We start from the raw sequence: 72089 nt of genomic DNA on the forward strand, positions 1-72089 counted from the left end.
TATAACCTTGTGTGCCATGTTTTGCTGCGTTCATATCGCACACCGGAGAGTGTACCGCTACTGGTCTGGTGTACCTGTGTTGCGCATGGCACTACCTATAGGCGTTATAGCTGGTTGAAAGTTAACAGAAGTTAAGTTACGAGACTACCCAATGTTGCCCAATATTATACTTGCCGCCATATTGTTTAATTTCGAAAGACTTAAACACTAATTCTGCTTCACCAATCCAATCTAACTACACCCACCGGTTACAACTAACTCTGTCACAATCAGGCCGAAGATCGCAGCGTTGGAAAACAGCTGGAGTGCTTTCACACGTCGAGCGCTATTACTTTGCCACCACTGAATTAAATAATAAAATTTGTTACTAGTAAGGAGATGCACAATAATATTCAATACATCCCGAACAGCATGATAAAAAGGTCTTGCATCCAGTCAGTGATAATCATTGATGTTCATACCTGATTGTCCTGTTGCTGAGACACCTGGTTACCAGTGAACATTTGCAAAAAATAGAAATCGCAAATTTGACATTAAAAAACTAAATTTTCAACCTGATACACCATGCCGCTTCTGAGAGATGAGCGAAGAGATCCATTTATTGAGATTCTTTGCGAGTATCTAACCCTTTAGACAATAACATAAAGTGGAAATATTGTGGGCACTGTTGGTAGGTTGAATGATATTTTTCTGATCAAGCAACTGAAACAGAATTAATAAATTAATTCGCATCACCGAAAGCGAAGACCGCAACTAATAAATTAAGTTGATTTTCTGAAAGAGAAGCTAAATTATGGCGTGTCTGGGTATCAGCAATAAGATTTAACATAAAAAAAGCCCCCGTGGCTCAGGCGGTAGCACGCCAGCCTCTCACCGCTGGATTCCGTGATTCAAATCGGGGTCACTCAATGTGAGATTTGTGCTGGACAAAGCGAAGGCGGGACAGGTTTTTCTCCGGTTGCTCCGATTTTCCCAGTCATCTTCCATTCCAACAATACTCTCCAATATCATTTCATTTCATCTGTCGGTCATTAATCATTGCCCCAGGGGAGTGTTTCGGCAGGCGGCACAATTGGGAACATGCATCATTTTCAAAAATATTTTTTTGAAAAGTACACCAATGAAATAGTACGTAAACGTATTACATTGTGGTATGTTGCCTTGTGTTCTACCATTAAAAAATATTTAATAGTGCCTTTCCGCAAGGCGAGTGAAACGGCCTCTGACGTAAGCGGCGCGCTGTGACGTCACGATCCAGTACCGCATGGAGCTCTACCAGCCGTTGTGCATCAGCCGTTGCTAAAAGCCGATTGTTTATTATTCATGATCGCGAATACGAAATGCCAGAAGAAAGGTTCAAAACAGCACAGTCAGACAATCTACCATGTATAGATGACATCATTCTTGAAAAATGTGACTTTTGTGGCCGCAGAAATTAGCGGATAACAAGCAAGTTTGTACGTGCAATGTACTGTAACCTATAGTATTAGGATAACAACGAATCTGGATAGATATCACATCACTTTCAACATTTCCTTCTAGACTGATTCCCCTATTAAAGAATAACATTACATTTTCGGGCTTTCAGCATTAGTAAAGTAAGAAATCGGATTTCAGCACTAACATAAACATATAGGTAGCATTATAGTACTAGTCCGCTTCTGTGGTGTAGTGGTTAATGTGTGCCACTCCCGGAGGCCAGGTTTCGATTCCCGGCTCTGCCATGAAAGTTGAAAACAAACAGTACGAGGGCTGGAACGGGGTCTACTCAGCCTCGGGAGGTCAACTGAGTAGAAGGGTTTCGAATCCCACCTCAGTCATCCTTGAAGTGGTTTTTTGTATTTTCCTACTTCTCCTCCAGGCACCTAAGGCCACGGCAGTTTCCTTCCCTCTTCCTTGTCTATCCCTTCCGATCCTCTCATCCTCCAACAAGGCCCCTGTTGAGTATATGGTAATGGCCCTCCTCACCATTCATCACCATACTCAAAGTCTCATGTTCCAGGACACTGCCCTTGAAGTGGTAGAGGTGAAATCCCTCGCTGAGTCCGAGAGAAAACCAACCCTGAAGGATAAACTGATTAAGAAAGAAAGAAGGAAAGAAAGAAAGAAAGAAAGATCATAGTACTGTAGGTCTATAACCTATCATTTCTGAAAAAATATATATTTATGGTTGGGGCAACTGGCCTACCCACTTCCGGGGCCCATGAAAGAGAATTAAATATATTTGTGGAGGGAAAAATTTAAACATGATAAAGATAAATATGACTTCATCTAGTTTTCACAAGTTGGGCTGAGTGATTCAGACGGTTGAGGTGCTGGCCTTCTGACCCCCACTTTGCAGGTTCGATCCTGGTTCAGTCCGGTGGTAGTTGAAGGTGCTCAAATACGTCAGCCTCGTGTCGGTAGATTTACTGGCACGTAAAAGAACTCCTGCAGGACTAGATTCCTGCACATCGGCGTCTCCGAAAATCGTAGAAGTAGTTAGCGGGGCGTGAAGCCAATAACATTAATTACATTTGGCTTTTAACAAGCTGAGCGTATCAGGAAAGAAAACTGTCCTGGTGACATTTTAGTCGCTCAATACAGGAATGTCTTTGGGTGCTGTGACTTTTACTTTTTTTTGTTTTTTTTGTTTTTGCTGTTTGCTTTACGTCACACCGTCACACATAGGTCTTATGGCGACGATGGGACAGGAAAGGCCTAGGAATGGGAACAAAGCGGCCGTGGCCTTAGGTACAGCCTCAGCATTTGCCTGGTGTGTGAAAATGGGAAACCACGGAAAACCATCTTCAGGGCTGCCAGCAGTGGGGTTCAAAACCTTCTATCTCCCGGATGCGAGCTCACAGCTGCGCGCTCCTAACCGCACGGCCAACTCGCGCGGTATTTTTACCCTTCGGTTTATTGACTTGGCTTGTATACCCTAAAACTTAGGCTAAGTTGGATAATATTTTAAACACCTACATCACTATTTTCACCTGTGTGCAATTATGTTATTTATTTCATTAATATTATGATAATTATTATAATTGAGCATTGTTAACTTATAAGACCCCAACAGACAAGCATTGGTTTTGTGTAGAGTTATACATTTGTTAAATTCACGTTGTTTCCTTTCATGATGTACACGCCTATTCTTTGTTACATTATAGAGTACTTAGATATAGCCTAAACTTCTTTACCAATTAAGCTCTTCAATAAAGACATACATAACTGTTCCATGCCAAGATATATTGGTAGAATTAGAGCTTTCAAAATGGTTCATAACCCCTTTGATTTATTATCTTGACATGGATTACCCAAAACATAGGTTAGGTTTGGAGAATACTTTAATAATCAGCATTATTTAATGCACTGTTTATTACTTTCATATTCCAAGATGTAATTGAAGCATTTAACTAAAGCATCATACATTAAAATTTAAAGTTGTACCACTAGAACAGCTGACATGGAAAAGTGATTTGAAAATTCAAACAAATTCATCTTACGTTAAAATCTTCAAAAAATAAACTGTAGACTTTTCCGATATATCACCAGCATTTCTCCGGCTCGCCAAAATCCATTTCTCCCTAGTTTTAGCGTCTTTGGAACATGTATAAACAATTTGTTTGGTATGGTATGCGATGTGCTATTGCACATCGGAACTCTACACCATTTATAAGTTTTCTGCCTCACTCTCTGCGCAGGATTCATTTTAAGTCTAAAATATACCACTCAGATTATTATCCGATGTATAGACCTCGAATTTAACCATACTAGACACTAACGTAAAGTAGAAATACGCGAAGTGTATCCTGCTTCTCACAGCACGCTATGTGTTATTTCGTCTGCTAATTCAGTCAACCTGACTGAATGACCAATGAGATCGCGTACTTGCGTGACGTGACATTTTCGTAGATTTTTATCATGTTTGGAGTTATTATTTGTACATGCTGATCACATTTTTGAATTCTGCATGAAATTTTGAATCAGATTAGCATATTTTTAATTAAAACCCCGGATCATGCATGTTCCCTATTCCTATCCTCGCCGCTAGAGGGGGGCTTCACTCATTCCATTCCTGACCCGGTCGAATGACTGAAAGCAGGCTGTGTATTTTTATTTTCGTTTATCATAAAAGCAGAAGATTCATCAGTAAAGCCAAATCTGTTTTGAAATACTACATTACACTTTAAAGTTCAATTAGCCCGACTCTTTGGCTGAATGGTCAGCGTTCAGGTTTTCGGTTCAGAGGGTGCCGTGTTCAATTCAAGGCCGCGGATTTTAATTGCGTCTGATTATTATTTCTGGCTCGGGGACTGGTTGTTTGTGTTCGTCACAACATTCTTCTCTCCACATTCAGAAATCACACCACATTACCAAGCAGCACAGAAGCACGCAATAGATTATACAATTTACTTCACGTCTCACCGACATTTGTCGGAACAACTTCATTCTTAATCAGCACTTCTATCGATAATGTAATAATAGTGGAATACATTTTAAACAAATATATTCGGAATGTAACATGTTAAATCTATACCTTTATAAATAAAGTTGTAGGGGTCCGTTGTCTGTAATTTCGTTTGTTTTGCCAATTTTTCAGATATTTGTCCGTTTTAGGTCAACTCAAGACCGAATCTCTGGTTTTTGTTTTTCGTGTCTGTTTGTTCCACCATCACGGCAAAACGGCTGGATAGATCTCAACCAAACTTCACATTATAGTATACTCATCCCGAGGAAGGTTTGGATATTCATATCATTTTAAAACTGTTTGAATAGACGGGGGGTTTATAGGAAAACCAGAACGGTTTTCTCCATTTTCTCTTATACTATTGATTTTCTGTAAACTCCGTGGAGCGTATGTGGAACGTCTGTTCATTATCAACAACTTCTGTTATGTTCATAATTTACCTTACTCTTCAAATGATGGAGAAAATTGCTATTTTCTGCGGGTATCATATTCTCGATTGAGTGACCGACAGACCGACAACAAACCTACAAGTTACCATGGCAACGTTTCTGCTTTTCAGCAGGGAAGTAACATATTGCCATTTTCCTCATGATGCCTTTAAATTCGTGGTTGTTCCTTGGGTAGAAAGCAATAGAGGCGTCAATCACCCATTCTGCGCGATATTGGCGGAATATCGTTGGAGGTTATAACCGTTCTGGAATGGCTTAAGTGATAACACCATTAGCCATCTTCTTGTCTGTTTACCTAAGAATCCCTGCGCCTAAATTTCTCCTCTGTTACCGCTTTCCTATATCCATAACTCACACCAGCGTAATTTATTGAGAGGCATTTGATTTTCCAATACATTCACTTGGTATTTACATATTTGTCGTCATCCCGCTTTCCTCAGTTATGACCCATTTTCTATTAATTTCAACTTTCTTAACTGTATTATTTTTTTCCTTAAGTACTCAGTATGTATGCGAGTGCTAATTCTGAAAGCCGGACACTCTTTTCTTTGAGGAAATATTCTGAGCTATGCAAATGTATAATTTTTGGCCTCGGAAAATATCAAAATATGGAGGCAATTTTAACGACGGTGCAGACCTTCGTTTCGGGATAATTGGTCGCTAATCGGTAAGTCGCATCATAAGTCAGAAAGCACAATCTGATTTCATTTCGGAGAGATCTACAACTTTGGTCCTATTACATTTTGTCGTATTTCTCTCCCTTATACGTTAAATAGAGTTGCATTTCTCGATTTCAAGTTAATGTTGTACTTTTACACGTGTATGTTATCATTTTGCACACTTATAGGAAAGATAGAATCATGACATTCGGCTCGCACATTGACATGACGAGTGGCCATGTGATAGCCAAATGTTATGATTCTAGCTGTCACATGAGTATCAAAACTATAAAGTAGCATGTGAAAACTGTACACAATTTCACCACATTCAATGACTGTAACTCAATCTAACGCAAAATATAGGGGATACGAGAAAATGTCATGTGACCAACCATGTAAAACACCTGATTGTGAAGTCGTACAGTTTCTAAGCTGTAACTCTCGAAATAACGGCCTGCACTTCTAGAGTGTGTCTGCACATTGACTATTTTGGCGAAATTTCCGTACAGTTAACATTTTCAGGTGTAATAATGATCATATGCACATTGTTCGCTTTGGTGTCTGTCTATTTGTTGGTTTGTCTGTTTGTCTATAACTTGGAAATTATAGGATTTATTTCCACCAAACTTCATATTCAGAATCCACCTGACCTAGGGTAGATTTTAGGGTAAATATTGTTTCTAAATCCCTGAACTGACTGGGGGTTATACGAAATGTAACGACCACTAACCTGTTTTCGGCTGCCGTCATCTGGAACTCCACCTATTTTCATATACTCGCCGCTACTTTACTCATCTAACCGGCCTTGGACTTTCACTGCTGCCTCGCCGTGCATCCGTCCTGGTGAATTGCTCACTACACACTGAGTCTCCACTGGATTAGGTCACCCGTTGCGTCAGTGTCCGATATTTCTCGACGTTTTGTGTACTTTTTTCCTGAAATTTCTGCAGTGGTATAAAGGCTTCCCCCACATACACGGTCTTCAGTCCAGCACTGACACCGAGTGTGGTTGGAGGGTCGTCTGAGGACTTCCCAGTATTTGCTGGGAAGCTCCACTTCTTTTATTTGCTGTATTGGGTGAGCAACAGAGTATTTGTTTTATAATTACCACTTTTATTCTTCTCCTATGGATTTTGGAGTTATCTTCATTGCTGTGGCCGGTTTTCTTTTAAGCTTGATATGAATGATATTTCTCCTTAACAAATGAACATCGAGTAATATGCAATTTCAAGAGTTAGTGAGTGATTGAACTTGTGGCCTGAACGGTACAACTTATCACATAAAACTGTTCCTGCATTTGGCAACGTTTATACTCAGGCGACTCCCATTATTGTGATCCCCGTCCTTGGTCTTCCCGTGCCTTTCTTCTCCCTTTGTTTACCTTTTTGGAAATCTGTGTCAATATTCTCCGAGACTTACAGGTTACCATGTTCATTTGATTAGTCACACATTAGAACTTGTTAATGGTCTAGGAATTCTATTCTAATGTACGTCATTCACGATGAGCGTTTTCTTTTATGTGCCAGATTACAAAATTTTGAGTTGTAAATTTGAAATTGATCTCCTTGTAGAAACAATATACTGTTTTGATTAACTTGTTTCTTCTTATTATTACATCCACCGACCTCCAATTGGTCCCAGCCCTTTTCTCCTTGAACGTCTTGTCAAAGAATCTTAATCAACTACTACGTTGTTGCTTTGTTTTTCTACGAATTGATAAATTTGTTTCTTTCTACATCCCCAACACGTCACAGAAACCAAAACAGAAATTTTGCACTCCCACAAAATATACGCAACGAAACTTAATGGAAATCAACCTGTCTTAATGTAAATTAATTTCTAAACCTTTTTCCTCATGTGCATCATTTCGATACGAGGATTATTAAAGGAGATATCATTAACGGGCCGTTTATCGGTACAAGTCCCACCGGACTTAACTCAAGAGCGGGTGGGTGTAAAGCGTATTTCTCACAACTTGAAAACTACTGAAGATATTTGATCCAAACTTTATATTTCGCATCCACCTGTCCAGAGGTAGGTTTTAAAGTTAAATGACATTTCATGTTTCCAAAATGGACAGGCGGTTTATAGGACACCGAAATGGTGATTTTATTCTTTCACAATATATACAGTACAAGACCAACCTGACTGGAAATTGACCAAACTTGATGGAAAATCATTTCTGAAACTTCTTTTTCATGTACATTTTTTCGACAGGAGGATTAATAAGAGAGATATCGTGAATGGGCTTTTTTGTAGGTTAAGTCCAGCGGGCATAGCCCAAAAGGTGTTGTACGTGAAACAGATTCCTAATCTACCTATATAAATATAATCCTGACGACTGTGTGCCCATACATTGACTATTTTGGTGAAATTTTCGTACATCTATCCGTTTAATGGATAATAATGACAATCTGCACATTTTTATTTAGTTTCCTGAAAGTCCTAATTTTTATCCTCCTCGCCCTAAATCCAGATTGCGGCATAATCTGCCAGACGAACAAGAAAATTGAAATTTGGCAAACTTATACGTTTTAGCCTGTAACGGTCGTAAAATTTCTAGGATCTTAAAATTTTTCACTTTTTATCCCCGAAGAATATCAAATATCATAAACTGTGGTAGCAGACCTTCGGGAAGTCCTATCACATAACGGATGGCACAATCTCCGTTCAGTTTGGAGTGATCTACAACCTTTGTCTTTTGACTTTTTGCCGTATCTGTATCCTTTTTACGTTTGATTTTGCTCTTTTTATCTATGTTAAATAAATTTGAACGTTTCACATGCGTAATTCATACTTTCAATCACTTATAGGAAAGATAGAGCCATCAAACTCTACACAAAAGTGGACCACCCAGTAGCCATATGTGAGCCGAATGCTATGTAGGTAGCTGTCATATAATTATCCGAAAAGTAATGCAATGTGAGTTAATATTACACAAATTTTACCCTATTCTACGTATCTAACTCAATCTGACCCATGAGTATGTGAGATATCAAAGGACCAGCCATTTACGCCGCTAAATCCGGCGTCTTATGGTGCAATTATTTGTCGATATGATGCACTGTTTAGCAGCAGTTATTCTGTAAATGAAGGTCTGCAAAATTGGAAACGTGCATATACTTTCGTATGTCGATCTATATACATTCACTGATGTCGATTTGTAGTGATCTAGAAAGGGTGTGTCTGCTATTATAATCAGTACTCACACCGATTTTGACTGGCAGTAGGAATGGGACCCTTCCCCAACTCCTGTGTAATTGGCATTAGTAAGGAAGGCCTACCATTGTAATGAATAATTCACTTCTCGACTTGACTTACAGAAGGCATGGGAGCATATAGGTTTGTTTAAAACTTCTCTACCCGATTGTGTTCGGCTGTAGGCAAGGGTGCCCACCATTATAAACAAATGTAGCCTACCCATCTAAAATGTGACTGGCATTGGGCATAGTGGCCTGCTATTTTGATAGAAAATCACCAGCTTGGTATGACTTGCAGTGAGCTGGCTGGCAGCCGGAAAAGTGGCCTGTCATTATAATGATAACTGCACAACTCAATTTCGACTGGTGGTAGGGAAGTTACCTGCAATTATCATAAAATCTCCTCAACTGTAATCTGTCTGGAAGTAGGAGAGTGGGCCTGCCTTTGTAACGAAAACTTCCCAAATCAATTGTGACCGCGCAGTATATTCTGGGGCCTGCAATTTTAATGTAAACTTCCGAACTCGATCGTGAATCCCCTTTATAAATCTTATCAAAACCATGTGGAGAAAGTTCAAAAACGTTTCTTGCGTTCTCTCTACTTTAAAAAATATGACAGGTTTGTCCCTAGTGGCATAATTACCCATAAAGATCTCCTGAAAGAATTTTACTTCACTTCATTATTAAACAGACGTATAATAAATGATCAAAAATATCTCCATAGAGTTATCAATAACGTGGTAGATAACAGTTACCTTCTACAATTCTCGTTCAATACACGGAAAGGAAGTTTAATAGACAGACGTCTCTTGTTTCTTCCGATTTCTAAAACAGTATTTTATAGAAGCTCACCACTGTTCAGAATGTACATTATTTATAACGTCACAGTTCAATAATAATAATAATTATTATATTTGTTTTACGTCCCACTAACTACTTTTTAAGGTCTTCGGAGACGCCGAGGTGCCGGAATTTAGTCCCGCAGGAGTTCTTTTGCGTGCCAGTAAATCTACCGACACGGGCCTGTCGTATTTGAGCACCTTCAAATACCACCGGACTGAGCCAGGATCGAACCTGCCAACGTCACAGTTCATAAATTTCCTGATCTTGATCTAGACTTTGCTGTTAGATACAATTATCATGTAAAATTATTGAAGAAGGCACACAGTTAAAGTAATGGTCGCGCTATGCTGGGCACTTTGAGTTCAGTTAAAGCACTACTTCTGAAGGCATGCCCTATAGGTATATACTTATTTCTTGGTTAATTTGTGTTTCATTTTAATGTTTTATTTTATTTAATTTTACATCATTGAAATATAGATAAAGAAAATGTAGGGAAAACTGCAAACAAATTGTCATTACTAATGTCTATTTGTACTTAAGATTTAATATGCTGTTCATACTGATTGCCACAACTCATCTCTTATCAAACATATATATATTTCATGCATTACTTTCTATGATTTTATTTTTATATGTCAGTTGCTTTAACTGGTGTCAGTTTAAGATTAGAGTTATTTATTTTGTAAATACTAATTCTTAATTTATTTTATGTTTCTGTATTTCTACTTCTTATTCAGTTTTAGATAATAAGTATTTTAAGTCATACGTCCACTTCGAACCTGAGAAAGTCTACATTTTTTTCATTTTTAGATATTAAGTATATTTAAACTTGAAAAAGTACTAATGTGCTGTAAATTACGTTTCCTACTTTACTTGTTAATAATGTTGTATATTTTTAGTTTTAGATAATATGTTCTTTCTAACATTTGTTATTTTTAATAATTAATGCATAGTCACTAAGCCACCTGTAATTGGAGAAAAATCTCTGTTGGTGGTATTAAATAAATAAATAAATAAATAAATAAATAAGTGAATTGCAGTAGGCAAGTGAGCCTGCCGTTATCTTCACAAATTCATAACAAACTCCTTACATTGGAAACAACGTACGGGGACCTCACCATGCTCTTTCTCGGATAACCCTAAGACATATGCAGTTTTAAAGCAATCTTATTTACTGCGTGTACAGCATTTACCACGATATTCGAATACAATGTAGAATACCGTAGCGAAGCACGGGTACATTTGCTCCTGAAGATATAAAATTAAGTAAAGGTAAAAAGTGAAGGTAATCGACTATTACCACGCTGTTTATTATTTTAGAAGTAGGATTGTATATTTGTTTCACATTAGCGTGGTCTATGTTGGACGTTTCCCTTGTAAGATAAAACTTTCGAGATGGATGAAAGACACACAAACTGATGGAAACTAAATATTACCTTAACATAAACAATTCATAAATATGAAATCAAGGTGCTCTTTCTTGTGTACATTTTGTCTGCTTTATTTCCCGCAGTCTCACTCTGTAAACTAAGCATAGTTCACCCACTGTATCGTTATAAGCAGAAAATATTCACTGAAAACGTAGACAAGCTCTTGTTAAATTTGTGTGGCGGGTTGCTGACATTCGTTAGGGGCAAACGCTACCGAGCAGAACAGCAGTAATTTGCGGGGAAACATGACTGGAAGCCAATGTGTTGTCGCTGGAAATGGACCCCTGTGTTCACTGTCAATTACTTATTAGCCTACAACATGAATATTAGAGTTTATTTCAGCACTAGAGCAGCCGGAACTAATAACACGCTCAGAAACTCCGATGTGGTCACTCCGGCCACTGTTAGCGGTCCTTTCTACATCACTGAATTAAAATCTACCGACACAGGAATGCCCAGTAGGTACAAGATCAGATACTGTCAGTTCCACTGCCTGTTCACTGCCACGGCTCCACAGGAAAGTGAGATTACATCTGTGAATATCTTCTTCATTTTCTCAATAGTTGTTTCCTGTATCATCTTTGTGGTGGTAATCTTCACCTGAGGTACTAATGATAATACTGCCGGGCGATTTGGCCGTGTGGGTAGGGAATATCAGTTGTGAGCTTGCTTATTGGCAGCCGTGAAGATGCTTTTCTGCGGTTTCTCATTTTCACACCAGGCAAATGTTGGGGCTGTACCTTAATTAAGGCCATGTCCGCTTCCTTTCCATTCCTAGGCTTTTCGTGTCCCATCATCGCCATAAGACCTGTCTTTGTCGGTGCGACGTAAAGAAAACTGTAGAAAAATCTCGGTTACTTAATTAAGTCGAAAATATACATCTATCCCGATTTTTTCAAAAGATAATTTTCGTTCAATCACGTGATTTCTGAGTATAAATATTTGAGGGTTAAGAAGGATTTTCTCACTGTTGGAGTATTACTTATGAATATTAAACTCGCTGACTGGAATTCTAACGTCTAATTTTGAAATATTTTTGATAAATAAACTCATCTCCTACATACTGAATAACTACTTTGAAAAATGTCGCTGTAATCGGCCCGGCGGAAAATTCTGGCTCGCTCCTTCAACTGCTATTAGCTGAATCATCTTTGTGGTCGTAAGCTTTATCTGTGACAATACTAATAATAACACTAGTATAACATATGATAACCCATGCAGATATTTTAATTTGATGCCATTTCGGCTACGTGCGTGACAATTACTTTCAAAGTGAAGCACATAACCGTGGACCTTAACTGCAAACACTCAGTAGCAACACCATCCATTTCAACATTTAGGGCATCAGTGAGTGTTGATTTTATCCATGTGGTCTGATTTTCTGTTTATCTTATTTCGGAACGAGTTAATCTCCATTAAAAAGTGATCTGTTTATTTCAAAATTTGAACCCCCATAATGAAACTTCAATATCTGCCACTGAATCACCCACATCAAGTAGCTTCTATTGAACTTTCTCGCGGTAGTTGTGCGTAACGATAACATTCGAATAAAGGAAGGCGCAAACACTGTGTTTGAAATGTTAATTGAGAATGCCAAGAGTGACATTAGAATTATTATGCCAGCGGTGGCTCACTTAGGCGGGTTATTCTAAGATTTTACAGACGTACCTAAATGAAACTTGATCGGATCCATGAAGTCTAAACATCGCACGAAATCATGTGACTCAATTTTTTAAAACAGTCGTAACATTCTGTTTTTACGCATTCCGGAAACTTGAACATAGGCCTACCGATTACGTTTAGATGGGCGTATTTCATTCCTGAGGTTGAGTAAGAGCTGAGGGTCGAAGGTGGCATTTTGTTTCAAGTGGGCTTATCTCATTGACTTTGTATCTGAAGAGACAAAATGAACACCATACAAACGAAAGTGTTAACTTCTCAATCAGTACCCTTTACCATTCATTCACTCTCATGAAAGGAAAGATTACATCGAGGGGTAACCCACAGTAAGGCGTATTATCAACCAAGCTATCTTCATGGGGCTTTGCTAAAGGACACCACTGCCACCATAATCACGGTAATAACAAACTGTAAAAAATCCCCGTTAAAAAATAACAAAGATACAAGTCTTGATAAAGATCTCGACGAACATTCCTCACGAGCGCAAATACTTCTACACGGCAACCTTTCCTGGACCATCCGAACATGAAAACGACACAGAATACGGACAGTAAGGAAATAGCAGTTTAAAAAATATTGATGTTAAGGTTGTGATTTTTCTCGTCCAGTTTTTTCGTTTCGCTAAGAAGCAATTGTGATATCAGTAGTTTTTTTGCTGAAATTTTATCTTACGCAGACGTCTTTCCAGAAATGTTGTTACTGAAGGAAGGTATGTTTCTAGGCACTGAAATGAGAGGCTGAATAGTACATTATGCGTTACTTAGAATAATTATCACATAGATTTAAAATAAGTTCATTTAATTTCATTAATTCTAACCCGATTTTTCAGGTTAGAGGTTGCATTTCTTAAAAATCATGAGTCAGTAAATTTCAAAATTAAATAAAAATAGGATGTTTACTTCAAGGTTAAAAGTTGTTTGTAACCTACCAATTATATCAAAATGCGGTAATGCATACATAGAGCTTAGTTTAGTCTTCACACAGTCTTTTGTATTTTGTTCAGTCAGTATGACATACTGAGAACATAATTCTACATTGCAGAAGAACCATCGCACGGCTATGTAGGGCCAGCTACGAGAGGATAAATCGCGCATCCATTTTTGAAAAATGTTCCTTGCTTGTTACTCAAAGCATCGAGCAAGAACTGAACATTTCGGAAGACTTCAGGAAATTAATAATAAAATTATTCCTATTAACACCTATTGGGAGAGATTTCAGCAATTTCATGAGAGAGAAAGTATTTAATAAGACCTTTTTGGAATAATAATATTTGAACTCACTTTACAGGGAGAAATATAATTAACAATTCCCAGAGAGAAGTTCGCCTGTCTATTGAGAGAGGAAGAACTGGACGATGTGAGGTCATCCAGCCAGAATACGCGAGAAAGTCGTCCGCGGAATTAATTAATTACGTCCATGAAAAAAGCAGGATAAATCAACGAATAACGCCATTGCGATCGGGAAAATAGGCGAAATATCTGGTATGAGTTTCGGAAAAGTCGGTCTAACGGTATAGTAGATGGGATGATAGCACAACAGCAGGGTACGCGTTATCACGCGTCCCTAGATTTCGTGCAAATACGCCTTCTGACCACAAGAGAAGCACTGAGCATTTATCGGTCCGAAAGGGTGTACCTGCGACAGTCGACATTAAATAGAGAACTTACAAAAATTCAAGAACTAGGTGATTGTGATCTCTAAAACAGTACTGGCTTGAGAGATGTAGGAAAGGCAAAAGTTGGGAGAAATTTAAGTAGTAATAGTAATGCTGTAATCATTGCAGTGTGACGGAAACATTGTGACACCGTGTGTTAATGATTATGAAGCTGTTCATGAACTCCTGTAAAGGAGATTAAAGTCTGTCTGTCTATCTATCTAGTCTTTTAACACGAACTTTGCTTACCTGACCACGGGAGAGACATTTGGTTTGCGGGTGGGGAGGCGAGAGGAGCGTTATCTCTTCCCACGGATACACAGAAAGAAACACCTGACCGTTGGGCGTTAGTAGCTTCAGGCGGTCCAAGCATTCACGAGGTTATAATTCTGTGCGCTGTATCTTTTTCATTTCTGTATGTTTCAAACTGTTATTTTATTAGATTCTAATTTATCAGAAAAGAAGAATTAATTTCTGATGCATGAAGAAGTGCAGAGTCACTGTAATTGATAAGTTAGTATGCAAGTGAAGATATCCACCTATCATTATGAGGCATTAACTCGGAGGTCGCTGGCTTGCAATAAGGCCAAAATGACGCTAAATCCATCAGCACAAATACAGGTCTGTTTAATTCCAATATCATGTCTTCGTAGTTAAAATGTATGTGCTTGTCTTCTTAAATTAGTAAATCATGACACCGCGTTGTATATGTGGCATGTGCATAACTAAGTGTGTTGCGATGATGATTTTGTGTCATGTCGGCAGAAATTGTTCCAGGAAACCCTGTAGGTGCGGTTTTCGGTCATGTGTAGCCGCGAGGTGTAAAAATGTGTTAATTTTCTTAAATTGTGAATTTAAATATTACAATACAAGTAACTTTAAAAATGTTGTAATAACGATAAAGAAATCAATTATAAGTGTGACAAAGTCAAATAATAATAATAATAATAATAATAATAATAATAATAATAATAATAATAATAATAATAATAATAATAATAATAATCACGCTAGAAGTAGATTGAGATGTTAATAATAATCATTCATTCAGCAGTTGTGTGAGTGAGGTTTACAGTTTCAAATCGAAATCTAGTTAAGTGAGATAATTTTTGACATTTGGACATGTAATTTTGTGACACCGTGTACTCGAGAGATAGATTCATGGCATGCTGTATTGCTCCTGAGGTCTGTGAAAATTTACAGAAGCTACTTTAAGATTATTATTCGGAAGAAAGTGGATCGGAATGAGGAATGAAATAGTTATGAGAATAAACAGGAAGAGAGTTTGAGGCAGAGTGAGCCCTGTGTTTTATGATTGCGGAGTTCTAAGCAAGGTGCTGAAGAGATAAGGCCGTTTAGTGTCATGGGGAGGAATTTTTGTGACATGGTGTGTAGGTTGATGTGTAATATTTGTGAGACAGGCTGTATAAGAGGAGCGACATCCCATAGCAAACCTGAATTATGTTAAACAGAGCGATTGAAAAATGTAAGGGTTGTTAAATTCAAATGAGTGTGCTGTAATGCTAAATTTAAGAACAGTGATATCCTCCCATTGTCATTATTATTTTACGTAACACTGTAAATGAAGTCAGTTAAGTCATGTTGACGATTCCATTTGATACCAGCGACATGCATCTTATGACCAAAACACAATCATACACATGGTCGGGGTAATACTTGGTTATAGGCATTTGGATTTTCTTCTGTATCTTTACGAGGCGAAAAACATCGCGAATTGGAAACATCGCGGGTGAGAGAATGAGTTTATCAGATTGAGAGTTCACCCTACGTATGTTGATGAAAGTTTAGTTCACTGGAGATATTACAATGACACAGGTTTGTAGTGTTGACATTGCAGGTTATTTGGAGCCTCACACTCTAGGCTATGCCGCGAATATAGTGGTGGTTGTGATTATTGTTTCCATTAATATCACGTAATATCTGACGGGATTTGACTTTAATTTCATTTAGCGATCTTCACTTCATGTGTTTGAATTTTAATGAGTGATAGCTTGAATTTTCAAACCCAATATTTAATTTTGATTTCACACTTCATCGTAGGAAATGGACGTAGTTAATATTATTCCAGATTAGAGTTAATTTCTGTTGAGGATTTTACTTCAAGTGTTTGAATTTCAGTGATATTTAGATTTCAATATCCGGACATTGTTTAAATTTTCGATTTCTCCTGACAGTATCAATGATGTGTAATTACCATAGTGTTGGCTCAAGGATAGTTTCGAGATGCCGAATGTACATTATTACTGTTATTGGTGTGTATACACTGTAGTGTTGGCTTGACGATGGGATCAGGACGCCGGCATAACCTTTACCAGCAGGAACGTTCTTCCATAATAGCGTTGCATCAGTAGTGGCTTAAATGCAAGGGCTGTCCAACCTGGAAACCTGGCTAATGGAGACTGGACACTACTACATAGCCGCTACAGTATGGTACGGTAGGTAACTGAAAGGAATATGTGATGAGACGAACAGAAACGACACTTTTGTACAGAGACAATATATTACACGTAAGTCACTGCGCCTGATGATGGTCCCCTGGATATCACGAAAGAAGGGACGTGATACTTAAAATGGTGTGAACCCCGTGTGATCACCACGGACCGCGATGCATGCTCTGCAACATGTTCCCATGCTGGCCACAAGATCGGTAATGAGTTCTTGTGGTAGGGCGTTCCATTGTCCATTTCTTCACCAGCGCAGTTGATAACTGTTGTTGCATGTGGACGTGTTGCAATACGTCTGCCCAACATGTATCACATGTGCTCGATGGGATTCACTTCCGAGAATTGAGCAGGCCAGTTCATTCGCCAAATATCTTTTCGTTCCAAGAGCTGCGTACAGTATTAAAATACAACCAGCCAGGCTGAGTGGCTCAGGCGGTTGAGGCACTGACCTTCTGATTCCAACTTGGCAGGTTCAATCCTTGCTGAGTCGGGTGCTATTTGGAGGTGCTCAAATACGTCAACCTCATTTCGGTAGATTTATTGACGCGTAAAATAAATCCAGCAGGAATAAATTCCGGCACTTCAGCGCCTCCGAAAACCGCAAAAGAAGTTAGTGGTAGGTAAAGCCAATATCTTATTATTATTATTATTAGTATTATTATTATTATTATTATTATTATTATTATTATTATTATTATTATGATTATTATTATTAACAAAATAACAATAGCATACACATCATTTATATTATCTCCACACCGTAATATATTTTTGACTGCGAACATAAACGAGAGTGTGTATTTTCCTCGTTTTTTAATGTCTGTCTGTTAGGTCATCAGCGCAGAGGCTGGTTGGATCCTCAAATAGCACCACCAAAGGTTATGCGGTTATAAGTAAACCGCAAAAACCAATGGCAGCACCAAAATGAGGCGTACTAGGCAAGACGAGGAGTGAGGTAGTTTGCCATTCCTTTCCTCACTGGGTCAGAAAGAGGCGTACTAGGCAAGACGAGGAGTGAGGTAGTTTGCCATTGCTTTCCTCACTGGGTCAGAAAGTGCTATTGCAGCACGACTGACTCTATGAGAAACACCTTTCATAACACTCAGATGCACTAGTTGTGCTCTGAATGTCAATACTCAGCACCACCCATACCCCAGCAGCTTCCATATTGTCACAGCCATGGATGAGACTGGGACTTCGGTGAAAGCTACACATTACTCTGGCCGTGCCAAGGGATGGATACAAAAGTACTGTATCCATCAAGAAATGGCAGGAGGCAAACGTTTTTAAATATTACATATTAAATAACTACATAATATTACATAATACAATATTGAATTTAAATATAAAATACCCCAAGATATGAGATGCAGTTTAGTGATACCGTACCATATATAGTCAGGAACTGTGTGACCATCCGTATTACCCGATCTTTCGACAATCTCGGTCCACATTACGTGAGTTAATCGAGGTTCTACTGTTTGTGCACTTCATATACATAAATAGCTTCATTACTTATGACTTTAGCAATACGTACGACACAAATATCCACAACAGAATACATGTCCCGCAGTATTTAGTGTAGCTCTAAATAACTAGAGGAATACTCACTTCTGCAGGTAGCTCAGTCCGTCACAGGGTATCAGACACTTTGTATACATAGCAGTGTTCATCGCGAAATAATGTCAATTTCGTGAATGAACTGATAGAACTTAGGACATGACTCATGCAATCTCACCTCATTATGGCACACGATCTACAGCACCAAGTGTGCTTTGATGACGACCTCATTCCCAGGTCAAACTTGCTAGCGTCACGTCTGAAAGCAAGCCAGCTTTGTACATGCTGGTCAAAGCACAACTTCAGAGTAGCTTTTGAAACACTGAAGTTAACTTTACTACGAATAGGAATGACGAAGTCCAGTAAATCCCTTTCGTTACATACATTAGTCTACATAGCTTGAGTTGAAAGTTAGTTTGCTCGGGTTAAAATTCATCACAGAATTTAGGAAAACCTTTGAGACGTTTCATCCACATTGAGACTGACGCTAACGAACCTGTTTAAATAAATAATAAATCATTTGTTTTAATCCCTTAAAGAGGATTTGCGATATTTTGCCTTTTGTAAAATGCGCATAAACTATACTTGGACTATTGTGATTGAGCGCATTTATAATATGAGAATATTTCTGTTGGAGTTTCAGTGTATTATTTCCTACGTGCGGTACATTTCACGTACTCGTAAGTGGTATATTTTCCAATTTAGTGTCCGGCTCCATGGCTAAATGGTTAGCGTGCTGGCCTTTGGTCACAGGGGTCCCGGGTTCGATTCCCGGCAGGGTCGGGAATTTTAACCTTAATTGGTTAATTTCGCTGGCACGGAGGCTGGATGTATGTGTCGTCTTCATCATCATTTCATCCTCATCACGACGCGCAGGTCACCTACGGGTGTCAAATCAAAAGGCCTGCATCTGGCGAGCCGAACATGTCCTCGGACACTCCCGGCACTAAAAGCCATACGCCATTTCATTTTTCCAATTTAGTATGGGCAAATACACTATCATGGTAGTTGTGTTATTATTTGTAAGCATACCAAAATTAGTTGAAGTGGCTTGTTAAAAACGTCCACATAATGATTACAGTCCCCAGCCTAAAGCGTTTCGCCATGAACCTGTTTCATCTGCTTTCTAATTTAATTTCAAATAAATGCAGACTGAAAAAAAAGCACGAGGTCGGTATACAGTAAATGCGGCCGTCTGTATTGGTTGACCAGGATTTGGGTTTTAATGCATTGTGAGGCCTCGTAATAAATTTTATGGCTCCAATGGGATTCCCTAATTAACTTCTGTATTTCATTAAATGGATATTCAATATTTCGTTTAAAAACTAATATGTTGCAATCTCTTCCAATTTAGAACGAGGTATTTCTTTCTCTCATTTCCTCCCTTAATTCCCCTGCTTTCCAATAGTCTGTGAATGTTTATGGCCACTTTGTATCAATACCTTTACCCGTACTTTCCATGTTAGGTGGCGTTGGAATCTTGAAAGAAAGGATATTGGCAGTCACATGTTACAGTTCTGTCTGGTTTGTTGCTATGTGTCCAGAGTAAGTATTCCTGACCATTTATTTGTATTATGTATGATTATTCGCGCTTTTACTCTTTTGACTTCGATTTTTCCGTATATAAAGAACTGTAAAATGTAATATTTTGTATCCCGGAAGGCATAGTCCCCACATGCAGTCTTTCATTCTTAACTGTAACAAGCAGTTATCTGTCACTATTGATAGGTTTCAGGATTTCTTCTTAAGCAACTCTCGCTGTCTACGGTATCATAGGCATTCTTCTTCAGCGGTGATTGCGGATTAGATGTGTGTGTGTGTGGTGGGGGATTTACAGACAATAATAAGTATCCGGGTTTGTGGGATATACTGCGGGAGCGGGGTATATACACGAAAACTGGAAAAAAGGGTACAAAACTGTAAGCTGAAATTTCGACAGGTTAACAGGTTAACCAACTTAATTCTATATTATACAATAAAACTTTCACCAAAAGAACAATAATTGCACATGTATTACAGTGAAATAGAGGTACGGTGGGAAGCCTCCGTGACTCAGACGGCAGCGCATTGGCCTCTCACCTCTGGATACCGTGGTTCAAATCCCGGTCACTCCATGTGAGATTTGTGCTGGACACAGCGGAGGCGGGACAGATTTTTCTCCGGGTACTCCGGTTTTCTCTGTCATCTTTCATTCCAGAAACATTCTCCATTCTCATTTCAGAGCATCTATCACTCATTAATATAAATCACTTTGGGAGTGGCGACCTATATCTGATTCATTCATTACATCCCCGACCCGGTCAAAGACTGGAAAACAGGTTGTAGGTTTTCATTTCAGAAGTACGGTGTTATTATACAATTAGAAAACATTTAGTATTCGACTACACACTGAGAAACTAGTAGACACTGAAGAGACTGCCAGACTGACGAATTCGCGCGGCAAGCGGGTGAATTATACCTCAGTGTCTATGACCCTGGCAAAAAATTATACCCCTATTACCCTCCCTCACAGTACATTCGAAGTTTGCACTACTAGCTGTGGAGCCATAGAAATCGGTTAGCCGCGACGAACGACATTTCGATAAATTTGATAATTAAAAAATTAAAAAAGAAATAATTAGCTGATAAGTCAACAGCGCTTGAAAAAAATGAGTGTTTTTATAATTCATATTTTCAGTCGGCGGAAATGGAATAAATATGTAATGTTATCTCTACAAACTGGGTGTGTGTGTGTGGGAGGGGGGGGGGGGAGGAGCAAATGCCTAAACTTCCTAATCGCCACTACTGGTTGTAGCCAACTTAGAATGAATATAGTATCTGACATACCTTACCGTACGATTAACATCTTAAACTTTACATGTAAGAACTCTCTTGAATTTCATGTAAGCACTATGGGTGTTCTCTAAAAAAAATTTCTCCATGTTTGATATCCAGTCGTCACAAATCTATGTTCCAAGGTACTTGGTTCAATGGGACTATTTAATAATTTGAGACAAAAATGACAATGATTCGTTAAGAAATTCGTTCTACAAACAAATTTCTGGCATTTATCACTTTATAGTTAAAAGTACTACAGATTCACCTGGTAGTATTGCAACCTCTCTATTTCCTTAAGTTTCCAATACAGTAGGTTTCGAATTTGACAGATTTTCATAGAACACTCACTACTTGGGTAATATTGTCATAACGAATGGAGTGCATCGCTTGGTTAGTTTCATTGTACACTTGTGCTCATGTTCTTATGAAAAATAACATACTATTTAGTGTACATTATCCACTGATAAATAGCACAATAAATAATAACACAATATTACGCAATGTCTCCTGCCATAACACAGTCCGGAGTGAAATAAGAAGAATAAATATGAGAAAGTATGTCAGACGAAATGGTGTACTCATAACAACCCCAGCAAATTATTTATAGACAAACATGAACGGGAAAGGGAGGAAGGGACCGACACATAACTTCTTAAAATAGATTAAAAACATGCCCAGAGCAAACTCGCATAGCCATGAACAAAGAAATGTGATAGAGGGTACAATTCTACGTTATCAAACTGTAATTATAACTGAATAATTATATGCAGCAGAATGTTGAACACTTTGAACACATATCCTGCTTGAAAAACTAACAATTATCCTTTTACTTTATAGTGTTTCCATGAGACAACATATCACGTTTCACCTATGTAAACCCCCTTAACATTCACGCGTGCCGACCACCATTTATTTTCCATGGGCCCTCCCTATCATATTATCACAGGCTTCAGGATTACTTCTGGCCCAAACTCAAAGACATTACCGGCCAATGGTCATACAAGTATACTTGCGCCTTGGAATACGTACCCATGGCCAGTAGGCAGTAATGATCTTTCTTTGAATGTTAAAAGTTTAGCGTAAAATTGTGAGAAATCGTATATATACACCACTATGGCAAACCACATCACACACGAGTGTTAAGGTATTAGCCCCAGTTAAGGCAATGAACGCTAGTTGAAGTTTAAAGCTTGAAATTTTTGTCACCAAGAGCAAACGAAAAATAATTAATTCAGTAGAGGGTAAGGGAAAGGAGGATAATCCGAAACTTCTCGGCTCCGTCCTCAAAGATGGTGCTTATAGACTTCGGGGCAACTTAGAAATATACACCCACAACGAAAGGATATCAAGCGTAATCCGAAAAAGAAGGATAACTGTTTACGCTCACCTCTTCAGATTGACAACTGAAAGAATATGTAAACGTTTGTTATTCTACTTCAGAAGTCTCAAAACGATTCTGCTTGGTTGGTGGAGATCGATAAGGATCTTCTAAAGTATGGAATCTCAAAAACAGATTTACCACTCCGAGCTCCACTCAAATACAAACTTAGACAGGTTCACCAGGACGTAGTCCCAACTTGACTGAAGCATGTCCATTCCAATGCATGGAAGAAAGCACACTCTGAAAGGATGAAAACCTGATGGGCACGCAAGAAGACAAACAGTTGAGATCTCGCGGTCCTTAGTTGCCCTAACGATGAATAATAATAATAATAATAATAATAATAATAATAATAATAATAATAATAATAATAATAATAATAATAATAAATTTGAAATCACCGCCTTTTTGAAGGCAATCTGTTATGTAAACCCTGAACTGTGTACTGGAAGAAGTTGTGAACTTTAATCTTCGGATGTCCCTATTATCGACTTAAGTGCCCCCTTTGGCGGGAGGACGGACAATTTATTTTTAAAGGAAATATATATTTTCGATGTTTGTGAACTGGAAGTGCTTGTAAATACTTTTTTAAGTGCTGAAGTTTTCAGCACTACATAGCCTCTTTCTTCTTGAAAGTATTAGCCAATCAGAAATTTTGGTACTTAATTTTGTAACCAGTCAAAATTGAGGGTGTGTACAAGCCATCGGCCCAGAGAGTTCTGGAACTTTCCCCTCTGCTATAAAAGCTGGGAGCTTTTGGGCCGCGTTGCCTTCTTTATCGCTCCAATCTGGAGTGCATACATAGTAGAGGCAGGGGAAGCCTTCCCCGCCGTCGGAAGGCCCACCAGCTCAAGGTAATGGCAGACATCTTTCAAATATGTGATAGTTTCAGAAAGCTGACTTGAGGGGAAGGTTTTAAAAATGCATTATTAATGTAAATTTCTAAAGTTAATATCATCATTTCAATCTAAATTCTAAATCCCTTCTGGTAAAGGTGTAACTTAGGGGTGTCCTACCTCTTTTTATTCCCATTCAACTTGGCATGGGAGTGACTATGATTTTCTAAAACCTTAAATCCTAACCATATTTTGGAACAATATTTTCTCAATCTAGTCACTCTCTGTAGTATAGACTTAGCCCAGATAGGATTTTAAGTGTTTCAAAGTGTATTTCCAAAGGAGTGGAAGTGTTTCGCCGCCTAGAATTAGGATTTTGATCGATTTCTTAAACCTTTCCTGTTGACCACTAAGGTAATTTAGAATGGGCTATTATTGCCTCTGTTTATTTTCTAATTGAGGATCAGACTGTCGAGATGAAATTACAGTGAACGTTGTTGTCAAAGGGGTCTAATGTAAAATTTGTATTAGAAACTTGTGTTTTTGAGAGTGGAATGTTGTAAATTTTGGAGCTCAGACTCCTAGAGTGTAATTGAGTGGAGCAAAAGTGCTCTTTGAAACAGTGTAACTTTTGAGCTACAAAACTCATCTCTTCGAAATCATTATGTCAACAATTTTCTCTATAGTCCCTGATTGTCTCAGGATTTCAAATCATTATTGTTTTTAATGCTATTTAATGCTATTTGTTCGGGGCATTGACCCATGTAGATCTTTCTCTCCTAATCATTATTGTTACAAGGGATGACGAGCTCTCCACTGTTCCATTCAACTGCTACTTGTTTATCAAGTTTAAAGTCAGAAAAAAGGAAGGAAAGGAATAAAATTTCAAATTTTAGTGTTTTTAATTATGCTTTGATCGTTTCTCTGTCCACCCATTCACCCCGCTACTTACGGTCTCCCCGTAATAATAATAATAATAATAATAATAATAATAATAATAATAATAATAATAATAATAATAATAATAATAGGAAAAGACTGCTGTCAACCGCTTCTTTCACTATTAGTCCCATTTTTCTCCTCAGAACAATGTCCGTTGTGTTCGTTTTCCTATGCCGACGAGTAACCGAAAATGAACCTAACATGCATTATACAATAGGAGTGCGTAAATGCGTAATGCAAGCATACATTAGTATAGTACGGTACAGTAAGGTTAATTTTCCTTTACATAAGGGCATAGGAAAATGACCACAACAAAATTTGTTCTGATGGACTGCATAACCATATGTGGCAGGGAGGCTTGACCAGTCTTAAGGAGAATAATCGATAAGAAGAGCTTTGTGGATTACAACCTTTTACCGGTGAAGCGACGATATAATATTTACCAAAGCATTTATAAAACTGGCAACACTACAAGCCAATAACGTCCGTTGAGTGTTTATAAAAATAGATGAAAAACAATGTGTGATATTATTAAGCAAAATACATTTTTTATTTCAGTGCCTGTAGGTGCGGAACTATGGTCCGAATCGGGCTTGAGCGGTTAAGGGAATAATGGCTGATGGATTAGCCTCTCAATTACTCTGGTTTTCCGTGAACCCACTAATTACTTACATTTAATAATCAAAGGTATGTGTTCTAATAGCTGTACCACCGACGTGAAGAAGATAATGTACTGAATTAGATTTCAAGCTGACATACGTCGCTTATAATTCCGACCCTTGTAAACTGGAATATTTTCTCATTATCATAATTTGATGGCAGCGAAGGTGATCAAGGAGAGGAATGGGCTTTGATCTTCGTCGTGGTCATCCTAGATGTTATTTCGTGTGGTTTTTCTACTTTAAATTCGGGTGAATTTCAGGATAACATCGGAAACTTTTCTTCCCAGTTAATTAGAAAATTCATAGAATGGTAGGGACGGACAACATAAAAGACATCAGGTAGTGGTGCCAAATTCCGTCGCCGCAATTAATTTCGTTCCCCTAGGGATTTCCAGTTTGCACGGTCGGCACCTAATGTTTAGCCGCGCGCACATCCGTAGCTTATCCCGTTGCCGTGTTGTGATAGTAGGATGTGTGCATCACGTTTAGTTTCGGTGTACGAGGAGGATTCATTTTTCATGCTGAGCTGAGTTAGTGCAGTATTCATATTAACAGCCTGTTATTCCTAGAGTGAGCACTAATATGTGTATGAAATACTGGACTGTATTTCAGTCGTATGGTTTAGTTCCAGGCATGCAATCGCCACAGTGAGGTGGCTGGTGTGAGTTACTGTAGCGACCATTACAATAAATCAGGGAATGTTCGTAATTTCGTCCCCCTTCATTCTATGTGTTATTTATGAAGTGCATTATTATTTTCAGATGGGAAACCGCAAGTAGTGCGACTAGGAGGTTATGAAACAGGCTATTATAGCAGTGAGGGACAAGATAATGGGTTACAGACGTGCAAGTAATGCGTTTAACTCCTCACGAGCAACGCTGTGAGACTATGTTAAAAACAATACCAAAAAAGTGTTTGGTAAGTTTAAAACGGACAAATCTATTTAAATTAATGGTACTTTTCATAAATTTGATGGGGGACGAAATTACGAACACAGTTTTGTAGTTTAGTTTCTGGAGTATTTACGTCAAATATTTACTACCTTACGTTATAAAAGTTTAATTGTAACTTACCCTAAGTGGAGAATATATTCAGTAATATATACCAATTTCTAGCCTTGCCCATAATATTCCTGAATACCTTCAAGTCCAAATCTGCAAAGGGGACAATGTATGGTTCCCCTACATTATTTGTCACGTACGTTGTTCACATGGTTATTTATCATGTTTATTTATATGAATTGTGAAATTAATTCGCCAGCCCTGTCATATAGAAATAGCGTGTTAGCCCTTACCTCAACGTTTCGAATTCAGTTCCCGATCAGTCCAGGGATCATAATTCTTGTCTGAAGAGCTGAACGGTCAGTAATGAGCCTGGTGAGAACAAGTGAGGAGCTGTCTGGTACGAGAAGCAGAGGAGTTGGTCCAGAAAACCAATCAATACGCTCAAGGATGTCGTCATGCTGACAAGGTGAAACTCCAGTAACTGCAAGCCAGCGGGCTCGATACAGCAGCTGTCTTCGCAGGTATGTACCACGAGTTTCTTTGTTGGTTGAAATTAATTCCCGACCGCATTATGCTTCTGTGCACATTCCACTGATTTGATAGTAAAGCAAAAAATCCTTACAATTACATGGCCAGGGCAAAGAACATACTACGGGGCGTTTTTACTCTACGACACGGAAACTGCAAAATGGGAGACGCGCGCAAAAATCTTGACCTTGCAAGTAGCCTGCACGTGTTTACCTGGCAAGCATCAGTTGCCATTTTGAATATCAGCTGTTAACGAGGTGAGACAGCTATCATTGCAAAACCGTATTTCCGTGTGTAAAAAGTTCTGGTTTCATCTTAATGGTCGTGTAAACAGTCATAACTCTCGCTATTGGTGTGCTGAAAATTCTAATGGAGTTTATGAAGTCCGTCATTATGATAGGAAGATTGGTGTGCTGTTAATGCAAGACGAATACTGATTTTCGAGACGACAGTAAATGTAGAGTGGTGCCAAATTGAATTTTTGACGCCGTTATTCTATCAGTTAACGGAAGAAAAAAATCATGTGGGTGGTTTCAACAAGATTCAGCCCCTGGTCATACAGCAGAAGATTCCCTTCTTACAATGTGGGAAGTGTTTGCAGACAGAGTGATCAGTGCTGGTCTATTTCCCCTCATTCTCCAGATCTAACAGTGTGTGATGTTTACTTGTGGGTTAAAATGAAAGGAAAAGTGTATTGAACAAATTCTCACACATTGGAGAAACTGAAAGAAAACAATACGAATGAAATCAAAAACATTACAGTGACAGAATTGACAGAACTCACTCGCTTCAGCCAGAATGTGGTTACCAGACACAACGCCTATATAATCCAGGAAGAACGTCACTTCCATTATCTTTTATAAGGTAAGATTTCATGTAAGATTGTATACACGCTTAAAGCAGGGAGGCCACGCGTGACCTTAGTTGGGCTGAGGCAGCTCCGTAACACAGGGTACAAACACCGCGCGTTCGGTCTTAGTTTATATGACAGACCCTGTACATCATGACAACTGTCAATCTGCGATATTCTTCGATTTCAAATAACTATTTACCCTCCTCATCTGTAGACATAGATTGAAAGGAACTATGTCTTTCTCAATCTCCAAGCCGACAGCTATGTACTTCTGTATTCATGTTATTATTTTTGTCATGAGAATAATACCGTGACCTTTATTGAAAGTTACTCTCTCTTTCTCTCTCTGCTATCCATGTTCCCTTCACAGGGTATGGGGGCATGTTGTGTGTAGTTGGATAGTTTTCACAATAGTCTTCTGTCCTGCGTTACATGCGTGGTTTGATGTAGAGACCTTCCAACCAACTCTTCCTTCTAGTCAATCCACCTTGCTGGAGCTCTTTCATGGGTATTTGCTCCTTGCACTTTGCCCTTTAAGATCTGCTTTTCCATAGCTCCTGTCCTCCCTGATATGTGGCCAATGTATCTCAAATAGCCATGGATAACCTTTTTCATGAGTACGTCTTTGATCTTCGTCTCGTTTAGTACAGAAGCGTTCGCAGTCCAGGATACTCTTAGAACTCAACGGTACACCCATATTTCCATCGCTTCAATCTCCCTCCTGCCAGTTTTATTAATTGTTCAGGTTTATATACAGAGGGTCTGTAACCTTTAAGGTCATCCATATTATACATTGAACGTCAAGTGATAGGTATAAAATGGTAGAGAGAGATTTACTTGGGTAGAAATGTAATAAACAGTTTTGCCTATGCCAAAGATTTGGTGTAATGACAGTCCACTAATTTGGAGCTTGATAAGAAGCAAAGTGCGTATGATATGAAAATTAGCAATTCCAAGACTACAGTGATGTCCACAGGGAAGAAACTTATGAGTATTGATTTTCAGATCAGAAATACGAAGCTGGAACAAGTGGATGATTTCAAGTATTCAGGTTGTGTGTTCTACCAGTATGATAGTAGGGCCTATATTAGGAAAAGTTGAAAGAGGGTGCAGAAAAGCTCACAGTTTTGATGGAAGGTATTAAGTTACAAAGAAGTAAGTCCGTGGACGAAAATATCTTTACATTTTTGCTGTACGGCAGTGAAATATAGACGGACACAGTATATCTTATTCATAAGTTAAAAGGCGTGATCATGAACTGTAGCGCACATGCAACGTAGCGCGACTCCGCTGCAGGTTTATAACAACAGACATGTACGCAAAGGGATTAGTGTGGTAGTCGTGTCCTGCCGCGGTGCGTGTGTTAAATGCAGCCGCATGAACTGTGTCAACGTCATTGTTATGCGTCCAAACAGGACCAACGTGCTGTTATTCTGTTCTTGGCTGCCAAAGGACAAACACCGGTGGACGTCCATCGGAGAATGAAGACTGTGTATGGGGAAACATGTTTGTGGAAAACCACCGTTGTGGAACAGTGCACCAAGATCCGCGCGGGTCACGTTTCGACACAAGTCGCCGGTAGGCCTCGAAGGCCAGTCTCATCCGTTACGGACAACAAAAAGTGAGCTGCTGATGAGGCGATTAGGACAGATCTACGCATAACCATTCGTGTGCTAGCAATCGATTTCGACATCACCTTCGGTAACTTGAAGTGTCAATGCGTTCTGTAGAACGAGGATGTGCAGCAAGCGGTTACGGACTTCTTCACGCTACAGGACACAGTGTTTTAGCACACGGGGATCTTCAACCTGGTGCGTTGGTACGATGAGTTCCCAATTTTCAAGGCTATTTTGCCTGACTGGCATCCCGATTCAGGACTGTACGGCCATCGAACGGAAACTTTTCTACGCCTCTTATACAAAAACAGACATCAAAGTAGTGAGAATGATTGCTGACTCTATTTAAATATACAGAGAAAAATTACTTATTTAAAGTGAAGGCACAGATATATTGAATGAAATCATCGAACACAACAATGGCAGGAGATCACTCGGAATGAGGAGATAAAGGCTAAATAAATACATTTGATGAATAAAGGCGTACACCTAAACTGGTTTCGCTTGTGGGTTCATGTGAAGCGAGTAGAGAAGGCTATATTACTTAGAAGAAAATTGACTCGGCTGTGGAGGGTAAGAGAAGTAGAGGAAACCAAGGCGACGACGGTCATATTCGGTTTTTTATTTTGTGAAGACTAGATTTATGGAACTAAACGATGCCACAGAGTTAGTTGCAAAATTAGAAGCTTATTTACATAGGGTACCAAATCAAAAAGTAAAATCTTAAAGGAGAGAGGAAAACGCTCAGCATGTAAATTTTCAACTGCAACTTGATGTTAGCACTTTATTTATGTTTAGTTAGAATAAATGCGTTGTTATGCAAATTATTTCTGTTAAAACATTTGTAGTTTAAGAAATATTATAAAATAGCATGGATCTGGTGATTTTTGACACTTAAACTCTAAACACATCCATCTGAAGGGCATAAATTTCACTTCAGACATCAGAAAGCTGACTACATTTAAATACACTGTGATAATAATTATTTACTTATAGTGAAGGCAGAGGTATATTAAATGAAATCATCGTAAACAGCAATGTAAACTCGGCGAGTTGGCGGTGCGGATAGGGTCGCGCAGCAATGAACTACAATTCGGGAGTTAGTAGATTCGAACCCCACTGTCAGCAACCATGAAGATTGTTTTCCATGATTTCCAACTTTCACATCAGGCCTCAACTAACGGCCGCTTTCTTCCCTTTCCTAGCCTTTTTCCTATCGCATCGTCGCCATAAGATCTATCTGTGTCAGTGCGACGTAAAGCAACTTGTAAAAAAAAAAAAAAAAAGTTGAACAAAGTGTTCTGTACTTATAGTCACGTGCCCTAGAAATGGCTCTTCATTGGATACGTTGATACACACGTTTTGGCCATTTCATCCAGAGCGATTTTGGTAGGCTACTTATTGACATCAAACTTGATTTTCAACGCCTTGCTGGACATAGATTTTAGCCACTTTGACTGTTTATTTATCTTTCATATCGTGGAGTTTCCCACCAATATATTTATTCCATCATCATCATCATCATCATCATCATCATCATCATCATCATCATCGTCACAATTTTGAATTTATTGGATATGGTACCGTTTGAAAACAAGCTTCTCAAATAAGGACTGAGAAAGCATTTAGGTAATTCACAAGTGCTTGCTCGCTGAACGTTGAAAGGCATAACTATAAAATTGATATACAATTCGCTTTTCATCGTACCGACACAGATAAGTCTTATGTCAGCCATGGGATAGGAAAGGGATAGGAGCGGGAAGGAAGCCGCCTTCACCTTCGCGAAGGTACAGCCTGGTGTGAAAATGGGAAATAACTGAAAGCTATCTTCAAGTTTGCCGACATGGCATTCGAACCTAATATCTTCCGAATGCAAGCTCACAGCTTCGTGCCTCTAACTAAATGACCAGCTCTTTCGGTTGGCTATGTAATGGAGGTGTATGTATGTATGAATGATTGTTCGAATGTTTGTTTATATACATGCATGTTTGTATGTATGTATATACAGGTGCGAATTATTTCTTCTTCTTTCTTTTCATCCTCTTTGGGGTACGTTGAATCAAACGTTTCTCTGTGTGTTGTTCTTTCCTTAGTGCCCAGTATTTCTTCATTGTTGGTGGTCTTCGTTTTCTCTCTTCTTCCGAGATAATTCTGTAGATTTGGCTTTCAATAGTGATTTCTCTTGGAACCATATATTTTCGTCTTTAGTTATTACTTTAGCTGTTCGACTGAATAGTGAATTGATTTTAATAACAAATTTATTGGATTAATAAAGAGCCCTGAGTTTTCTGGAACCTTCCCCACTGCTATAACAAATGGCACGTATCGGACCAGGTTGTGTTTGTGATAGTTTCAGTCTACAGTCTAGTGTGTGTTCGTAAATAGGTACTTTTCAGTTTCTGTAAACCCGTTGGGTTTTGTTTTGCGGTTACGGAAGAGGTCAAAGATTTATTTGGTTAATCATAAGAGTTTATTCTGTGAAGATACCCGTAAAAATGTATCATTCCTTTTCGCATAGTATCTGAGAGTTTTTCAATTTCCTTTTAGAGTATTCCGTTCCTGATGTATAGGTCCCCTGTTATCTTATCCTGAAATGTTGGTCCTATATCCTTCTTAAACTTGACTTTTCTTTTAGCTCAAGTTTCACCATCTGGCCTCTGAAATTCATGTTTAGTGTTTCTGCTGCGTATAGTGCTTCTGGTTTAATCACTGTTTTATATTGTTTACCGGGCTAGTTGGCTGTGAGGTTAGGGGCGCGCAAGTTTGAGCTTGGATCCGGGAGATAGTGGGTTCGAAACCCACTGTCGGCAGCCCTGGTTTTCCATTTCCACACCAGGCAAATGCCGGGGCATTACATTAATTAAGGCCACGTTCGCTTCCTTCCCAATCCTAGGCCTTTCCTGTCCTATCGTCGCCGCAAGACCTATCTGTGTCGGTGAGACGTAAAGCCAGTTGCAAAGAAAAGTTTTATATTTTTTTAAATTTTGGACCCGCATCAAAGAGATTTTTTTTGTTGGTTAGAAAGACAGTTCAAGTTCTTTTTTCCGAGATATTTGAATTCTTTTAATATTTCAATATTTTGTTCTTAGGCTTTGAGGTATTTATGTATGTGTTTGTTGTTTGCCACGATTTTGGCTTTTCGTAGGAGATGTGAAGACCTCTTTTAGCTGTTTTTAATTTGGTTCAGGGATTTGCTCCCGTGCTTCCTCCATTGTTTCAGTAAACATTTTTTTGTTGTTGCTGGTTGCTTTACGTCGCACCGACACAGATAGGTCTTATGGCGACGATGGGACAGGAAAGGCCTAGGAATGGGAATGAAGCAGCCGTGGCATTAAGGTACAGACCCAGCATTTTCCTGGTGTGAAAATGGGAAACTACGAAAAACCAACTTCAGGGCTGCCGACAATGGTTTTAGTAAACAAGGCCATATCATCTGCATGTATGTTTTTTATATAATCTTTTTTTGGTTTCAGGGTCGATCATTTAACAGTGAGATGATGAAACGCTTCACGCAGGCTGAACGTCGTTTATGGCATGAGATATTCAAGACTAACGAGAAACAAAACTGAACACAGAGTGACGTGTTACATTTCATTGAAAATCACACTGGAACATATATTACATGCAGACGTACTTATACATTGTAAACATGTATTGTATCGGTATACTCACAACAACACGATACTTAAAGCACCTAGAATAAGACAGTACCAAGGCTCAAACAAGAACAAGATATTATTACCCATAACATTACCAAGAATATAATGACTGTCAAATGAACTTTCGTGAAAAATTCAACAATTAAAATTTTTACTAAAATTCACCTCTTGGCCTACGTTTACCATAGACATATTACACATTCCAAAAAAGTTTGTGTTAATAGACATCAAGAATTTTATATGTTTACGTTTGTAGCTCATATATGTTGAGAAGATCATTTGTGTCCCAAAATGTTTCTTTCCATTACCGAATTTAATTTCTCCCTTTTAACTTGCAGAATATAAAAAGTCGTAAATTTTAGCAAATAATAATAATAATAATAATAATAATAATAATAATAATAATAATAATAATAATAATAATAATAATAATAATCGTGTGGCCTCAGCTACCGTGTGCAGACATTTCGATTTGACGTCATCTGGCTGTCTGCTCGTCAATTTCATCGTTCCGTTTTACTCAAGGCCCACTAGATGGCAGACAGAGTAAACCGGATCTCTCTTGGGCGACTATGGCTGAGATTTAATGAATTTTGTCGGGTAAATACCAAATGTATCACCAGAGATCTTTTACATGCCGACATCGTACGACATGGAGTGTCGAATGGACTTTTTTCAGCCCTTCAAAAATCCGACTACCTCTGCCGGGTTTGAATCCGCTATCTTGGGATCCGAAGGCCGACACTCTACCACTGATCCACAGAGGCAATTTTAGCATATGATAAAGTATTATGGCAGGCTATCCACAAATATGAAACCTTTATCTTTTTTAAATATTCTCAGGATTTCATACAGCAGTCCGCCTCTGTGGTGTAGTGGTTAGCGTGAATAGCTGCGACCCCCGGAGGCCCGGGTTCGATTCCCGGCTCTGCCACGAAATTTGAAAAGTGGTACGAGGGCTGGAACGGGGTCCACTCAGCCTCGGGATGTCAACTGAGTAGAGGTGGGTTCGATTCCCACCTCAGCCATCCTCGAAGTGGTTTTCCGTGGTTTCCCACTTCTCCTCCAGGCGAATCCCGGGATGGTACCTAACTTAAGGCCACGGCCGCTTCCTTCCCTCTTCCTTGCCTATCCGTTCCAATCTCCCCATCCCTCCACAAGGCCCCTGTTCAGCATAGCAGGTGAGGCCGCCTGAGCGAGGTACTGGTCATACTCCCCAGTTTTATCCCCCGACCAAGAGTCTGAAGCTCCAGGACACTGCCCTTGAGGCGGTAGAGGTGGGATCCCTCGCTAAGTCCGAGGGAAAAACCGAACCTGGAGGGTAAACAGATGATGATGATGATGATGATGATTTCATACAGCAGCCCAAAGGATACATTTGACAATGTTATATTTCCTTATCAATGGGTAGCAATCCTGGATACATTTGACAATGTTATATTTCCTTATGAATGGGTAGCAGTCCTCAGTAGCATGGTCAATCTTACTTTACTAGATATTGACCAATTCTCAAAAGTGAAATAACTTAAAATACTCTCATTTACTGAGAGATATTATTTTTGATGGTCGCCACGTGGTCGAGGTGTGATGATAAAACGTATCACATTGGTTGAACGCAGTTTATGGTATGAGATATTCAGGCTGAAGACAGCGGTAGCGGGTTACAAATTGACACGAATGTTTCCGAATTAAGGAACAACAACTGGTATATAATTTATATTAGACGTAAGGCAATTTTCATTATCTTACCAGTCTTACAGCCTTTATACCCCTTTTCTCTCTTGTAAGTGAACTCTCAACCAGTAATTTGAAAAAAAAAGAATGGATCTGATTAAATAAACCAATGTGTTAATTTATCATTGAAGTGGACTGTGTAATAGCAATTGTTGAACAGTTCGAAAATGGACTTTTAGTTAGGAAGAGATTTGAATAAAGTAGCTTTCCTCCAAAGCTGCATGCTGTCACACAGCACTTAAGCTGTCCATTTGCGCCTCTGATATTTGTTCATTTCCACACTGAAGCACTCTTCTCGCAGGTAATTGAGAGTGACACAGCTGGAACTCGCTGTTTCAAGAGGGAATATCTCCCCAGGCAGACTGCATACTATTGCCATGGATTGATTACGACGATAAATCAGAAGTAATAATATTTTAATTATTTGTGCGTCTGTGTGAATTCTATCTAATATTCTGGGCTATGTAGATGTTGAAGTATTGAGAGTGTGTGCACTTTTGTAAAAATATTAACAAGCTATGTCCTTGCCATCTAAGAAAATGCACCATCTGGTGGTAGGTGGTTATTGTTTTAAAGGGCACTACGAGTATAAAAGCACCCCTTATTCATTGATAAGATGTGAAAAAGGACCGGAAAAAGAAGAGAGCTGTCAGGAATGTCGTGAAAATTAGGAACTCTCTCGACTTAATGGTTGGAAGAAATCAGTATTTCACCAAGGGAAGTTGGGTGAAGGGGGAAACAAGGCAGGCGAAAAAGTAAATTGAGGAGCCTCCTACGAATAACTGCAAGCATGTCAGCTGTGACTCAGCTAGGAACCCCATGGTCAGCAATTTAAACCCTCTCATTTCAGCAAATTTCTTAAGTTAGGTGCGTAAATGTCATTCCTGGAGTAGTTTGGATAGTGCAATGTTGCTGAATTGCAGAAGTAACTGATTCTATTTATAGCGCTGTAACCTCGCACTTGCTTGCAGATTGTAGGCGATAGTGAGATGCGAAGTCTAAAATTAGACTGGAAAGTTAGCAGGAATGTCCTGAGTTGGGATAAAGCCCGAAACCACGGAAAACTTCCTTCAAGGCTGTCGACGGTCGTGTTCAAACTCAATCTTCTCCCGAACACTTTGGCGAAGTCTCAGCCCCGCGATGCATCGAAAGGCAAATACTAAATAAAATTAGAATATGAGCTTAGAGTTACGCAGCTAAGCTCTTGTGATTGTTCTTATATTTTCTCGTACACCATAGACAATATTCTTATATCACTTAGATCTACGAAGTTATTCCTCTCTCGACATCTCTATAGCAGCTATGTGAGATTAGAAGACAATGAACACCAGACAAAAATCAACTATTATGAGAAAAAGACCATGTACGGATGACCTTAAAATAGTTACAAAATACAAAAATTGGAAGTGATTCGTCTGATGATAGGTGCCAGAAGGACTATACCTAAAGAAACTCTGGACTTATTGAGAACAATTAAATCATCTGAATCCACCATCCAGGCTAGAGCAGACTCGGTGTTAAAACACTCGTTGTCAATTATCAGACAACACCTGTATTGCACAACATGACTACAAACTGCTTAAAATTTTAATAAAGTAAAGGGCGGGAAATCCAACAGACAACTATACCAGATTTAGTTTCTGGGAAAACATGAATATAACATAGCAAAAATATAAAATTCAATGTCATAAATATTATTGTATGTGAGCTGATTAAGAGGCCGATGGGTTAGATTTCCTAATAGTGCGGCTATCTGTTGGATATTCTCCGTCTACTTCATTTTTATTTCAAGTTTTCAATTTTAAATTATTTGAAAATGTGTACTTAATTGGAAGCTATATAATTTTCTCATAAAGTAATCATTCTAAAACTCTTGCTTATTTGCTTTATCCAACGCCAGATTATAATACAAAAATGTATGATGTACATATATCCGGTCCCTTCGCCGATTTATCAGTGTAATTGTCTTCGATTCATGGCTTTGTCAGTTCAGATACTGGTAAGGCCCGGGATATTAACTCCCTATTGTTAATTCTTCTGGTTCGGGGACTGGGAGCCTGTGCTCGTCTTAATAACTATCTCGCCACCATTACACAACGCACTATAGGCCTCCTACCAACTGCACCAGAAACACACAACTGTGAATGTAACCCATTACGTAGATCTGGTACAAGGAAGGCCATCCAGCTGTAAAACAGGGAAAAGTACACACGGAGTTCTGGTACCAGGAAATTTGGAAAAGGACAGGAAGGAGTATATATTTAATATTGTATTTACTATAAGGGGCGATTAAAACGTTTCCATTCGAATCGGGATGCCAATCAGGCAAAATCTCACTGTGAGCATTGAGACACTCATCCCACTGATGCACCAGATTGAAGATCCCCGTTTGATAAGACACCGTGTCCTGCTGCGTGAAGAAGTCCGTAAACCCCTGCTGTACATCCTAGAGGAAGCGTCGACCCTTCAGGGCCTTTCTGAGGGGACCGAAGGCGTGATATTCGCATGTGGAGAGATCAAGGCCTCATTCACCGCCCGCTTTTTGTTGTCCGTAATGGATAAGGCTGGCTTCCCAGATCGACCGGCGTCTTGTGTCGAAACGCGACCCGCACGGAACTTGGTGCACCATTTCACAACGGTGGTTTTTGACAGATATGCTGCCCCATACATAGTCTTCATTCTCCGACTGATGTCCACCGGTGTTTGTTCTTCGCCAGAAAAGAACAGAATAACTGCACGTTGGTGCTGTTTGGACGCATTTGGTAATCACGTCACCATAGCTCACGTGGCTGTATGAACTCATGCAACTCGGTACGACTCAACTGCCACACTCATCCATTTACCTACATATCCGTGTTTATGTACCCGCATCGGAATTGCGCTACGTTGTATGTCCGTTGCAGCAACGCCCTCAAACGAAAACTTGTTGATCAAGCCGTATAATTACGATGTACTGACTGAAACGTAACCGAACATTAATGGAAAATACACACCTACTCACAGCGCTAGTGACACCACTGTCCAGGAAGGGAGAATGCATATAAAGGTGAGAATTATGTCTATTAGACAAGTTGCACCCGATCAAGAGTTAAATATAACTATCATTAAATATTATCCTAAAAACATGTCTACTGACATGAATCTCATATATTTAAGAACGTTTAAATATCACTCAATTGTGTTATTACTCGAACTCACAGTGCTCAGCATAGAAAGCAAGCGCATAACTACCTACCTTCTCAATCAGTCACCTGGAATGTGAGCCAACAGGATTCTATTCTAGGTTAGGCATTATGTTAAGCCTTCACTGTCATTATTTTGCTATTTAAAATCTCTTGAGTTCTAGTGAAATTGCTCCAAAATTCTGTTGCGTATGGCAGGTGTGAGAGCAAGAAAGCGTAGTAAGCTCGTATATACTGTGTTGCAGGCACATTTATCTTCAATGGTGTAATAAATATATTCCTCGCGATTGTTTCTTGCATAGTTCCTATGCAGAAGGATTCCATTTGAATTCCTCTCTCGACATCATTCCTCAACACCGTAAAGTATATTCCAACCTGTCATACGTCGCACCGACACAGATAGGTCTTTTTGCGACGATGGGAAAGGAAAGGGCTGTTAGTGGGAAGGAAGTGGCCGTTGCCTTAATTAAGGTATAGCCCCAACATTTGCCTGATGTGAAAATGGGAAACCATGGAAAACCATCTTCAGGGCTGCCGACAGTGGGTTCGAACCCACTATCACCCGGATGCAAGCTCACAACTGTGCCCTTACAACGAGTAAAGTAGAGAGAATAGCTATTCGTAGGAAGAAGGTGAAGCAAATCTGGCCGGGCTGAGTGGCTCAGACTGTTGAGGCGCTGCCCTTCTGACCCCAAATTGGCAGGTTTGATCCAGGTTCAGTCTGGTGGTACTTTAGGGTGCTCATAAACGTCAGCGTCGTGTCGGTAGATTTACTTACTGGCACGTAAGGCCAATAACACTTTTATTATTATTATTATTATTATTATTATTATTATTATTATTATTATTATTATTATTATTATTATTATTATTATTATTATTATTATTATTATTAAGAACTCTGCACGTCAACAGCTAGTTCGTGTTTCATACGTAGCGCGAATCGGACAGAGCAGTTCTCAGATGCCAATGAAGCACGTTTGAATACATTGCATTTTCACGAAACTACTACTAGAATGATTTCATTCTTCCCCTGAAGGGGGAGGCGGGCCTCTTAGACGGTGACGCCGTCTCTCAGGTCGGGAGATTTGTTACGGTGAAGGAGATGTTCTGAGAAGGTGAGAGGGTTGGCGGCCGTGACTTATACAAGGAACTGTTCCGGCATTCGCCTTACTGCAGGAGAATGGAAAACCACGGAAATCCATTCTCAGAACAGCTGACGGTGGAAACCAGACGTGAAGTCCAGCCCTTTTCCGTCTCCCTACTACAGAGGTGTAGAGCCGCGGCCACAACTTGTCTGCTCGGTTGGCCGGTCGGAGTGCTAAGCTAGTGGAGCATGGACCAGCCTTGGCCACTTTTGGAACGAGACCCACTCTGCATCTACTGACGTTTCTCAAGAAGTACTTGTCCTATTTTCAAAATAATTACAGCACAGAATTTGTAATGTTTGTAGGTTTAAATCTAGGTGTAAAAACCGGTGTAGTTCTGTTTAAAAGAAAAGGAAGTTAGTATCATTATCTCAAAAGATACTGACGCCATGGAAGAGCAATGCTAGTCCGATAATGAGCCGCTTGTTGCTATTACTGAAAGTGAAAACGGAATGTCGATATTTTGAACTGTTCACGAGTTACTTGAGGTGTATAACTTAGCTGAATAACCCTGTCACGTATTACTCAGTCGACCCACGTCCCTTTCAGCGTTCGTCTGTAACGCCACATTTCAAAGGATGCTACATTATTTCTCTCTTTCTGAAGCTGTTCTTGTCCAGGATTAAATTTCATACAATGCTGCGCTTCAAAGTATATTTGTTTCCTTGTTGAAGGAAAGAAAGTCTCTTTTCTTTGGGAATATATTTCCTGCTTGGGCTAGTCTAAATCTAATGTCTTCTTTACTTCTGCCGTCACCTGGTGTTCTACTACCAAAGTAATAATCATCTAATAACTATAAGACTTCATTCGATAATCGGGCCTTTCCCATAAGATTTTACTTCAATCAACTGAATTTCATTACTTCTGCTTTAGAGTGACTTACTTTCACCTTTTCGTCCTCCTCCGATTCTGTATCCATATAATTCGGTAATTCTCCTAAACCATCTGAACATTTCGATAAAATAACATCATCACTGTCCAGTTCCTTGGCTTGTCATCGCAGTCGCCTTCGGTTCAGAGGGTCGCAAGTTTGAATCCTCGCCGGGTTGGAGATTTTAAACTTAAGTAGTTAATTTCCCACTTTCGGGGACTGGACGTTTGTACTATCTCCAACATCGTTGCAACTCACGTACAACAAATAACACATTCCTCTACGACATAAACACGAAACATAATACATGTATTGCTCTAATGATCTTATTCATTCTTTTTCTTATTCTTCTTCTGTGAATCTGTCTTGAGACAGGTATCAACTGAACATACTCCATGATTGCCTGTCTCAGAATCTTGTGTCAGTTTTTTATAGTTTCTGCCTTGCTTGACGTCTGCCAACATTCCAAACCTTCTTTTTCCTCTTCTTCATTTTTTTCATTCATTATTCCCCTCCATAACCCTCTGTTGGAGACAATTCCTGAATAGTATCTGACCCAACAAGGATATTTTCCTCTTCCTTATAGTTTTCATCTCCTACTCTTCTTAGCACTTCATCATTTCTCACTTTATCTGTCCATTTTTTAAATTCTTCCCCACAAACATATTTCAATACTTTCCAAATACTTTGTGTCTGTTTCATTTAATGTACATGTTTCAACTCCATATGACACCACACTCCACACTCCAGACAAAACAGCGAAACTCTTTCTTAAATTACGAGTAATAAGGAATGTAGACGTCAAAAGACATCTCGCCTTTCGCAAAGCTTCTTCTCCCATAATTATTTCTGTACAGCTTCTATTCCATGTTAACAAATTCCCCAAATTTCTGTATGACTTTACTCGTTCCAATTTATTACCCTATAATGTTATATTAACTGCACTTTCCTCCTTTCCTACTCACCCTACCTTAGTTTTTCCAATACCGACCATCATTCCGAGCACTCTTCCCACGCTTTCAATATTTTCCAACATGACTTATAGATATTTCTCTTATCTTGCTAATATCGCAACATCAACCGCATATTCTGTGGTCTTTTATATCCTATACATTGCAAAAAGTGAGAAAGTAGGGATATCATTAATTTTTGTAACGAATAATCTTTTATTTCCTTTAATTGGTGATCGAAATAATTAAAATAGTATTAATAATAAAGAAGAATCAGAAGACACACGTAAAGAGTCAAAATGAGTCCCGTGGTCCTGAGTAGGCTCAAACGAATAATAATAATAATAATAATAATAATAATAATAATAATAATAATAATAATAATAATAATAATAATAATAATAATAATAATAATAGCCGAGCTGAGTGGCTCAGACAGTGATTTTAGCCTTCTGATCTCAACTTGGCAGGTTCGATCCTGGCTCAGTCCGGTGGTATTTGAAGGTGCTCAAATACGTCGTCCTCGTGTCGGTAGATTTATTAACATGTAAAAGAACTCTTGTGGGACTAAATTCAGGCACCTCGGCGTCTCCGAAAGCCTTAAAAGTAGTTATAGGGACTTAAAGCCAATAACATTATGAGTAGACTGCCGTGAAACTAAGTTCTTATGTTCAAAGAGAGATATCAAGTGCCTGAGAACAAGCTATGGTTCAGTTGATAGGGTACATTTCTTTAAATACTTTAAGTACCTCAGAGAATTTATCTAACCGACAGGCCTTGGAAATGTCTCACTACAAAATCTTCTCCAAAAAATTAAACAAATTAGAGTTAGTCCAAAACATCTACAAGAAAAAAACCATGGCAGGCCATACAAAAATTCGGCATTACAATACAGTAATAAAACCAGCAGTCCCTAACGCAAGTAAAACACTGATACTCAACAGAAAACAAAAACATGAAGAAATAAAAAGAGAGGAAGATCATTAGGAAAATCTTAGGGGGCAAGAAACACCCAAGACTGTTACAGGTCACAATCAATCAAAACAACCGAAAAGTTCTCAAACATCGAAACGGACATTAGGTAAAGATGAATAAAACTCTTCGGTCATCTCGCTAGATTACCAGAAAGTCGATTGACAAAAAGGATAATAGATTACGTAACCTCATTTCAGAGCTCAATACCCTGGTTTATCGAACTCCGAAATAACCTCAAAAACACAAACATAAGTTCAAGAGACATTCTTGAAAGATAAATCTTTAGACACAAAGTAAACAATAGGGAATCTACATCAGAGCAGCCACAAAAATAAAAAAACTAACCAGTGCAGACCAAAGTGGTCGAAAGAACGTAAACAAGCCTTCTGGGAAAGAATTAAAGCCTGTTGGATCACCCACAGAAGAACCGATTGAGTTATTTCCTGTACGTCTTCTAAAATTGTGAGAATTCGCTATTAATCATAATAGGCTAATAATAATAATGATATAAGCCTCCCAGTAAACCATTAGACAGCAGGAAGTAAGTGAACTAATGACGTCGCTGATAGCTTTAAAAATTGTGAACTGTATATCACTGGCCGTATTTAAGCTGACTTGTAATTTTCTATTTGTGGTGTAAGTTAAGGTCGACAAGTTCAGTATCGATAGTGATCATCTGGCGCTGGTTTCCTCCTCTTGTCTCTGTTCCATTCAACTGTTTGAGTAGATTCAACTTTTCAAGAGCAGTCAGCTCAACCATTAATAGCCCGCAACTTTTTTTTTACGAGTTTCAATGTGCGATTCACATTACAATGTAACCCAAAAGTTCAAGTATCGGTCACTTGAGTGTTGGAAGTAAAGTGGAGCGATCTTTACAAGTGGCTTACCCAGTGGCTTGGTCATTTTGAGAATATACTATATTATATATAATTCACTTCTTTGTCAATCCGACCGCTCGAGAAGTTTCTATTCCTGCTCTTCTTTCTGAATGAAGGGAAAATGTTGAGAAATTTCTCTTTACCCAAGTCTCACGCGGCGGCTCTCTTTTCGAGGATCGGTTACAAAGATTAAGGATTTCCCTATTTTCACACTGATTTCAAATCAGATGGCGTAACCATTAATGTCACTAAAGTAATACATCTACAAGTTAGTTTGTTTGTATGTTTTCGACCAAGGATCTGGACAAATCTATATAAATAAAGTTGTAGGGTGTCCGCTGTCTGTAATTTGTTTTGTTTTGCCAATTTTTCAGATATTTATCCGTTTTAGGCCAACTTAAGACCGAATCGGTAGTTTTTACTTTTCGTGTCTGTTTATCTGCTTGTCTGTTCCACCATCACGTCGAAATGGCCGGATAGATCTCAATCAAACTTCATATTTGGAGTATACCCATCCCGTGGAAGCTTTCGATATGCATATCATTTTAAAATCTTTGAATAGACGGGGTTTATAGGAAAACCATTCTGGTTTTTCTCTATTTTCTCTTACACTATTGATTTTCTGTAAACTCCGTGGACCGTACGTGAAATGCCTCTTCATTATAAACAACTTTCGTTATGTTCATAATTTACCTTACTCTTCACATGACGGAGAATTTTACTATTTTCTGCGGGTATCATGCTCTGCATTGAGTTACTGACAGACCGACAACGAACCTACAGGTTACCATGGCAACGTCTCTGACTGCATGCCAGCAGGGAAGTAACGTATTGCCATTTTCCTCATCATGCTTTTAAATTCGTGGTTGTTCCTTGGGTAAAAGGCAAGAGAGGCGTCAATCGGCCTATCTGCGGGATATTGGCGGAATATCGTTGGAGGTTACAACCGCTCTCGAATAGATTTAGTAATAATACCATTAGTCATCTTCTTATCTGTTTACCTAATAATCACTGCGCCTAAATTTCTCCTCTGTTACCGCTTTTTTTTGCTAGGGGCTTTACGTCGCACCGACACAGATAGGTCTTATGGCGACGATGGGATAAGAAAGGCCTAGGAGTTGGAAGGAAGCGGCCGTGGCCTTAATTAAGGTACAGCCCCAGCATTTGCCTGTTGTGAAAATGGGAAACCACGGAAAGCCATTTTCAGGGCTGCCTATTGTGGGATTCGAACCTACTATCTCCCGGAAGCAAGCTCACAGCCGCGCGCCTCTACGCGCACGGCCAACTCGCCCGGTTGTTACCGCTTTATTATATTCATAACTCACACGGGAATAATTTATTTACGGTCATTTGATTTTCCAATACATTCACTTGGCATTTGCATATTTGTCGTTATCCGGCTGTCCTCAGTTATAATCCATTTTCTATTAATTTCAACTTTCCTTACTGTATTTTTTTCTTTATTAATTACTCCGTATGTACGCGAGTGCTAGATTCTACTGGATATATTTCCACCAAACTTCATATTTAGAGTCCACCTGTCCTTGGTTAGGGCTTAGGGCAAATATTGTTTCTAAATCCCTGAACTGACTGGGGGTTTATACGAAACCGAAACAGTGATTTTGCACTCCCACAAAATATACACAACCAAACTTAATGGGAATCTACCTGCCTTAATGGAAATTAATTTCTAAACCCTTTTTCTCATGTGCATCATTTCGATACGAGGATTAATAAGGTACAAGTCCCATCGGACTTAACTCAAGAGGGGCTGCGTGTAAGGCGTATTTCTTACAACTTGAAAACTACTGAAGATAATCGAACCAAACTTTATATTTAGTATCCACATGTCCGAAGGTAGGTTTTAAAGGTCAATAACATATGATGTTCCCGGAATGGACTGGCGGTTTATAGGGAACCGATATGGTGATTTTACTCTTTCACAATATTTACAGTACAAGACCATCCTGACTGGAAATCGACCAAACGTCATGGAATTCCATCTCTAAAACTTCTTTTCATGTGCATTTTTTGGACAGGAGTAAAAATGGAGATATCATGAATGGTCAGTTTTGCAGGTTAAGTCCAGCGGACATAGCCAAAAAGTGTTGTACGTAGAGCATATTCCTTATCTATCTAAATAAAATAGTAACGACTGTGTGCGTCTACATTGACTATTTTGGCGAAATTTTCGTACAGATTTCCGTTTAAGGGGTAATAATGACCATCTGCATAATTTTTTTTGGTTTAGTTTCCTGAAGGTCATAATTTTTACCCTCCTCGCCCAAAATACAGATTGCGGCATAATCTGCCAGATGAAAAAGAAAATGGAAATTTGACAAAATTATACGTTTTAGCCTGAAACGCACGGAAAACATACAAGATCTTAAATTTTTCACTTTATATCCCCGAAGAATATCGAAAAAAGGAGGCAATTTTATTGATGGTGCAGACCTTCCGAAAGTCCTATCACATAACGGATTGCACAATCTCCGTCCAATTTGGAATGATCTACAACCATGGTCTTACGAATTTTTGTCGTATCTGTATCCCTTTTACGTTTGATTTTTCTCTATTAATCGATGTTAAATTTGGACTTTCCCATGCATAATTCATAATTTCAATCACTTATAGGAAATATAGAATCATCAAACTCTTTACGAAAATTGGCCCACCCAGTAGCCATATGTGAGCCAAATGCTATGTATGTAGCTGTCACAAAATTATCCGAAAAGTAATGCAATGTGAGATAATCTTACAAACTCTTTACCCTGTTCATCGTTTCTAACACAATCTGACCCACGAATAGATGAGATATCATAGGGCCAGCCATTTAGGCTACTAAATCCGACGTCTTATGGTATATCCTTTGTCGATATGACGTACGTTTAGCAGCAGTTAATCTGTAAATGAAGGTCTGCAATATTGTAAACACGCATATACTTTCGTATGTCGACCTATATATATTCACTGGTGTCGATCTGTAGCGCTCGAGAAAGGGTGTGTCTGCTATTGTAATCAGTACACCCCACACCGACTTTGACTGTCACTAAGAATGGGGTTCTTCTCCAACTCCTGTGTAACTGGCATTAGTAAGGAAGGCCTACCATTGTAATGATAGTTCACTTCTGGGTTTGACTTGCAGAAGGCAAGGGAGCATGCAGTTTTGTTTAAAACACTACCCGATTGTGTTTGGCAGTAGGCAAGGGTGCCTGCCATTATAAAGAAATGTCCTCATCTAAAATGTGACTGGCATTAGGCATAGTGGCCTGCTATTTTGATGGAAACTCACCATCTTGGTGTGACTGGCAGTAAGCTGGCTGGCAGTAGGAAAATGGGCCTGACATTATAATGATAACTGCACAACTCAATTTCAACTGATAGTAGGGTAGTTTGCTACCATTATAATAAAAACTCCTCAACTGTTATCTGTCTGCAAGTAGGAAATGGGGGCTGCCATAGTAACGAAAACTCCCCAAATCGATTGTGAGCGCGCAGTAGGCAATGGGGCCTGCAATTATAATGTAAACTTCCCAACTCGATTGTGAATGGCAGTAAGCAAGTGATCCTGCCGTTATATCACAAATCCGGAACAAACACTTTACATTGGAAACTGTGTATGGGGACCTCCCCATGCTGTTTCTCGGATAACGCTAAGAGACATGCAATTTTAAAACAATCTTATTTACTGCATGTACAGTATTTACTTCGATATTCGGGTACATTTGCTAGTAGATAATATATCGGATCAAAAGAATACGGACACCTCTATGTACATGTAAACGGAAGCCTATGTCTCACTATAAACGGCGACTGAGTATTTTTTTCACAATTTTCTTTATGTCGCACAGACACAGATTGATCTTATGGCGACGATGGTATAGGAAAGGGTTATCAGTGGAAAGGAAGAGACCGTAGCCTCAATTAAGGTACAGCCCCAGCATTTTTCTGCTGTGAAAATGGGAAACCATGGAAAACCATATTCAGGACTGTCGACAGCAGAGTTCGAACCCGCTATCTCCCGTATGAAAGCTCACAGGTTGGCGCCGCTAACCGCATGGACAACTTGCTCGGTGCTGAGCATTTCAAGTTGTTCAGTGATGTGAGATACCTGCAGAATGGGTGGTACAAGCGAACGTGAATAGCTAGTTACATATTAGCGAGTAATTCTGTTGACTGTATCTTGGCTATCTGCTGCCAAATTATTGGCCTATAGGGGTTGGCTATTAGCTTCTTTATACGACTATTTATATTCAGTTTCTGGCTCTGATGCTCATGAAGAACAGGTTTGAGGGACTTTTTTTTGTTAGTTGCTTTACGTCGCACCGACACAAATAGGCCTTATGGCGACGATGGGACAGGGAAGGGCTAGGAGTTGGAAGGAATCGGCCGTGGCCTTAATTAAGGTACAGCCCCAGCATTTGCCTGGTGTGAAAATGGGAAACCACGGAAAACCATCTTCAGGGCTGCCGATAGTGGGATTCAAACCTACTATCTCCCGGATGCAAGCTCACAGCCGTGCGCCTCTACGCGCACGGCCAACTCGCCCGGTAGTTTGAGGGACTGGAACAGCATCCACCAAGGCTTAAACAATACATTTCCTCATAAACTTCAGTTTAACCCAACCTAGAAGTGGATTTTTGTGAGGCCAGACAGGTCAGGGCAGGCCAGGCAATTGCATAAGGGTGGCAGAATTATGGGGCAACATTTGACCCCAAAATCCCTACGATACATTAACGGACGTTTTAAAGAGAAAAAGAAATGTACTTTAGCGACCGTACTGGCCGCGTTTGTAAATATATTACGGTTATGGAGCTAAGCTCTGCATTTGGCAGACGAGTGGTTTCGAATCCCACTATCGTTTGTCCTGAGAATGGTTTTCTGTAGTCTCTGACTTCCAGTTCCCAGAGAATGCCAGGAAAATTGCTATTCATAGGTCACAGTCGATTTTTCCCAACTCCTTACCAAATTTCATTCACCATAATTCATTTCATCTCCATTAGCCCTTCAAATGGGTTTGGCGTCAGGAAGGGCATACAGCCGTAAAATCATGCTATATATAGTTTCATATCTCCTCATCCTCCGCTTCCTATCAGAAAACGGGAGTAAGTGGTAGGAATACAGAGGGAAATACATTTTAGAGTTCAATATCCCTACAACACTATTTTATCGTTCATCGTTTTATCATCTATCAGACCTTTCAGCAGCGATGGCATTTAGTTATGATGATATGTCGACGACTTATATAAATCAGGTTATCGTAAAACCAGTATTCTTTTTCTTCTTCTTCGTCTTCTTCTGCCATGTTGAGTGGCTCAGATGGTTGAGGCGCTGACATTCTGACCCCCACTTGGCAGATTTGATTCTGGCTCCGTCCGGTGGTATTTGAAGGTGCTCAATACGTCACTCTCGTGTTAGTAGGTTTATTGGCACTTAAATGAACACCTGCGGGACAAAATTTCGGCAACTCGGCTTCTCCGAAAACCGTCAAAAGTAGTTAGTGGGACGTAAACACAAATATGTTATTATTATTATTCTTCATATACTTCTTCTTCTTCTTCTTATTATTATTATTCCTGGTCTTTTTCAACGCTGTTTGCGCTTTTCACTTGTGCATTTTCTCAGTTTTACGCCTAGATGCCCTTTCTGAGCCAACACTTTCTGGAAGGATGTATTCACTGTTGCATGTCACTTTGGTGGATGGTAGTGTGGAGTGTATATGAAGATAAATACATGAAGACGGACATAAAAGCTCAGCCCCCGTGTTAGAGGAGTTAACCGTACGTATTCACACATCCTCGACCCGGACATGAATCAAACCCAGGATCATTCAACCAATTTACTGGACACATAGGTAATATATCGGATTGAAAGTATCCGGACACCTCTCAGTTTAGGTAAACTTGAGCTTAGATGTCACTGACCACCTCTGCTACTATAAAAGGTGGCTGAGTGCCCGATGTTTCTCAGAGCTACGAGATACCTGTAGAATGGATGGAGCGTAGGAAAGTGAAATTGTTATTGAATGACACGTCTGTAAGCAATCAATAAAGGCCATTTCTACTCCGCTCAAATAATTGCTGTAGCTATCTGTTGGGGACGAGATTGTGAAATGGAAACGGGAAGATAACAACCAAACCAAACCAAACCACGTCCAAATAGGCCACGTGAGTTTGCCGACAGCGATCGCAGGGCATAGAAGAGAGTATGGGAAAATCGCATGACATATTACAATACCATCACTCGTGTATCCACCAATTGTCCAGCTGGCAGAATGACTGTGCACTCAGAGGTACGAAGACCTGTTCGGGAGCCTAACCATAAACAGCATATATCGGCGATGAATGCTAAGCGGTAGTGTAAAGTGTGCCATCACTGCTCCGTGATGAATCACACTATATCATGTGGCAGTGAGATTGGAGAGTTTGGATGTGAAAAATACCTTTCAAATTTGGAGGAGCTCGGGTGACAATTTAGGGGTGTTATTCATGGAATGGCCTTGCTTCTCCCATAACACTTCTGACTGTGATTATGTTAAAGGGTGAGGATATAAGTCCATTTGAATAGCTTACTGTCGTCTACGGTAGAAGACCGGTTCGGAGATAATCACTGTGTTTGAGTATGATAATGTTCACCGGCATGAAGCAAGATTTGTTCGTGAGTAGTCAGGCTTGTGGACATGGACTGGTCTTGGCAGACCTCCGCTCGGGTGTGAAATAGAACGGTGAATTTTATCCTGACTCTAACGTTCCGCACCATTTGCAACAGTGCTGCAGAGAGTGTTATTTACTGTTCCCCTGAAGACGTTCCGACAAATTCACTTTTACTACAGCTCGAACTTAGCGGAGTAGACTGCCCACCTGATGTTAGAACAGTTACAACGCATGTGTTGTACGGGAATCTCTTCCCATCTTCAGTCATCGCTTTGGGGTCTATTCGAAGTTTTAGAATACTAAGTTTCAGAAAGTTCGAAAAGCCCGTGTTGGTTACCGTTTGGACATGAGACGTGATTTATAGATGTATAACCGTACAGATAAATCGATAAAACTTTCTGCGCTCTTTGATAAGTTCATATTGTAATTTATTACAGCCTAGAAATTTGGGTTATGGCGGTTCGGAACTCATTGTTTTGATGATGTGTACATTAGTTTAGACTGAAAAAAAAATGTGAACAGTAAACTTTGATAATTTATTTCAACATTACCTTGCGCCTGGAAACAAAGCTATGTGATAATATTGTGACAACAATACTGACCCGCAACACACAGGACCTACATCATCGAGAGCGAGAATTCGCGAGAATTCGCACAGTATTGAACATTAAATGACAGATCTTACCAGCTAAAGTTCTAAGCCAGGGCCTCTCAGGGTGCATGCGCGTGGTGCATGCACTGTGCACGGTGCAAAAGACGACTTGGCTTGGTTGACCAGAGTGCAGACCCCCCACTCCTCGATCTGGAGCAATAGCGCTGTCTCTCTCTTTCCTCACGCCTCTCTCGCTCGCTCCGCCTGTCTCCCTCTCCCCCACTTGCGCCGTAGCGCTCCAAATCCGGGCTGCGTTGAGCCGAGTATAGCCGAGTAGAGCCGAGCTTAGCCGAGTAGCCCAGAGACGAAGCGTTGATCCGAACTATACCGAGCGGCACCGATGCACAGTGCACGGAGCTCTTGCGCCTCGCTCTGCACGCGTGAGATTTTGGGCGTTTGAGAGGCCCTGTTCTAAGCTGAAATATTTCAAGCCGGGCTGAGTGGCTCAGACGGTTGAGGCGCTGGGCTTCCGACCCCAACTTGGCAGGTTCGATCCTGGCTCAGTCCGGTGGTATTTGAAGGTTCTCAAATACGTCAGCCTCATGTCGGTAGATTTACTGGCACGTAAAAGAAATCCTCCGGGACTAAATTCCGGTACCTCGGCGTCTCCGAAGTCCGTAAAAGTAGTTAGTAGGACGTAAAGCAAATATTATTATTATTATTATTATTATTATTATTATTATCGAAATATTTGACAGATCAGGTTTTACAGGCGCAGCGCAGCCGTGACCTCCACACAACTCCGTTCATTTTCTACCTCTGTTTAATTATTCTGCGTCTGAAATTAGGTGGGTGTGTTAGTTTTAATATTTACCACTTCAGGAACACACACTGCACGCCACACGACCAGGGAATCATAATAATGAATTCTTCCCTCTACACAGCGTTAGCACCAGGAAGGGAAATTGGCGGTAAAACTTGGTCAGATCCAATTTAAGTGTCGACCCCAAATTATTGGTAAAACTCCAGGAAGGATATGATTTTAAATTTAGCTCTGTTACGAAAACATGTGTTTCTTCAATCTAGGCGAAAGATATAGAGAGTCTTGAGCCCTATAAATTGGAGTTCAAAAAAAAAAATACCGAGGGAGTGGCCGAGCGGTTGGGTCACGTACCTGACAGCTTCCATTTCTGAGTTAGTGTGTTTGAAACCCACTGTCGGCGGTTTTGAAGAGGTATTTCCGTGGTTTCCAGTTTCCAAACCAAGCGATGCCGGGCTGTATTTTAAGGCTATGACCGTTTCCCTCCCGCTCCTAGCCCTTTCCTACGGTATCGTCACCATAAAACGGCGTCGGTATGACGTAAAGCGAACTGTAAGGGATATAAATTAGAAATCCAGTTCTTCCTCTGCATCTCTTTCTCTATCATTATCTGTCTCTCTGCCTTTCTCTCTCGAATACACACACACAAAAACATAGGGAAATTTTCATTGTGTTACCAACCCGCATTGAAGCAACGACAACAATATTGAGATTTTGTTGGGTCACTTACCTTACAACTTGCATTCGGGAGATAGTGGGTTCGAACCCCACAGTCGACAGCACTGGAAGTACTTTTCTGTGGTTTCCACTTCCACACCAGGCAAATTCTGGGGCTTTGCCTTAATTCAAACCACGGTCACTTCCTTTCCGCTCCTATCCCTTTCGATACGATTTGTTTACGTCGCAGTGACACCGATAGGTCTTATGGCGACGATGGGATAAAAAAGGGATAGGAGGGGAAGAGTATGGGTCATGGTCTTAATTAGGGTACAGCACCAATATTTTCCTGGTGTGAAAACGAGGAAACCACGGAAAACCATATTCAGGCTGCCGACAGTGAGGTTAGAACCGGATGCAAGCTCACTGCTGCGCGCCCCTAACCGCACGGCCAACTCGCCTGGTCCTAGGCCTTTGCTATCCCTTCAACCTCATAAGACGTTTCTGTGTCATTGTGGCGTAAAGTAAATTGAATAAAAATAACTAGTAGACCCGCGCTGCCCCGTAACATTCGTTATAAATAGGTCAAATAACTTGTCTTGATACGCCTCTCGTAGTCATACTGTTTTTCCTGCTCTTTTCAGTAGTTTTATGAACATTTAATACCGGTACATAATAACTGTTTCGTTCGCAATGGAGCTTATAACACTTCTTTCCATACAACATTGACTGTGCTTTGACCATTCGGGCGTATCTGGATCTTACTGTACCGGGAGGTACACCCCAAAGCCGCGCATTTAAATCTAGCGCCTAAAAGAGCTCCTCTAGTAGAGAAACAGTGTAATTGAAACTAGACCAAATTATAAATTTACTCACAAGATGTCACCACAGAAATCTAATGCTATTTTGTTATTGTGAAGTTTCCTGTACTGACTATTTCTACTTGTTTTGTTTGCCATTCATCAACAAGTTTGGACTTTTTTCCATAGATGTCACTACAAAAATTTTGATTATGCGCCCTGGTATGAAGTGAAAGAACTTTCGATTTAAAGAAGTTTTGTATTAATATGTTTTTCTTAATAATTGATGTTCACTTATTTTTGGGTTGGCAATATTTATCTTTTCTTTCCGCCAGTTTTGAATCTAGCCGATCCCTAATTTCTGTAATTAATTTTCTACCAATCATAGTCTTCTCCTTCGGTTTTCAGTGTAACTTTTAAATTAACCAATAAAATTGAGAGGGTGTGGCTAGTTAATCTTGAATGGTCTCGAACTTTCCCCGAGGGTTTACAGACTGCGGATTTTTTCGTCTCTTGGCCAATTGATCGTCATCTTAGTATGTGTGTCATACAGGAGGCGGGAGGCCTCTTCGTCAGCTGCTAGAACTTCTACCAGGTAATGGCCACTTAACATCTTTATTTCTTGCTAGCTCCGCAGTTTAACCCGAGGGAAAGGTCCGAAACTTTAACTATGTAACCAACTTCTCTAAAATGTAAATCTCCTTTCGGCTAATGTAAAAATTTCATAAAACTTTAACGGTAAATCGGGGATTGAGAATGATATACCCTCTAGAGCTCCCCTTCATCTTGGTTTGAGGTGCCACATTTGTTCCTGCAATGTATTAAAGTTATTTCCATCCGTGCGACCTCAGTAGTTTGGGATTAACCCCTGTTTCGTCGACCAAGTGCCCTATAGGTCTTTAATTTTTTTTTTTTTTTTTTTTTGGAGCTTAATCTTCGACTCCATTCAAATTGTACTCGGGCCGTTTATTTAACCTGTTCTGTTTTACTAAGGCCCTGTAGGTTGGGTACTAGATACCTCTGTGTAATATGATTTCTATTTGTAGATAGTGCCTTGTAAGGCCAGAGATTATTAGAGTGTCTTGCTATGTTGCCTTGAGTAGGCTTGAGAAACTGAGAGCCTGTTAGCTCTTTTTCAAAGTTTTGTAGCAGTAATGTATGCCTCTGGAAGGCTAGATGTTGTAATGTTGGGAGCAAGTGCTCTTGGAATTAGGGGATTTCTGCCCTTGTATAAATTTGTGCTCTTTGGTAAATTTGAGCTAGTAGCTCAGAAAATGTAAGGCTAGGGGCTTAAAGCCCAAAGTGTTAAGATTCTGTAGCTTGGATTTTCCCATTCTTGTTTAATGTTCTCTACTTATACCTGCAATATTGTCATAAAATCTTCTGAAAATATAACCTTCAGTTTGAGTTTTAAATTCTATTTTTTTCACCCCGGCACCTTCTTTCACCTCTGCGTTCCACGGGTAACCCCGTAACACTTACCATTTCAATCAATCAATCAATCAATCAATCAATCAATCAATCAATCAATCAATCAATCAATCAATCAATCAATCAATCAATCAACCAACCAACCAATCAATCAATCAATCAATCAATCAATCAATCAATCAATCAATCAATCAATCAATCAATCAATCAATCACAACTGATCTGCATTTAGGGCAGTCGCCGAGGTGGCAGATTCCCTATCTGTTGTTTCCCTAGCCTTTTGTTAAATGACTGCAAAGAAAATGGAAATTTTTTGAATATCTCCCTTGGTAAGTTATTCCAGTCCCTAACTCCCCTTCTTTTAAACAAATATTTGCCCCAACTTTTCCTCTTGAATTCCAAATTTATCTTCAAATTATGATCTTTCCTACTTTTAAAGACATCACTCAAACTTATTCGTCTACTGATCTCATTCCATGCCATCTTTCCAATGACATGTCGGAACATACCACCTAGTCGAGTAGCTCGTCTTCTTTCTTCCAAGTCTTCCCAGCCCAAACTTTGCAACATTTCTGTAACGCTACGGGTAATGTTCATACAGAAAACTAGTACAGAAAAATATTCTTACATGATCAGAAGAAGTGTATACTCTCTGGCTTGACAGGTAGTAATCAAACATGGCTGCATGCAGTGATATTAGTAAGAATGGTAATCACATGTATCAGAATATCAACGAAAGTGTTTGTCACTTAGCAACCTGTTAAGTACAGAATGTAGTATATTGCGGGTCAGGGTAAGCCTTCGACTGAAATTATTGGAGTGGTCATTTAATGATTTGAATTTATGATTACTCAAATTTGGCAACTTAGAGAGCTATCAATGTCTCATGATACACCGGCAGGTGATTCCGGAAAGAATAAAACAGAAATGAAGAAAATCGGTCCAGTAGAACGGAGAGACGGATTTGCCACAGCTGTTTTTAGTGAACTATGTTAATAATGATAATATTTTAGTTACAAGTACATCAACTATTACATAGGAATATATTCGAAAACCCTTATCAAATCGCTGTGTTCTATTTGAATTTATACTATCTTTTCCACTCTATTTCGTTGGAGGAAGCATTTAAGCTGGCAGTTTGCCGCTCCCCATATCGTTTCTTGATAAACAGTCTTGACAGAGTGTTGTGGTAACCTGCCGAGTGTCTCTCCTCTAATTGGTCCTTACCTTGCAGCAATCGATAAACGGACTGTAAGTGCACATACAGTACACAGAATTTGCCAAGCGTCTTGCACACGTAGCTATACCAATAATATTTTGTTCCGTGACGTGGTATTACAGCACTTGTTTGTAAATACTCGGCATGAATATGTACATCAGACAGTGCAGGATTGTCTGATTCCTTGTTTGTACGGTCAGCGTGGAGGCCTTCGGATCAGAGAGCCCCTGCCGGGATGGAGATTTTTATGATGATGCTTGTTGTTTAAAGAGGCCTAACGTCTAAGCTCATCGGCCCAATGGAGGTTTTAATCGCGTTTGTGTTGATCCCAACGCCCTGCTCTTCATATTCAGACGACACGCCACACTACCAACCACCACAGAAACACGTAATCATTATTACATCCCTCCACATAGGGTTGGCGTCAGGAAGGGCAACCAGCCGTAAACAGGACCGAATGAACTTGTGCTCACACATAGAGGGCGGAAACTCGTGCAACATGTTACAGTGTGATGCTTTGTGTGTAAATATAAGCGTGGATCAAGATAATCCCAATCACCCGGTCTCCTGTCAATCAATCAATCAATCAATCAATCAATCAATCAATCAATCAATCAATCAATCAATCAATCAATCAATCAATCAATCAATCAATCAATCAATACTGATCTGCATTTAGGGTAGTCGCCCAGGTGGCAGATTCCCTATCTGTTGTTTCCCTAGCCTTTTCCTAAATGATTTCAAAGAAATTGGAAATTTATTGAACATCTCCCTTGGTAAGTTATTCCGATCCCTAACTCCCCTTCCTATAAATGAATATTTCCCCAGTTTGTCCTCTTGAATTCCAACAATTCCTGCCAGAGAAATAGATCATACGCGGCTGTAATCCAATCCTGGTCGGAAATCGAACCCGAGGTCATATGAATCGAAGCTTACCACGCTGACCATACGGCAAAGAAGCCGGCCTAGTGTCACATACACTCTTTCGGAGCTGAAACATAATTAAGAAATGTCGTTTTTATTTTCTGTCAAAACTAAAGTATTAACTTAAATCAATTGAATTGGCGTTACAACAGGTCAAGATGCTGCCGTTCCACTTCAGTTCGCGGCGTATTTGCGTGTACAGACCCTCTACAAGTACTGTTGCCATTCTGTTACAGCAGTCACACGTACATGATGCACTCTTTTAAATGCTATCAAGTGTAATGCATCCTCAGTGCTTCTTACGAAATTGTGTAGTTGCATTCTAGTGCGTTTTTATTTCGCTATATTGATTTAGCTGTGTAGGAAGTCAGTATTCTTCCGTGTAACTTAATTGTTACTTTCTCGCTGTAGTTAAGTGTAAGAGTGTGCCGAGAGCCTTAACTTTGCCACTTACAAATGCATAAAATGGTTATGATGATGATGATGATGATGATGATGATGATGATGATAAGGAGAAAATAAATACTGTTACCTGCTTTACATGCCACTAAATACTTTTACGGTTTTCGGAGACACCGAGGTGCCGGACGTTTGCCCCTCAGCATTTTTTCAAGGGACAGTAAACCCACCGACACGAGGCTGACGTATTTGAGAGACTTCAAATACCAACGGACTGAGGCACGATCAAACCTGCCAAGAAGGGGTCAGAAGGCCAGCGCCTCAACCATCTGAGCCACTCAGCCCGGTAGAAGGAAAATAAATATCTGTGAATCTACTTATAACACGTAAAAACGTTTTCCCTCAAGTGTTGTTTCAGCGTGAACAGGACTAACATTATAAAATAACAGAGATCAGATTTACCTTAACCGGGTGAGGTGACCGTGCGGTTAGGGGCGCGCGGCTGTGAGCTTGCATCTGGGAGAATGTGGGTTCGAATCCCACTGTCGGCAGCCCAGAAGATGGTTTTAAGTGGTTTCCCATTTTCACACCAGGCAAATGCTGGGGCTGTACCTTAATTAAGGCTACGGCCGCTTCCATCCCACTCCTAGGTCTTCCCTAGCCCATCGTCTCCATAAGATCTATCTGTGTCGGTCTGACGTAAAGCCACTACGAAAGAAAGTATTTCCGTTAATATTGTATGTTTACCTCGAAGTGCCATTTATAAGAGTCTTGAAATAATAATAATAAAATAATAATAATAATAATAATAATAATAATAATAATAATAATAATAATAATTGTACCGGTTGGTACACCTTTACGCAACACATTTGATTTTCCCGCCTTAAAGTACTCCTCTACAGGAGAAACTCTGAACTTTAACAACTGTATCAACTCATAAGTTTGCTCAGAAGATGTCACTACCGTAAATTTTGTGATTACGAAGTTGTCAGTACTGTGTGGACTTCAACTTGTTTTGTCTTCTATTGATCAAGAAGTGTGGACGTTCTCTGATAGATGTCTCTACAAAAAAACTATGACCATGCACCCTGGTGCGCAGTGGAAGAACTTTATTTGAAGAAATTTTGTATTCATAAGTTTGTTCTTCACTAAAATTCGGGAGCTAAGGCAATATAAATCTTTTCTTTCCGCCAGTTTTGAACTTAGCCAATCCAGAATTTCTGTAATTAATTTTTGACCAATCGTGTCTTTCTTCTTCGGTTTGGATGTGTAACTGTAAGGTACCCAATAAACGCCTGTGGGTGTGTCTTAATTATTCATGAAAGGTCTCGAATCTTCCCCGAGAGTATAAAAACTGCTGATTTTCCCGTCTCTGGGCCACTCGAACAATATCTAGCCTAGTGTATGGAAGTGTAGCAGGGGGCGGCTAGCGCCTCTTCCTTCGGGCAGCAACTCTTCACGAAGGTAATGGCCGTTTAACATCTTTATTTTCTTGCTAGCTCAGTAGTTTAACCCTCGGGGAAAGTCCGAAACCTTTTTATTATGTAACCTATCTCTTAAACATGTAAAATTTTGTAAATCTTCATATAACTTTAACTGAAAATCGGGGATAGAGAGTGCTTTACCCTCTCGAGCTACCCTTCATTTTGAATTCTAGGTGACTAAGTTTTCGTAACCGTTCTTCTACCCTTCCGTAATGTAGTAAATGTATTCTGTATACGAGTCACCTCCATAGTTTGGGAATAGCCCCTGCTTCATCGGCCTAGTGTCTCTTACGTTTTAAGAAGTTTCGTGTAGGAGTGCAAATTTACGCCTCCATTCAGTTTTGCATTTTGGGCCAATTACTTAACCTATTCTTTTTCAACGAAGGCCCAATAGGTTGGGTACAAGATACCCCTGTATCATTGTAAGTTGTGCCTTGATGGCAATCATGTGTAAAAGTCTGGTATTACCTTTATAAGCTTGAAAAATTGAGAGTGGGTTAGCTCTTTTATTTGTGGTAAAAGGGCCTCAGAGAGGCTTGATGTTCGAAGGTGAGAGCAAGTGCTCCATGTTATTAGGGGTTTTCTGCCCTTTGGTAAATATGTGTTTGGGAGCTGAGAGCTCAGAAAATGTAAAGTGAATGCTTGAAGCCTAAATTCTGTTATACCACCATATCTTGTCGTTCCGAGACTTAAATTTTTTTACTGGTACCTTATTACTTGTTGTTATTGGTTAAAGCTGAAAATTCTATATCAAAACTGTTAAGTTTGGCTGTTTTGAAAATATAACCTTTAATGAAATTTTAATTCATTTCTCGGCTTTGTAGTTAGACCCATTCAAGCGCGCACCTTCTTTCACCTCTGCATTCCACGGGTAACCCCGTAACAACAACAACAACAATAATAATAATAATAACAATAATAATAATAATTTCCTTTGGCTAGCCTGGTGCAGCCCTTGTTAGATAGACGCTCCAACGGGGGCGGGCGATGCCTGCAACTGCGTGTTAGTGTGGTGGATGCTAGTAGTTGTGTTGTAGTGTGTAAGTTGCAGGTTAATATCGATTGACAGCACAACACCCCAGTCCCCAATCCAAGGGAAGTAATTGTTTCGATTAAAATCCCGTTTGTCCGACTGGACCCCATACAGGTTAACCATAATTTCGTTTTGTTATTTCTATCCGGCAGATCCTCCGAAGAGGGTGAGAGGCATCTGCCATTTGTAGGTAACTGAGTGTTATTGTGGTGGAGGATAGTGTCATGTGTGGTGTGCGAGTTGCAGGGATGTTGGGGACAGCACAAGCACCTAGTCTCCGAGCTAAGGGAATTAAGCATTTAAGGTTAAAATCTCCGACCTTGCAGGGAATCGAACCCGGGGCCCTCTAAGTCGAAGAGCACTGTGCTGACGATTCAGCCAAGGTGCCGGACACCCCATACAGGGTGATCGGAAACAACGTGAACCAGGTATATGGGTAGTCTTAGAGTTTGGCCATACTGTCGATATCTTGCGCCATTATCATTTTACCAGCTGCTGAATTTAGCCAAACAAATTGCTTCGCGGGCGATTTCAGATGGGCTTATGACAGGCTTGAGAGCGCCAATAGAAGAAATAAACTTCTCCAGGGGATGGACTTGAAAAAGGACCTCCCTGCTGATAGGCTCGGCCCACATCAAGCACGCTACAGTGGCGCTGGCTGAAACCCGCACATTTCTCGGTACGGCTCTCAATCCCGACCAGGACACGTGCAGATTTAGCAACACCGCCTTGTAAAGTCCATTTGAATTCGCCCTCGAAGTGATCTGATTGGCTAACATCAGCAGCTGATAAAATGACAACTGCGCGAGATATCGACGCATTTTTTCAAATTACCTATCAGTATGACCAACGCTCAAACACTTATATACCAGGTTCATGTTGTTTCTGACCATTCCGTATATGGTGCTAATCGTTACGCTACATTCCCCATATAAAATGTAAGCAATTTAATTTATTTCCCCTTTGGTAGATTTACACGTTTGAATATACGTTTTAATGTAGTATATTCCTCTTTAAATTGTGCCATTTTTTACGACTTCAGGATTTCCTAGTCTGAGGAAATCACAATATTTCAACCCTTCATGGTATTACAATTAGCCTAACTATCCTAACTATCGCTGTCGTTTTCACAGGGGTCGAAATTCATTTCTGTCCTCCTTCATCTAATCCTAAGAAGAGCTGATGATCGCATACTTTTTTTACCTCTTAAAACAGCAACCATAGCCTCCTCAACGAAGATATGTAAGGCCAGGTTTACATTGATTACATGAAAAATTTACAGGATACCCTCCTCCACATGCATGTGTAATTTTCACATAATTATTATGTATGAGCCATGGCTGAAATTAATTGCCAGTTTATATCGACATAAATATTAACAACCATACAAAAATAACAAGTGTGTGCAGCATACATAATAACTCAGCGTGTAAGCTCTCTGGCAAATGAGTAACGTATTCGAGTACCACGTCATGATATGTTCCAACATAAAGGAGCTCCTGATGAACAGATGTAATGTAATTAGGAATTATTGTGACTACTTTGGAGAAAATTATTACTGTTCTTATTACCTGTTACTTACCAGAACTCCGCCAGTCCCGCAGTGTAGATGTAGCATGTCTGTGTCTTACCTAGAGGTCTCTGCTCCGAACATCGTTTTGTCCAATAAATCACTGGAATCGGTTTCAATAGTTATATGGATTAACGATTGTTTTATTTACAGTGGTCACTTACATTACATGTTTTGTTCTTTCTTTTTGTTCGAAGATAGTGTTCGCAAATTTAAGGCAACGAAATATTTACCATGATCTGGGAAACCCTAGTCACGTACTAATAATCCCTAATTTCCACTTTAATGATGTGTTCGCAAATTTTCGCGTTCGCACTTTTCCGCACACCAATCATCTCAACAGAATTTCTCTAAAATCGTTTTGTAAGTTCAGAGATAGTCTGGATGTATACTACTGTTGTCCAAAATATTATGTGTACTCCAGTTTTGAGGTATTTATTAAATGAGAAATTGGCCGGAAGAAAATCCAGTAACACCATCATTTTTCTCATTTACATCTAAGTTAGTTCAAGTAGGTTTCAAATTTTTAATTTAAAATTTTAGATTTTTAACGCAGGCGGAACGCAAAATTTGCCCATTTTTAAATCTGTTTCAACCATGCGTCAATTTTATGACATTTTTTCTCGGAAACCCATCATCTGATCGAATCCAAATTTAAACACAATATATATTGGGATATTTTATACATTTATAATAAATTTTAACGAGAAATATTTTTTATCGATCTTGTAAGGCAACTTTTTCTCGAATCACGGTAGTTGGAAAATTGCTTTCCTGGTCGTGTTGTGATCTTTATATATCCAATGGTTATGCTCTATGACTGTGCAGTGCTTAAATGAATTACCTTGTTTCTTTCTTTTTGCATTGGGTAGAATGAGATGGATCAGTAGCTGACCGGTGCAGGGGAAACTCGATCGACGTTGCCGCGATAACCCGGGACACAGCGCCATGCTGCGCCTCACTTCGAGTTGAATCCACTAATTACTGGTTGAATGTGCAGTAACATTTGCTTCACGCTTTCTTAAAAGTTCCCTCCAGTATTTAATAATTGCCTGTGATTAGTGTTGAAAAAAGGCATAATGATGTCAAGATATACACTCCTAGTCAGCTTTTCTCATGAGTGCTTTTGATCTCCAATGGCAATTCTAAAAAATGCTTTAGATTTGCTTTTTATTTTTATGCAGTTAATTTCTAGTTTTCCGTTATTACTTCTGTATATATAATTACAATACATACATTGGTTTAAATCAACTTAAGGTTCATCACTCAAAATAATGTCATCAATTTCTAATCGATGCCATTTGTTTTAAGAATCAGAACTTTCCAGATTGACTACTGTACTACTGGCTGGAAGTGAATCTCTTCAGAAAGGTGGTCATTTTCCCAATACACATTTTCAATTGCTATGGCATGTCTTATACATCAGGTGTTACGGAACAAGTCTCTTTTCGCAGCTATTCTTTTTCCCTTCTCTTCAGCGTTTGCTAGCTTTTTCAGGTTTGTTCTTCACAGAGACTCAAATCAGTTTCGTAGCGTTCATTATACAGTGAGCTACAGGCAGCCAGATAAGTTCAACATCTTCCCTTAATTCTTTAGTGCTTTTCTTTTGAGGCGTGCTGAATTAGAGTTTTTGGTGTTTACGCGCCATATTGATCTCTCCGATGCTACCTTCCCATCGTTTCTTGAATTTTCACCCTGGCCTTTTCTCTCGTGAGTCAGTAGAATGCCGATGTTGAGCGAGGCCCGGCATGCACGTCGCGCGACTTTCACTCCACCGGCCAGTTACTGAACCATATTATTCTACCCGATAAAAAATACAAACCGATCTTAAACAGTGAACTCATTTATGAAATTCACAGTCATACACTACAGTATAACCATTGAGATAACTACGCAACCAAGAACGTAATTTTTTAATCATCCAGAGCCGAGGAAACGTTACCTTACAAAATTAATAACAACATTTTCTTGGAAACATAAAATTCTGAACTGTGTTATTGCATAAAATATTCCAGTGTATATTGTGTTAAAATTTGCAATTCATCAGATGAAGGGTTTCTCATAAACAATGCCTTAAAGTTGACGCAATGTTAAAAAGCGGCACATTTTGCGTTCCAACTGTGAGAAAATATGCAGGGAGTACATTTTATGATTTCTTAGCTGAGTACCGAGGAATAGGAGCACAGGGTAGCGGAGACGGCGAGCGCAGTGCCCGCAATGACGAGAGGGGGAATCGTCTCAGAGAAGCAGTGTGGTTACGTCTGGTGTAACTAAACAAAACTGAACTTACCAGCTAAATACATGCTCAGGACAAATGCATTATATAAATAAATTAATCAATTAATTAAAAGTAAAGTTTGGATCCACGATGCTCTCGTGAAGACTGTTCATTAGCCAATTGCAAAATTGTATTCTTGCAATGAAATCTGTAGGCTGTATGTTATAGACTGAATGAGTCTGGTAAGATCGTAAATTTAATCATTTTGTTGTATTACGTGCTGACGAATATGAAATACCAGTTTCCTGCACTATTCTTCGAAGCGAATTATGTGGACTTATTGTATATCTTCTGACCTCTGCTGTGTGAGAGCTGTTCTCCTTAGCTGTTTTCTTCATTTTTTTTATTAGTTACGGAACCAGTACTACGAACGAGTTGTTGCACGTAACGTTTTGATGGTACGTCAAACCGAGATACTATCCACAGCAATTTTAGTGTCAAGACACCATACAGGGAGAACCTACGTTCAATGAAGAGGCTGCTAAAGAATTAGATTTTGTGTCACTTGCAGGACCTATCTCGAAATACGGACGACATGAACGGAACACATACAAAAAGGAAATAACAATTGTGCCAAGAATGTTTCCAATTTGGATACGAGTCACTTGAGAAGAGAAATAGAAAGCTGAACTCTATCCCATTTACGATTCTTACACGAATAATCCAGCACGGGTCGTAGAACAGACAGCTAGAGAAACGATGTTACATAAATGTTATTTTTTTGCTAGTTGTTTTACGTCGCACCGACACAGATAGGTCTTACAGCGACGATGAGACAGGAAAGGGCTAGGAATGGGAAGGAAGTGGCCGTGGCCTTAATTAAGGTACAGTCTGGTGTGAAAATGGGAAACCATGGAACATAAATGGTTTTTATTTAAAGTAATGCAATGGACGGATCTAATCTATAACCAATATTAGTTTGTAGACTGAAATGTTTTACCTGCGCAGTCGTTGAGTCCATTCGTTGTTTTGTATGCAGTTAAGAGTAGAGAATCCAAAACTCACCTTCTCCTTACGTTTTCTTTCTTTATTACTTTTTTTTCAAATAATGTTCTGCGTGTATGTTCGATTTCCTGTTACTTGGAGTGCTGGAATTGCATTTTTCGGAACGATATGGACTCTGAATATAATTTTGTTAACACATGGTTATTCATGTGGCGAGAATTTTATTATGTGACTATAAACTCTTTCTTATTTTGTAAACAAACTTTCCTGTTTCACAGAAAAAATTAACAATATTTTAACGTAATTCTCTATCTGAATTCACAGACAAATTTCCATTCAGCACACAGCTACATAATTTAGTCATGACATGATTGGATCGTTAGTATGTTTAAAATTACTTTCCCTGGTGTACGTGACATATTTGTTCCTATGATGTTTGATTAGGTGTTATCGTATTGGTTATTTTTCAGTCAATTCATATTAATGTGCAAATTTATTTATCCCCTTTCTGTTGGATGTACTGTAGTATATCCCTGATAATTTATTCACTAACATAGACAGTAGTGATGCTTATATCGAGCTTGTCAAAAGCATGAATAGCCCAACGGTTTCATATGACTTTATCATAAGCGAACGATGTTCACACAGCGTGTATGTGATAATCAGCTCAACGTCCAGGACTGTTTCTGTGGTGAGTGATAAAGCATATTTATTGATTTAGGTATTTACTTATTTATTAGTAACTTATAATAACCTGCATATCGGTTTGAAATAAACATCAATTATTCGTCCGTGCCGACTCTGTTTTTTCCCCAACTTTCATCCCATTCGAACCACTCCTCCTTGGTGTTGCATTTGCTCTGTCAGTCAGTGTATTTGGCTTCTTTGAAGTGGTGAATTTACGGTGCCTGGCCCGACTACGATAACACAAATTTATACAGACCACGATATCTCGCAGGCGTTACAGCTGACCAGATTGTCACCAGCGTGTCACAAAGTCAGTCCAAGTTCGAGTCCTGGACAATGTATTGACAATATTTGAACTGAAAATTAAATCAACTCAAAACATGAGGTCCCGTGGCTGTGATCACGACATACAGTCACCTGAAGCTTCAAACTTGCTTGCATTGACCACGGCAGGATTCTAAGCTCATAGGACCTAGAAAAACGGAGCAAATAGTCATAATCCTGAAATGTAATGCCACTTTTCATAATGTTTATGCAAAATCTGGAGTGGAAGTTCATTTAAGATGTATGGATCCACACTCCACACATTATATTTCACACTTCGTGGAAGAGTGAAATCGACATATCATGTAGATGATACGCGATATAGTGACAAATTTGTTCCACAACTACCAGGTGTATGCATAAGTCTTTTCCGGTTTCACTAATAGATGGCGCCAGCGAACAGTACGCAGAGTACGAATTTGACAGTTTGTTCGTCTGACATTAACCTACCAAAACACACACACGTCGAGTTCGCCAAACACCAGCGTCTGTGTTGTATCGTTCAATGATCATGTGGACGTTTGTGCCTGAAAAATAAAATTTGCGCCACTTGTTGCTTTACTTATTTAATCAAAAGGAAAAGGCTGTGGAAAGTCTTCGTTTGCTGGTAGAAACGCTCCATCGATCAGAAAATATGAAACATGGTTTCGACAATTTGAACGTTGTGATTTCACTGTGAAAGACAGTGGTTGGTGTCCGGTGTATTATGAACTCTTGAAGCCCGGCGAAACTGCTAATGCACTACGCTATCGCCAACCAATTTAAATCACGAATTGATCAAAAGACGACCGTAATGGGCCAGAAGACATGGCAAAGCGATTTTGTTACAGGACAATGCACCATCTCACACAGCAAAACCAGTGAAAGACACCTTGAAATCCCTTTGATGGGACATCCTTCCGCTCCCGCCGTACTGCCCCGACTGATGCTATCTGACTAACATCTCTTCGCATCAATGGGGCACCCGCTCGCAGAGCAGCACTTTAGCAATTTCCAGGAAATTGGAAAATGGCTCGATGAATGGTTTTCCGCAAAAGACAAGCAGTTTTTCTGGTCTGGTATTCATAACTTACCTGAAGGATGGGCGAAGTACGTAGAAGCCGATGGGCAATATTTTAAATAAAGAAAAATGAATTTACCTTGAAAATTGAGAGTTTTCTTTACCACAAGAACCGGCAAAACTTATGCATACACCTGGTATGTCGGGGATCGCCTTTAGATAACATATTTCCATCCAGAAATACAGCGTGCGTGTAAAATAGTGGAGCAAGACAGGGCAAGGAGAACGCTAGACGTGAAAATATATTAACATAGCTGATTTAGGCTGTTTTAGGTTGATTACAATTTGATAACAAATAATGAACTTGGTCACATTGCAAAGTACCTACACGTCGCCATGTTGCAAATAGTTCGGGCTAAGCAAAGCCGCATGTTTAGTATGTCTCACAAACCTACCGCCAAGCAAGTGGAGCCATGCAGCAATGCGTTAAGCGAGGAGGTGGAGGGTTGGGTAGACGACGCAATGCTTTGTTTATATCGCGACACCATGTCTGCGCATGCGTGTACCAGAGAAAGCAGCTCCGGAATTGGCGCTCCGAACATATCTTCGGGCACTTAAATCACTAAAAGGAAGAAAAATGAAATGGCGGGGATGTCCTAGGACATGTTCGGCTCGCCAGATGCAGGTCTTTGGATTTGACTCCCTTAGGCGACCTGCCCGTCGTGATGATGAAATGATGATGAGGATGACACACACACCCAGCTCCCGTCTCAGCGAAATTAACCAATTAGGAATACAATTGCTATGCTCCTTCTGCTTGTTCTACAATCTACCTGACACGCTGTGCCAGATGGCCTTTCTTGAACTAGCCAGTCACTCACTCTATAATGTTCTTTACGGCAGCATTACTACCCTGTGCTTCTAATTTGTGCCATGAAAGCTTTTTCACCTTCGCTTACACTTACACTTAAAACACACAAATACACGTAATACACATAGATGTCAGTTTGCTTACGGGAGACAGTGGGTTCTTCGAAGCACCACTGTCGGCAATCCTAAAACTGGTTTTCCGTGCTTTCCCATTTTCACACCTGACTAATGTTGGGGCTATACCTTAATAATTAAGGACATGGTCATTTTCTTTCCACCCCAAGCCCGTTTCTACCTGATCGGCGCCATACGACCTATCTGTGACGGTGTGACGTGAAGCAAATTGTAAACAAACAAACAAAGAAACAAACAAACAAAGACACAAAAATTGAAGCATACAATGCATAAGGAGAGGTGATGTTCAATGATACAATATTTTTTTATCACAAAAGTGAATTGTCACTGCACATTTAGGCAACTAGAAAGAAGTATCTACCGGGCTGAGTGCCTCAGACGTTTGAGCGCTGGCCTTCTGTCCCTAACGTGGCAGGTTAGACCCTGGCTCTGTCCGGTGGTTCATGAAAGTGCTCAAATACGTCAGCCTCGTGTTAGTGATTTACGGGAACGTATAATAACTCCTGCGGTACAAAATTCCGGCACCTCGGCGTCTCCGAAATCCGTAAAGATAGTTACTGGGACGCAAATCCAATAGCATTATTATTATTATTATTATTATTTCTCCGATTTTGGCCTACTTTGGACCATGGTAAACAATTGACTTCATGGTTACTCCTTTTTTCTTCTCCCAGAAATTCTTGATTTCTCTGTGGTCCCCCTTCCACTCCTCTGTTCTTTGAATTTTCATTTTGATTTTCATGGAATCCCTTGAGTTTATCTATTTTAGCTTGAAACATATCCCTATTAAAGATTTCTTTTAGACTGATGCCAAATTCCTCCATGTAATTTCTTGGTTCTTCTACCCATTTAGTATTTGCTTTTAATTTGATCATGTAGCGTTATTATTATTATTATTATTATTATTATTATTATTATTATTATTATTATTATTATTATAGAAGAACCTACTGGTTCGACCTACCTTCATAATACATTTTATAACTGTAATAGGCGACTGGTGTCATGATTAGAGATTCAAGGGTTATCTACAAGCTGTAAATGCTCAAACTGCAGTGCTAGAGATAGATGAAAGAACAGTAATTACCACGAAAAGAGTCAAGCAAGGTTGTATTTTTGTTCCATTCCTTTTTAGCGTTTAGATCGTAAATGTGTCCAAAGGGATCAAAGAGAAATTTGAAAAATATATCTCAGTTTAAGGTTAATAATTCAGAACTCAGTCTTATAATTATACTTGACCAATGATAATCGTAATCGTATCCACGGGATTTTCACTTTTGCGTGAAGATTCACTCCAACGAATTCAAACTCCGAAATTCAAAAATCCGACTTGAAGAAATCTAAGACATTTCGAACATCTTGTAAGATGATTTCAGTCTGCACAGGATCTGTAGAAATGGCTGAGTGATATAGAGACAAATGTAATGGAATTCAGTATGTTAAAATGGAAAGTCATTTAAGAACCAGCAGACTGGGAAGTTATGAAGTCAAGGAAGTAGTTGGATATTGCTACTTGTGTAGTTGAATAATCAATTACTGGTATGATAAAGTTCGGAGTACATAAAACATTTAGTAGTCCAAGCAAGGAAACCCTTTCCTAAAAACAGATGCAGTGACACGATACGGAAGTGAAATATGGACAATAGCTGGTGAGGAAAAACAAGAGAATAGAATACGTCATTAGAGAGTAATTATTACTTTTACGTTCCTTATCTTGGTTCGATCGTGTCATTTTCCTACGCACACCCTGTAAGCATAATAGACGTCTCGAAAGTACTTTTCATTGAGGCAGCTAATGTACACCCACTCGATCCAAGGTAATCGGACTCCGCACACAGCAAAACTCGACCTCGATTTAACCGATGAAGTTCCTTTTATCGATTTGGGAGGAACAATTACCTTGGATCCAGTAGAGCCGTGCTAAAATCCTACGTAATCTATTCGAAAAGCCAAAATCTCTGCATGTATGCTTGGAACAACAACACGGTCCAACTCGGAAGAATAATATAGTATAACAGCAGTTTAACTGAGCGTGAAAAGTTGAACTAGACGTGTGATATTTAAGCGGAGGTAATTTCATCGTGTTACAAATGAAGAGATATTGAATCACGTTTTGCAAAACTTTTTCCAGAAGAAGAGATGTACCTCGTATTAATACGACTCATATAAAGGGTAAACGGTAATAACTAATAACAGTAGAGGAAATCCAAAGCAGGAATACGGCAAACGGAATAGTTTTAATGTGCAAGAGTTTTGTAGGGTAATGAGGCTAGCTGAGGATTTGATGACGTAGATCAGGGCCTCTCAGGGTGCATGCGCCTGGTGCATGCACTGTGCACGTTGAAAAAGACGACTTCGCTTGGTTGCCCAGAGTGCAGACACACACTCCTCGATTTGGAGCAATAGCTCTGTCTCTCTCTTTCCCCACGCCTGTCTCGCTCGCTCCGCCTGTCTCCCCCTTCCTCACTTGCTCCGTAGCGCTCCAAATCCGAGCCGAGTTGAGTCGAGTTGAGCCGAGCTTAGCTGAGTAGCCCAGAGAGGAAGCGTTGGTCCGAGCCGAGCCGAGTGGAACCGATGCACTGTGCACAGGAACTCTGCAACGCTGTTTGCACGCGTGAGATTTTGGGCGATTGAGAGGCCCTGACGTAGATCATCATCATCATCATCATTATCATCATCGGCTAAGACAGTGCTCCAGCAGGTTAAAGCAAACCCTATTCTGAGTGAAATCGATTCAAAATATGTATACTGGGGGTTGAGATGGGCTTTCGTTTTCTCCTCGGGAAGTACATGTATTTAATCTTCCATAACTTATCCTTAACTTGCATAAAATTACATCCTAATTCAATAGATCATAACTAAGAGCTTTCATCTACCTAGGCCTTTGTTTTGCTCCTTAGAAGAACAATTACCACTACATTAACCCAGTTTAATTTTACTTATCCCACTTTGATCTACATTTGGAGCAGCGATTGAACTATCTCGCTTAAGGGATGTGGGAATGCCCTATCATATCAATATTAATTTGACAGAAAAGATGCCCCAATATCTCAGGAACTATTAAGGTTAAAGTATTGAAATTTTTACCACTGATAATTGCACCTTTCCGCTAGGAAGTGAACTAGAATGAAGTTTATTGAGTGAACAGCTATACATTTATTAATTGTTTAATGTTATATATTTTAGCAAAAAAGTCATTAAAATTGTTCTAGCCGGGCTGAGTGGCTCAGACGATTGAGGCGCTGACCTTCTGACCCCAACTTGGCAGGTTCGATCCTGGCTCAGTCCGGTGGTATTTGTAGGTGCTCAAATACGTCAGCCTCGTGTCAGTAGATTTACTGGCACGTAAAAACTCCTGCGAGACTAAATTCCGGCACCTCGGCGTCTCCGTAAACCGTAAAAGTTGTTAGTGGGACGTAAAGCAAATAACATTATTATTATTAAAATTGCTCTAAATTAGAAACAAATCAAGCGAAATACTTTTCTCTAGGTCATTAGCTGCATTAAGGTATTAAACCACTCTTTGAAGAAAATGATCTCCTTAGCTAGGTATACTTTATGATATAATGGGTCAAATATGTGAAAAAAAGTCAATTTTCAGAAAGTATGTTCAAAGCAAAGCACAATGCTCACTCACACATTTCCTCATGTCAACACGTAAAAACAGCCTGGTCCATAGTCAGCATTATCTGAGTGTTTGTTATGACACAGCTGGCAACTTCTCACTCATAATAATTCTGGAACAGATTAGTGAAAACTCCAGCATTGCAGATAAAACGGCTACAAAAATAGGTAGCTTCAAAACGAAGTATGCCCGAAGATGAAAAATTTCTCACTTGTGCATTCAGATTTTAAAATATCTTTTTAAAAGTTTACGGGTAGCGTATCATAATAAATTATACACCATTTCATTCAACAGAGTCCACATAATGTTATGAGATAACATTTGCATTTTTAAAACAATTGCTTTCTCACTTCCCTTATAGTCTTACCGTCCTCTGGGTGAGTGGGGGCGGTGGTAAAATTCTTCCATTTTTCACGCCATCTGTGGTCCTTCCTTCTCTTTTGCCGACACTCCCATTCTTCAAAGTGTCGGACCTCTTCCATTTCCCTTGTGATTAGTTGTAAGAGAGGATAAATGCCTAGGTAAACAGTCCTTCCATTAAAAGCAATAATCACCGGGCAAGGTGGCCGTGCGTTTAGGAGCTTGCATCTGGGAGATAGTGGGTTCAAATCCCACTGTCAGCAGCCCTGAAGATGGTTTTCCGTTAGTTTCCACCTTCACACCAGGCAAATGCTAGGGATGTTCCTTAATTAATGCCACGGACACTTCCTTCCAACTCCAAGGTCTTTCCTATCCCATCGTCACCATAAGACCTATTTGTGTCGGTGCGACGTAAGGCCACTGACCAAGAAAAAGCAATAATCACTACCAGCACCACCGAATCTACGTACAAGTGTTTGATATATTCGAGCTCTTTGAAATGCTATCGGACTGAGCTGGTATCAAACCCGCCAAATTGGTCTCGGCTAGCCTGAGCTTTACCATCAGACCCACTTAGTCCGACGAAAAAGTAACGCTCAATTGAGAAATCTCACTGACTTCTTCTAGCGGTCGCCAACTTCATGTGAATATTACGAGACTTTTTTCTTGTGTGTATCGTGCTAACAACACACCTTGCATGGTATGCGTATTCATATTTTATATTTGTGTAACGTAGCGTGTACTTGCAGTAATACCAGTCATTTGAGCTGATAACGAGCAGATTTGTGACTGGTGTTTTAGCATGGAGGAACGTCCTGTGTGTGAGGTCGCGTGCGGTGAGCCCATAAACCCGCACGGGTACAGTACAAGATGCTGTGGGAACAGCACAATGGCGGGGAAAGTGGGATGCCGTGTTTGGCATGCTTAATGACGACCTGCAACTGTAGTGCTCTACTGCAGCACGCAATACTGGACTGAGAATGAAAATAGGGAGAAGTAGCTCATTTCACGATGCACCAGTCACATGAAATCGGAAGCCCTCCACAGAAATGTCCTTTTCCAATGGTCTTCAAAATGTTCTGCTGTCATAACTTTCTTCAAATGCCAAAACCATCACGCGCCTCCCCTGACGAAAGTGATATACTGTACATTCATAAATAAATAGAAATGAAACTCTGGAAACTCCTTCCATAAAATAAGTTTCTTGTATATTGATTGAATCAACTATTATGTTCATCTCAAATGAAGTTACGGGCGAGTTGGCCTTGCAGTCAGGGGCGTGCGGCTGTGAGCTTGCATCCGGGAGATAGTGGGTTCGAATCCCACTGTCAGCAGCCCTGAAGATGGTTTTCCGTGGTTTACCATTTTCACACCAGGCAAATGCTGTGGTTGTACCTCAATTAAGGCCACGGCCGCTGCCTTCCAACTCCTAGGCCTTTCCTATCCCATCGTCGCCATAAGACCTATTTGTGTCGATGCGATGTAAAGCCACTAGCAAAAAATGTGCGGTTATGGTCACGTAATTGCGAGCTTGCGTTCGGGAGATGGTAGGTTCAAACTCACCGTCGGAAGACCATAAAATGGTTTTCCGTGGTTTCCCATTTTTTGAAACCTGACACATTTTTGGCTGTCGTAGCTCCCTTCAAATGCCAAAATCAGCTCGCGCATTCCCGGTCGAAATTGAAATGCATAAATAAATATCGTATTTTTCGGACCGAAAGACGCTGCGGACCAGAAGATGCATCCTGATATTTTGATGAAAATTTAAGGAAAAATATAATTTAATTGTATTTTCAAACACAGTTTTACAGAAATTATTTATTTTGTTTACAAACACAAAGTACCGGTAGGTAG

This window comes from Anabrus simplex, chromosome 7, assembly GCF_040414725.1.
Source record: "Anabrus simplex isolate iqAnaSimp1 chromosome 7, ASM4041472v1, whole genome shotgun sequence".
In the NCBI taxonomy this organism is placed as follows: domain Eukaryota; kingdom Metazoa; phylum Arthropoda; class Insecta; order Orthoptera; family Tettigoniidae; genus Anabrus; species Anabrus simplex.